Source organism: Arctopsyche grandis, chromosome 1, assembly GCF_051622035.1.
Source record: "Arctopsyche grandis isolate Sample6627 chromosome 1, ASM5162203v2, whole genome shotgun sequence".
NCBI lineage: Eukaryota > Metazoa > Arthropoda > Insecta > Trichoptera > Hydropsychidae > Arctopsyche > Arctopsyche grandis.
In genome coordinates this window covers 17,764,709-17,836,797 of record NC_135355.1, presented here as the reverse complement: position 1 = coordinate 17,836,797, position 72,089 = coordinate 17,764,709, and the positions used below count along the sequence as shown (strand labels likewise).

Genomic DNA, 72,089 nt, shown 5'->3' with positions numbered 1-72,089 from the left:
TGTTCAACAAGTACATCTCCCTAAATTATTAATGAGTTCGCCTCTGATGAAAGTATCACATAACAATTTATAACATTTTTAGACAAACGATTTACGGATGGTTCATCGAGGCATTAAATTTTCTTGCCGATTTACAGTCAATGAAATTCAATCTCGATGGTACACTTTATTATACAATGCAGAAATAAGTCGAATAGCTGTCACTGCTATGAAAAATCTTCACCCCGATCTTGTAACGGCAGTTCGAAGTAAAGCGCTATTTTCAAATGGTGAAGAAGAATTGCTTTCTACTATTTCTAGTGTAAGTTAAACCAACGCAATTTGCAATTTAATTCGGACCTTATTTTTTTTTTATTGAACAAATATTTAAATTGTAGACTTCTCACCCTAATCTCGAAAGCTTTCAAGAGCTATTGGAACAGAATCCTACCATATTTTATCCTACGCGAACTGCCAAGTCATTGATGGCACATTGGCAACTATTGAAACAATACAGTTTACTTCCTGATCAATCTGTGCAAGCTTTACCTATAGGTAGGTACTCAATTCAATATTAATTTAACTGATTTATGGTCTATTACAGCGGTTTCCAACCTTTTTTGACTTGCGTACCACTTGTAACGCTAAATTGTAGCACCATATAAAAATGATTGTATTTCGTGAAATTTGTTTTTGCAAGTGTAATTATATAGTATTTGCATGGTAAGGAATGTGAAGACGAGATAGACTCAATAGATCTGTTTTGTTAAGAAAATTTGTGGAAAAAAAGTTATTTGCGGAATCAAATTATAATATTCTCAAAGTTTATTATATTTATCTACTATTTTATCATACTTCTATTATTGATAAATGGTTTTAATAAAAAAACCAAATTACAAAGTACATATAATATATTTTCTTTTCATTAATTAAATCTCCTTACAAAATAAATTTAATGAGATCCTTGTGCTTATTTCGAGGAACATAGTTTTTTTTAAATTTCGTTCAAATGATGCGAGATGTACCCTTAAGTCTGGAGCTGCATTCAATCTATTTCTATATTTGTCTTTTATTAAAATATATGAAGAGAAAGCTCTCTCAACCAGTTCAGTGCTAGTAAACGGCGACAGAAATTTAAGCGCTATGTCAGAAAGCTGTTCATATTCTTCACTAATACCTAGCCAAAAATTAACAATCTTATTTATTTTGAATTCGGTTTTTAAATGCTATAATTTGAATCAAGTTCTCCTTTTCCTTAATTGATAATTACATAGCTGTCCAAAAATGTTCATTATCAAAGGGGTTTGAATTCCAATTGTTTGCTTCTTAAGGTTTGGGGTAGCACTGTGTAAAAGACGATTTCAGCCCTATTAAATGTTCAATTATTTTTTCACGTATATCCCGAGACATACTAATCTTGTTTTCAGATAATAAATTATGTACAGTATGAAATACTTCAGTTTGATCATTTTCGATACATAGATTCCAAAAATCTAATTTTGTAATCATACTTTCAATTTTATCTGCAACATTAAAGATCATTATCGAGCCTTTCTCAAGTGTCAAATTCAAGCTATTTATTTATTGGAGCGCTAACGCGGTAAAATTTAAAAATGCACTCCAAAATCCATGCCGGATCTGAGGAAAACGTATCAATTGCCAGATTTTCGATCATCGACTGTACATATTGACGTCGACTATGATTAATTAAGATTTATTAATTATTTTTAATTCTAAGGTATATTAATTATATAAAAAATATTTCTATTTTTATGATTGTAAATCATTCATTCCTGCATGTCCGGCATTACTGATTTTTTTCGTGTACCACCAACCATCAACCGGGTACCACAGGTTGGGAAATACTGGTCTATTACGAAGTTTGTTAATCAAAATAATTTCATAATATAGGAGATAATGTCCTCAATTTCTCTGATGCTGAGGATGCAGTGAATGATACAGAACTTCAAGAGCCTCGTGATGAGGCATTAGAAACCGAACTATGTATAGCTGATCGGTATACTTCATAGTTTTTCTTTATGAAAAATAAATCTAATTAAAGCGTATGTATGTAATAAAATTGTATTATCTTGCTTAGATGGGCTAAAAAAGAGATTCGACTTTTGGAAAATTCTCTCGGTCGCTGGCAAGTGTTGGTGGAATCTGTGGTGGGAGGAATTACACCTGATTTTGACAAGCAAACTCTAGCTGTTTTACGCGGTAGACTCGTGCGATATCTAATGAGATCTCGTGAGGTAAATGTTATATCACTTAATGTGACTTGTTTCGAAAAATTACATTTAATAACAAAAACAATTAACTTTACAGATAACGATAGGTCGTAATACAAACGATCATCATGTGGACGTAGATTTAAGTCTTGAAGGGCCAGCTGGGAAGATATCAAGGCGTCAAGGCACGATCCGATTGAGGAATAGTGGAGACTTTTTCCTGGCTTCTGAAGGGAAACGTCCATTTTATATTGATGGGCGCCCAATTTTACGTGGAAATAAAGTCAAATTGAATCACAATAGTGTAATAGAAGTAAGATTTCAAAATTAATTTTATTCACTCCAAAATCGAAAACAAGACTTCTAGGACATCAACGCTTGACTAACTGAGAAATTTTAATGCAAACTTACCATATTGGCCCAACTGTAGGGTGAACTCCATTTCTTATTACTTTATCTATGTACGTAGTAACAATAGATGAAATTTTGTGATCATGCGAAAATTCTAACTCGAGATTTTGACTGATTCGAACCCAGAATCGATCATTGATCGCGTTTTAATGATCTAGAAAAAATGTTTGTGTGTGTCTGTGTATATTTTGAACACCGTTAGTCCTATCGAACTGAAACTTAGTATCGGTTACTAAAATTGTTATCGACACAATGTAAATTTTTTTCAAATTTTTAAGTTGACCGGAAATGGTACCTCCCCTTATAGGTGTCTCCTTTTTTTAAGTTTTTGAATTCAATTATCTCCCAAACCGCTAACTAAATCGTACTGAATTTTTTTACATACAATAGAATTTATAAATTTTTAGCATAATATTTTTACCTGAACCGGAAGTACTTTTACTCTAGGGAATCAAGGTTTTTTTTATATTTTTCTCAGAAACCTTTTGGTTTATTGAACTGAAATTTCTTATCAATAAGTTTCAGCGTAATACCAAGCAATGTATAAAATTTGGTAAGTATCTGTAAACCGGAAGTGGCAGTTTACTCTTGTTACATTTTTCTTCCACTATTTTTTTCGACCCCTTAAACATGTGCTCTTCACAAAAAAATTCAAGTATAATTCTTGTATCAATGTGATGAAAATAGAAAGCTCAAAAATGTTGTGGCCACTATTCTGTCCACACCCTTGAACGTATCAAGCTGAAAAATTATATTTGTATTCTTTATGTACTAACTTGGAGCTGATAAGGTTTTGGTCAGAATTCGTAAACCTGAAGTAGTATTTTTTTTTTTAAAGCAATATTTCATTATTTTAATCTTCTTAATATTTATTGTGTATAATATTGATAGTGATTTTAAGTAATAAAAAAAAATTGAACACAATCCGACAGCCGGAAGTAGAACTTTTGTCTGGTGCAAGTTTCCATACATATGCGCTCAATTTGTATCGAAAATGCTGTTATAGCTATTAGTATTTCATAATGCTGCCGGTATGTGTGAATGTGTCTGTACGGTTCAATATCGAATTTTGTTTTGTGACCTTATATTCCTCAAATACCTAGATAAAGTCATGTGTTGGTCACATCCTAATTTTTTTATATATATATATATATATTTTTACCATGGTGCCATTAATGGTTGACTCAAAGCAACACGTACGGTTTTAAGCTTGTACATATATATAAATGAATGGATTGAAAAATTTGGAATCATGTTCAAATAGAGGCCAATTTGACGAGGAACCGTTTTAAAAATGAAATTGGATAAATAGGCGAACTCTAATAGGAAACGATCGAATTTGAGTCACAAATATTCAAGTCTGACCTGCAGCACTGTAAAAATACTTCCAAGTAAATTCTATTCAATCGAGGTCAAATCGGGGCTCAAAGCCGAGACCTCTCGATAGTTAGCATTAGCCCAACCATCGAGCTATACTATACTGACTATTTGAAAAACGCATTTACCTGAATACACCATTTTATTACATACCTCTTATACAGTTCATTGTATTACTCTTTGAATTTTTCGAGTTCCAAATATTTTTTAAAGCTTATTTTTATGTGGTTTTTGAGGGTGTAAAAAATATGTTAAATAAATGTACTGTTGAATTGAATTTTATACGTTTTTCCATTTGTTAGAAATTAGATAATAAAGCTAATCACATATTTTCTTGTCACTTTTCCAAATAAAAATATCGCCATGATCCAATTTTTAACATGCTTGCGAGCGTATGGGTTTTAATTTTTGTAGTGTTCTTCAACTTGAAATTTCTGAATCCGTCAAGCTTAGTATTTAATGATTATAATAAATTAATCACTGGCTTTATAGTGGAATCAATATGTAATAGTAAAGTATCTCTTAACAAAAGTCGATAAACCCAATAAAGTACAACGAACGATGACCATTCAATTTATTACATGTACATTTTATTTATATTTTTAATAATGCTATTATATGATTTTCAGATATCTGGATTACGCTTCGTTTTTTTGATAAATCAAGATCTTGTCAATGCAATCAGACAGGAGTCGGTGAAAGTAAATGTAGTAATGCCATAGGAAAGGATTGTAGACTGATAAATCTAAATATCAAACAGAACACTTTATTTGGTCTTTTTATACACCATGATTTATTATACTATAAAAACAATGAATTTTGCACAATAAAACTTTTAAATATTGTAAATTATATATGTAGTTGAAAAAGTATGTAACTATAAATCTATAAATCATTCAATCGAAAACTAAAAAAAAACCCAATAATCCTTAATGTGGTACCTGTATCTTTTTTTTTGTATGCGGTGTAATATAAGGATGTGATGCATTTCACATAGTAAAAATATAAAAAAAAAAACAATATTTTAGATATGCTTATACAAAACAAATACCATAAAGCTGTATTTAACTCTTTTTCAATAAACTATAATTATAATAACAAAACAATAAAACAAACTCCATCTTAAAAATGACTATTTAAAAAACCCAATTATGTTCCTAATTAAATATAATACACGCACACACAACAATTTTCACGTCAATTATTTGCATATGATTCTTTAGTCCAGGAATGTTAATCAATATTAAAAGAAATTTCAACAATGAAAAATTGTCATGCATATATGTATTTGCACATGAATTACTTGTGATTGGTAACTAAAATCTTAAAATAAATGATTCCAAATTGTATGTATACATTTAATATCATTTTAGCAATATTGTGGTCCCATTTTTGAGAGCCTTCAAAACCCAACTATTTTTAAATTTACACATTAAATTGCACACATAAAACGTACCTATTTGTACCTATACACATGTTAAATATAACACATTTTAACTTTTATGTCTTTCTAAGGGGTGTCCTGGGCACTGAATAAAGGCAACATTTTTTAAAACATGTATTATATATATATACATATATATTTTAAATAAAATAACACCCTGAATATGTGACAAGTGGTTAAAACATTTTTATGCAATATTGATATCACAAATACACAAAAAGTGTTTTCTTAAATTATTTTAAAACTACACATTTAAAAATTACATACAAACACACACACACACAGACGGTGTAGCATCAAATAAGGCACTGATGAAGATCCGTGCGTAGCAACCAAACTATATTGAAAAACACTACACAAAAACGCTTAAATGATTCACAGTGCAAGAGCCACGACAAAATAGTAGTTATATTATGATAAACGTAAAAAAAGAAACAGATGTAAATATTTGAATTTTATACATAACATCAATATTGTATTATAAGTGTGTATGAAGCACCTAATAGATTTACATTTGATTTATAAAATATTTCAAAAAACTATAGTCAGAGATCATGCAGAAAATGCAATAACTTTGTATATTTAATTTACATACATATATGTATATAGATATATATTTAACTCTTGCAAAAATTTATTATTATCCTTATGTGTATTTAAAATATATTAAGCAATGACAAATTCAAACTTAATAACCAAAAAAATTAAGTTAAGAAAACTATGCAGTTTAAATATAAATATTTTTACAAATGAATAGTTAATATTAAGTTTGAAATGTTTACCTTTGCTTCTCGTTAACATTTGAATGTATAATTTATAATAGTATGTATTTTTCAATTATTTAAAATATATGAGATTTCAGAAATCACTAACAAAATAATTAATTTCAATCATAACAGTCATCTAAAAATCAATTTATATGTTTTATTTATTTATAAATATACATAGATGTATATTGTTTTTAAAAATATTTGACTTCATTTATTTGGCATAAACATTGCTATAAATATATGTATGTGTATATATGTATTTTTTTTTGGTGCCAAAAATGACATATACTCTCAAAACAAACAACAATTTTCATTGTTAATCTAGTATACATTATATGTATGCATAAATAATAGATCTATAAATACATATACAATATATGCATATACATATACGTTGATTTGTATAAATTGTAAATAACATTCATTCGTTTAATAACAAAACTTAACAATATTTAGGGAAGTAAACTAAAGGAATGTTTCTCTTGGAATTTCTTGGTGGGATAAGCTGACTAATTAATTTACAACTAAGACTATTTTCATTTGTACCCTTAGAGTGAAAAATAAACTATTTTACTTTGAGTAGAATGTAATAATGCCTTAAATATAAATAGCGTTTTCTTTATTATTGAATTATTGTAATTGTTTTGTTACTGGCAAAGCTCAGCCTTATTACACTTCAGTTCTGATATGCATTAAATAAATTTAGAATAGTAACATCTGACTAGTTATTGGTACACAAGTAAAGAATATTTAAAATAACAAAAAAAAAACGTATGGGAAATCATCCCCTTTCTACCCCCAGTTTTCGCTATAATTAGGGAACAACCTCTTTCGACAGAAAGCATTGGAATGTGACTCCACCTCCACGCAAATATCAAATGTTCCTTGAGCAACACAATGTGATACATTAAAATATTTACATATATCATTTCACATTTAAATTTAGTGTCTTTTCAGTTTTTCAATACGAGTTACAATTTATTTATGTTTCACCATCTTTTCTATAGAATTATTTCGCCGGAGACAAACTTGAGGTTGCCATTTATTTTTTACAACAGATTTATCGTTAGTTTTTTTTGATGAACTTGTATAATGTGAGCCTTGCTCATTTCTTTTAATAATCACCTTTGGTATTTCTTTTTCTCCACTTTTGATTTTTTTAAATTTCATTTTCATCTGAGACATGCTAACTTTATCTATATTTCTTAAAACATCCTCAAATTTTGGTTTACAAGGTTTCTTTGGTATTACCATTCTGTTTTTTATACGATTGTTTTTAGTCGCATCGCTTTCTTTCTTTGGAATAAGCTTCCCGAGAGTTAGTAGTTTATTTTCAGGTAAAGGTAATTGGCATTTCAAATCAGTATCACTAGAATTCGTAGATGGAATGCCTTTGGTTTTGATTTCATTGTTAATGAATTCATCTAGTTCATTATTGGTTGGTGAACACTTTTTGCGGATATATGTTGAATTACTATCACTACTGCTTCGCTTCCTAGAATAATCTTTTTTAACATATTCTTTTCTATCCGACGAATAAGATTTATATCTGTTTAATTTATAGTGATTTTTATAAATCTGTTCTGTTGATTCTTCTGATGTCCGTGTGCTCGATGAATCGCGTGAACTTAATTTTGTTTGTACTTTATATGAAGAATCCGTGCTACATTTTGTACTATCATTTGAATTAACAATTATCTGCTCTTTGTAATTCGTTATAACATTACTATTCGAGTCTTTTAAAACGTCACTGTCACTATCTTGCTCATAACTGATAGGAGAATTGGTAGTTTCATCGTTAGGATGAACATTCCAAAATTCTTCTGGTGATTTGTAGCAATCTGTAGAATCTTGAATGGTTTCTTCAGCTACCACAGTTTCAACACAAGCAATATCGTCTATCCAGCATCCACCAATTTCCAAGCCATTTCCATCTTCACTATTTAACTTTTCTCTTATTTCACCTGGCGACAAATGCGATTCTTCCAATGTCATATCTGATGCATGTTCATCACAAGTAAAATCGTTTTCTGAACTATCGGCTGCGGCGTATGAGAGGTGCTCATCAGTTCTTATAATGACATAACGACTATCATAATCAAAATCAGCAGAAAAATAATTAACTTTGTCGCCCTCGAAACTTATATAGGTCTCCTGTTCATCCATAGATGCAGATTTTAATATGTTGCAGTTATCACTTTTAAAGGCCATTTCATCACAATCATCACCTTCACCCAAGTCGTCGTCTTTTATCACATCTTGATTTTCACTAACTGATAAGTCATCGACAGATTTAGACTCGTTTTCAAAGTCAACTTTGTTACTTTGCGCTAGATTTACTTTAGTTTCAAATTTATCAAAAACTATGCTTTCGTCCAAACATTCCTCAATTTCAATAGTAACTACGTCTTCATTGATATTCTCTGCATTTACCCCATTAATATTTTCTGTCGATACATTTACTTCAGATGCGCCCGTAGTGATACATTGTTCTGGCGATGCATTCACAGATTCAACTTGAGGTACTGCGGCATTCATATCTTCATTTAAGCCACAATCATCTGTTGATAAGCTATCTGGAGTTTCAGTCGACATTAAACTATGAGGCAGTTCAGTTTTATCTAAATGAACTATTTCACTGTCCTTGTTGTTTGTTTGGTTTTCACATTCGTTATGTATGATTTTATCACCATCGTTAGTATTTTTTGTAACAACTTCATTTACATCTTTTTTAGAATCATTTGAAATATCAGGAGTTGCAGATGTCGTATTATTTTCATCCAAAATAGAATCAATTGACATATTTGATTCACTTGTGCTTGGGTTATCAGTTGAAGAATGATTAAATTGAATATCTGAATTGGAAATTGGTTTCGCAAAATCATCTTTAGCTTCTATCAATCGTTCTGTTGAATTTGAATAGAGTTTCAAATCAACAGCATGTATTAAGTCATCATCATTTTCGACTAAATTTGGAAGTTCAGTCGATACTTCTTCCAAATAATTCTCGACAAATTCATTTAAATTATTTGGTTTGATTGCATCATTGATTTTGGTATCGTCACTGTGGGTGTTCTCACACGACTTAACGATTACAGAATTGTTTTTACTATGAGCAACATCTATTATCGAAAGTTCACAACTTTTTTCTGCTTTTGGTTCAATTTCAGGAAAATTAGATTCCGTTTCATTTTGTTCACAAGACACAGAAGAATTGATATCGCTATTATCATTTGTTTTAGATTCTTCATTACATACTAATGCATTTAAACTTTTTGGATAGGGTATAGTGTTTTCTTTTAACTTTTTGTCTTCGATATTTGGAGAAACAGGATTGACAATTATTGAAGATTTTGATTCATTATTCAAAATTTCAGTTGTAATATTAGATATCATTTCTGTCGGACGATTCAAATTCAACACAGAAATTGATGACACCGTACTATCGTTCAATATTGAAGGTGTAACTTCGTGGGTATTATTATGATGGATACTGTCAAAATGCATATGTCTTCCAGTGGTGTTCATTAAATGAACATCATTTGTAAATGTTTCAACAGATCTTTTTAAATTTTCTGTTTCAGGTTTATAATTGTTGAAAACTTTATGGGAATGTTCTTCATTTAGTCGTTGCGAAGTATTATTGAAATTTGAAGGAAGATGTTGCAAATCCAGTTCACTGTGGTTGTTATCTCTATTATTAATATTTGATTTATTTCTACATATAACTGTTCTGCAGTTTGTAGTATTCACATCTATTTTCTTGATATCACCTGGATTAATCATAGGTATTGTAACATCGTTTAGAGACGGAAGTTTTTCTGTCAAATCAGACCTAACGGATCCATAATGTAAATTGCTCGTTTTTTCATTAGATTTTGGCATCCAATGATCACCATTTCTCAATAATGGATTTTCGTTCACAGCATAGAATGATTCATTAGATTTTTCAACACTCAAGGAACATTTTGGAAAATTGGCATTATTGACTTTTGATATTTTACTATAGTATTCATAATTTTCATGTTTTTGATGAGTGAAACTATTATCTACATTTTTATTTTTATATTCATTCATATATGAATTATCATAGAACACTTGAGCATAATTTGTTGTATGAGATGTACTCTGTTGAGGATCATTTTTTTCTTTCTGAGAATTTTTGTGTGGTACATACGATGGATTCATAATAACATTAACCTTTCCGTGAGTGCTTGCAGAACTATAATTGAAGTTTGGTTCTCTGTAAGCCATGGTCACCGTACTCGGCGCTGAATAGTGAATAGTCTGATTTCTATAACTTAGAGGTGCGCCAATTAGAACTTCATCCGAGTGAATCACAGGTAAAGAGGTGTTCGAAACTTCTGGAGGAACGTTCTTGTTTCTTTCAATTTTATTTGGTACATTGTAAGCTTCTCTAGTGGCGTTATTCTCATAATTAATCGTCTGAGCAGGATATTGTTTATGATCGTTTTTATAATTAGAATTACCATGAGGGACATTCTTATTATTTACGCAATTTTGTTGGTTTTCCTCTGGTGGAATTGCACGACTAACCAGTTTGGAAGGACTGCACGGTTTGATTTCGAAGTTACATCTAACTTCTTTGTGTATGACAGATTGACTGATCTTCGATTCGACATCTATCAATTCATTATTGAACAGTTCAGGTTCGGGAGCTCTCATTATCGGTTTGTTTTGATTCATCGATAGATTTTGACTTTTAGTTTTGTCATATTTTATTGGTGTTTTAATTGGATGTTGATGTTTTACATCTTTTTGAACAGTTCCATTGCTGAAGTTTGTTTCTACGTCTTTAATGAAATCGGGTAGCTTTGTAACTTTTTGTAAATGTTCATATTTCTTCAATTCGTCTTCGGAGATTATTGTCTTGTCCAAAACATATAGTTGCTCAGGAACGTATTTGGTAGCGTTGACAGGTTGTTGTACAAACGGATTGCCCTGTTCCACATTGGTAACGTCGGTATTTGGCAATTTCGGATCCTCGTACTCTTCGTCCCACATTTCTAAAAATTGTCTCAGATCCAAAGCCGGTTTATCAGCGGGCTGTTGTTGTTTAACAATAATTTTGGGTGACAATGTTTCGAAGCTGTTAGCACGTTGACACGGTCGACTGCAACTTTGGTTGTAATATTCATTTTGGGCACTGGGTTGATATTCTGCACTCTGTCTGCTCAACGTCGAACACTGACTTACATATCCACCGTCCTCTTGAAGCAACTGATACGAGCCAGGACGCACACTTTCAAAACTAGCAGTCGACTCGGCCGGAGATATAACGTTCGGCGAGAATTCAGTAGGGATCCTCGCCAACGGATTATTCGTTACATATTTAGGATTGTAGTACTTCTGACTGGCCATTTCCGACTCGTAGCTTTTATCCATTGGGCGGTATTCAACCGGTTTGTGATAGTATACATTCGGATAGTGGACGTTCGGCGAACGGATGCCATAGTTAAAATTAGGCACACCGTAATTGGCAATGTGGTAATTTTCGTTCGGATAGTGAATATTGGGATACGGGGCGGGAGCTCGGTATCGATTGTAATAATCCAATTTGATTTTGTTTTGATCTTGGACGACTTTGGGGTTGGTATCGTAGGACGGTGCCGTCTGAATGTACTGCTTCTGACGAGCGTGATACGCGTGATACTTTTGATTGGAAATATCTACTATGTTACAAGGCACGTTCGTTTGAACCTTAGTGGTCGGATAGAATGTCTGCGGGTGAGGCACTTGGTAGAATTGCGGGTCGTTGCTCTGGGTCTTGACCCTCTTCCTCAAATCGGCGTACGTCTGCGGCGGATACTGATTGTACGGGTACTGGTACTCGTAGCGGGAATGTATGTATTTGTCTTTGATTTGAGGGTACGGTTCGTAGCGGGCGGTAGGGATTCGGGGATAAGCCACAGTGGGGTACTCGTAAGGCACTCTTTCAGCGGGGTTGTGGATCGCCGGAGCGGCGGCCGCTTGGAATCTTTGGTAGTCGGGATATTCGACGTTGTACGCGACCTCTCTGTGGCTCAGTTGGTAAGCGGGGTCGGGGGGTTCGAAGTGACTTTTGTGAGGTTCGTGGGGCTCCGAGTACGGGGAGGGGGAGGGGTAGTGGGGCGGGGGTGGGGCGAGCGGTGGCGGCCGGGGATTCATCTCTGCGTGGGAGTGGGGGTGGGAGTGGGAGTGGGGGTGGGGGTGCCTGTCGGGTCCGATGACGGCGCACGGCCTGTGTTGTTGAGCGCGTCTCTGGTCAGAGTCCATGGCCGAAGGAGACGCGGCGTAGCGCTCGTCCTCGTACTCGCGGTTGCAGTGGCGGTTGCAGTGGCGGTGGCAGTGGCGGTGGCAGTGGCAGTGGCAGACGCAGCTGTAGCTGTAGTCATGCCTGATGGTGATTTGGCGCCCCGGAGACGCGCTTCGACCCCCGCACCCGCACCCGCAATCCGCCCGCGAACAAATGTGACTGCGACTGCGACTGCCGCCACGGCCGCCAACCTCACCGTACGTCACCGCTGACAATTCACCTGCGCATTTAGAAAACATATATGACAACACGGTCGACACTGCTGGACAACACTTATGATGCGTACGCACCAAGCCAACGAACGGCCCACAGGCCAACTTTAAAAACCAGTAGCGTACAAAATATCGAAATAAAAATTAAATTTAAAAATTGAAATTAAAACTATTATTATTATATTAAAATTAAATTCAAGTATCAAAATAAAATTATAATCATTATATTAAAATTAAAATTAAATATTGAAAGATAAAACAGAACATGCACAATTTAAATAAATTTTCGAGATTGACCTAAAATTAGATCATCAACAATCACATACAGGTAATCCTCGACTTTTGTTTGTCGAAGATGTTTTGACTTACGAAGATACGCACTAAGATCGAAAAAAAATCAAAGAATTATTATTTTTACTTCCCCGTAATGCGCAGTTACTGAGAATATATCATAACATATCATTAGTATGGGTGATCCAAAGATTTTTGCTAACCCGGGGTGTTGTCGGTCACATCAAACGGATTTTTTTATTCTTCAATTGTTTCTCTCGTCGAAATAAATCAAGTAATTAAATCATTTCAGAGGTAAAATTTATCGGATAATGTGTGATTATTAATTTTATTTCGACGAAAGAAAAAAAACCCTTTGACAAATCACCGATATCCGACACCGCGTTTTTTTATGAATTGTTTTTTTTTATCGATCATCCAAGTGGAAATACAGTAATATCTCGTGACGACTTTAACAATATTTTTTTTCGCTCGTACGCAGAGAAATTATAATATTTCTCTGGTTTTAAATGCGTATCGTCGTAATTCAAAATATTGTTGTAATTCAAAACATCAACGATGATCTAATTTTAGCTCAATCTCGCTCTTTAGCTTGATTTTGATATTTAATTTCAATTTTAAAATTTAATTTTTATTTCGATATTTTGTACGCTACTGCTGGTTAAAAAGTTGGCCCAAAATCGTCGTTGGTTTAGTCCGTAAGCACCATAACACACCACACGTTCTTACAAACTAAGAACTACCCAATATCATTTTACATAAAAATCATTCTTTCCCCTCTGCCCTCATATTATTATGCCTCGAAATTAATACACTACCACCAGTGTGGTGAACGCAGACAAATGGCTTTAGGCGTCATATTGTTGTCAGGTTGGAGTGTCTAATGTGACCATTTATTTTTGTCCTCGAAACGGGACATCTACCAATTTTTACGTAATAGTATGTGTATTCAAGAAAACGCGTATTTTTTCATAGTTTTTATTTATTAATAAAAAGAACAGGAATGAACAATATAAATAGAAAAAAATTATGTTGTTTTATATTTTTCTGATGAACAAATTTTAAAAAGTATTAGGCCTGTCGCACACACGACCACTTTTGTTCGCCACTGGAGGCCGCCACCGGTGGTTGTTTGCGGGCATCCCATACAAACTTCATGAGAAATGCATTCCGCAGCGTGAAGCGAGTGGCGAGTGGCGCGTGGTTGTATTTGCGCGCGTCCCATATAAACTCAATGAGAAATGCATTCCGCAGCTTGTGGGCTGCCACCGGTAGCGGTGGCGAGTGGCCGTGTGGCCGGAATGCATTTCTCATATAGTTTGTATGGGAGGCGCGCAAACACAACCACTCGCCACACGCTAGGGCGGTGGCCGGCTCTCGCAGCGAGTGGTCGCCACTCGCCACTCGCCACTCGCCACTCGCCACTCGCCACTTTTGTTCCCGCGTAAACACGGCGACGCGCCACTCGTCCCTCAACGGTCTTCGACTGTTGTTCGACGGTTCGCGCTGTTGACAATGCGACGTCTTCGTATTGTCAACAGCGCAAAGAGTGCTTCCGAGTCGGAGTCCATATTTCAACTACACAAAAACACTACACTCTGAAGCGAAAAGTGGCTGCCACCGGTGGCTGCGTTCGGCCACCAGTGGCGAACAAAAGTGGCTGTGTTTGCGACAGGCCTTAAGGTCTGTTCATACCTATCCAGCACGACCCGTATCCTGCAGGTGTCATGCAAGTGCGGATAGTATTCTTTGGTACATTATATGGACGTATTCATACTCCATCCGTGTATGCGCATTTACGCATTCATGCGCGTCCATATAGAATGTACTAAAGAATACTGTCCGTACTTGCAGGATACTTGCAGAATTCGGGTCGTGCTTGATAGGTATGAACAGACCTTTACTGGGTTTGCTTTTAAATAAAAATGAAATTCTTGGCAGGATTTCTTAAAATTGATTTTAATTATCAACATCGCTTTAAGAATTGTGACTTGCAATTGCTTTTTTTCGGTCGTCCACAACTTGTTCATATGTGAAAAGACTCTTTCTACGGGTGCATTAGTTCCGGGCAGGCATAAAATGTTTTCAATTATTATACGATATACATATGTATGTATATATATATATATATATATATATATATATATATATATATATATATATATATATATATATATATCACACTCAAACTATAATTCGGGGAAATAACGGGATAGCGGGTATAGTTTTGGTCCGCATAGAGATAGGTCTTCTATGCTCTATTGTCTTTGCGATTGCCAGATTTATTTCTTCAAAGATGTTGAATATTGGTTGGTCATTGAAAGAACAATGTCATAGATGTGGGATTGGACATAAAAACACTATATTTTCATGGATGACCTTAAAAGCGTTCAATCTTTCTTGTCGTATGGTGCTGTTCAGAACTAAACGTTTTGGTTTCCTGTCTGTTTTTCTGGTTAATTTTTACTATCATTAAAATTTTCAACACTATATTTCTCACACAATATTTATCACTAGGTAAGATTTTTGCGCTACTCCCATGCACTTAATTTTTACTTAATTTATGTACGTACGTAGTAACAATAGATGAAGTTTTGTGATCATGCGAAATTCGAACTCGAGATTTTGACTGATTCGAACTCAGAATCGATCACTGATCACGTTTTCATGATCTAGAAAAAATGTGTGTCTGTGTATTTTGGGGATTTTTTGAGCACCGCTAGTCCTATCGAACTGAAACTTAATATCGGTAACTGAAATTTTTATCGACACGACGTAAATTTTTTTCAAATTTTTAAGTTGACCGGAAATGGTACCTCCCCTTAAAGGTGTCCTCTTTTTTTTAAGTTTTTGAATTCAATTATCTCCCAAACCACTAACTAAATCGGACTGAATTTTTTTAAAATATGATAGAAATATTAATCTTTATAACCTTAAATTTTTTAAATATTTTTATCTGAACCGGAAGTAGTACTTTTACTCTAGTTTTTATTAATTTGATTTATACAAATGCTGATAAAATTAAAAAGCGGCCGACAGTGGCGGACTAGCCATACAAGCGACATTGCCTAATGGCAAGTGGGCCCCACGATCTGTTAGAAAATATGGCCCTTTAGTAAAATCAAATACCTTTTTAACTATTCCATTTTACGCGTGTAAAAATTTACAGGATATTGCATTTTGGGTATTTCAACAAAGCAAATTTCTTACGATATACACAAATAACTAATACCTGCTTTTACAGCCCAAGGATTAAACCAGCGATTTAACTTTACTTCATACTTCCAAAATAGCATTTGATCATAATTGGACTTTTAATTTTTGATTCGTGCATTTTTGAAAATTTTATTTATTTTTTACCCTTGATTTTAATGTGATAGAAAGAAGAAAATTTTGTTATATGGGGGGGAAGACAATTTTTTTTAACCCTGGGTGGGACCCCTTTGACTCCTGGCAAGCCCTGATTTCAGTCCCAGTCCGCCACTGGCGGCCGATTTAAATTTGCACACAGGTGGCCAATCTCCTAGGCGCGGCCCTGATGTCCACCGACGTACATAAATACTTAATTAATTTCCGCCACAGTCATGTTTGGTGTTTGGTGTTCGATGTATGTCTGATAAACGGTAAACGGGTTACGTCACAAAAGTTAATCGCTACCAGGATAACCGCTGCTACGTAAATCGCGTGCGTGGATCTCCTGGCGCACGAAAATTCGGCGTTAAGAAAACTGCGCAAATGATATTGCGCGAATTTTTTTTTACGAGATTTTTATTATTATTATGTTTTCACAGATTTCTATACGCCGATTTTTCTGTTTCCTGGTAGCGATTCACTTTTGCAATGTAATCACCAAACCCTGCAGGCGCGTAACTACTATGTCGCACGGGAATGCAGTGCGCGCGGGCCTTTAAGATTTAGGGGCCCAAAAGGTATTCAAATAAAAAATAAAATCTTGAAAGTCATTTTAAAATGATTCAAATGACTACTAAGAAAAAATATTAAAAAATTATACTCCAAATTTAGTACGCGATGTATTGCGTGTCGAATTTTCACCCATCTGTACTACTTCTCACGACATTCAATAGTTTTCCGTTTTGGTACAGTAATAATAATTGTCTGCAAGTAAAAACGATGTTAACATAAAATGTCTTTGAAATATATAATTGCATAATTTGCCACTTTGAAGGCGGGGAAAAAGAACATTTAAATTATGTGAGTTAATTACCAATTTAATTTTAATAACAAAAATACTAAAGGGGGCTTTTTCTAACATGTAGGCCCAATTTTTCTAGTTACGCCACTGGAACCCTGCTAAACATTTCTCTGTTTGTTCATATTACTCGCAAGATGGGGAAGTGCATCGTTAAAAATTGTATAATGCATTCAAAAACACACAATAAAAAACATGGAATACATTTTCATATGTAAGTCAACCCTTTGAGTGCTGAAGTCTTTTCTGTTGAAAGCCCGCCACGATGAAATTTTCGCCTACATTTCCAACTAGAATTATTTAGGAATCCAATAGAAAGCAGGTATAAAAATTGTAGCTAATCTAAACAAACCCTAGATCATTTCCATGGATAACTACCGCTGAGGATTTCGAGTTATGTAAAGGTGTGTTTAGACGCTCCAATATATGTATCTTGCAACAATATAAAATAAACAAAATAAGTCTATTAATAAATGTATTTTTCCAAAACTACGTAGTTTCATCTTCTTCATTGTTGTTAAAATGTAATGCTCACAATCTAAATGCCAAGCCACAATTTAAAATACTCAGCAGTTTGAGATTTCCATCGGGATTCAGGAGCCTCCAAACTTAATATAAAGTGAATAAATATTCAAAGAAAAATAAATTTTGATCACCAGAAGTATAAACATAATCGCAATTACTTCAATTATCGATGGGTAAAAAGCAATTTTTTTTTTTAATTTAATCAACCTTCTAAGTAACTTTAATTTTAAAATATTATAAATATTGAAAAAAAACACAAATACCTTCACCGTCGCGAGTTGACTCATTAAACATGATAAGAATTTTTGTGGAAAATGTTTAAAAATATGTATATTTTCATTAAAAATAATAATTTGGACATAAGTATTGTAATATTGTACCACTCCAAATTCAACATTTTACAAATCTAAATCAACATTTTACAAATCAAATTCGGCACTTTACAATTCAAATTCGGCACTTAACAATTCAAATTCAACCATGGGAAATGCATTCTTTAAAAATTTATTATGATTGCAACTCATTGAAGTTTTAAGGTCTGACCGCACTATACGACAACCGAACGATCCTTCACTTCACAACAGTACGCGACCAAATATTGTTTGTATGAAATTGTATGAGACATATCGCACTGCGCGACAGTCGCATGACGTAGAACGACACCTTGCGTCAAAGTTGACTTTTCGACCAACTTTTACGCAAGGTGTCGTTGAGTGGAGGGTTGCCTTGCGACAATTGTTCTCATTCTTCATAACGTGACTTTGAAATAGCATGTATCCATAATCTTTTGGGTTTTCTCGATTGTTCTTCGTTTCGTCCATTTTGCTCCGAGGTATCGAACGAATGATTGACATAATCTGTCGTTCAAGTGCGGCTTACCTAATATTGTCGCACACTGTTGTGAAGTGTCGGATCGCTCGGTTGTCGTATAGTGCGGTCAGACCTTTATGATGATTCCGAATATTACATGTGACCTTTAATATCAAAATCCATTTTCATAATTTTGATCTAATCACGAAAAACGTTTTATCATTTAGTTTAAGAGTACTATAAAAACAAAAAATGCAGCCATACCAAAATTTATCCATTTGTACGTTTTCCTTATAAAAAAAGAGTATGTGTGAACCGATTTTTCATTTTTATTTTAGATATGTATGTATCGTTTTGAGTTTAGGGGACCTCACATGTAAAATAGCTTAGGGCCTCACAACAACTAAATCCATCCCTGACAGTAGGATATATGTACGTTTGCATTTATTACAACATTTAAAGAACGTCTTAATTCCCGGGATTCGAGATACACATTCCCGGGACACGATACATAAAAAAAATCTCGTGAATTCCCGGGAATCTCTGTTCCAGGTCGACCCGGGTCAGAAACCCCAGTTATATGTTCGGATCATTTTTCGAATTTAATCTGTACACGGAAATGTGACGCAGATGTATCGACAACGACAAATATTAACTTTTAATATTCTCCGTTTAGGGTTTCAATTTTAGGCCCTTTAATTTTTTACCGCTTTAAATAATCTGTCATTTGGATAAAAGTCTAAAAATAAATTCTTTTCAATCTCGTAACATTACAAAAAATAGAATGCGTCCAAACCATGACTATATTCATGTATATATTTGAGGAATATAAGTATTATTAAGAACGAAATTTGTTTAGTGATATACACACAGTAGTTGTGAGAAAGTACTCGAAACACGTTTCAACGCTAACGCAAGGAAACCCATACATTTCGGATTTTCCGTAACACAAAAGTTTTACTTCCGGTTGGCTGATCACTTAATATCGCTTTAAAAAAACGTCCGAATATTTTAAATAAAAGTGTTTGTGTGTGTTTTTTTTAAATAAATATTAAACCATTCTCCACATCTTCCCTTTTCATTTTATTCTGAATTGTCATTTATACACATCAATTAAAATTGTTTTGACATGTTACATATAAGACGATAATACTGCATCATAATATCTCGACATGTATGTATGTATGTACTTTTTTTCTCAACGAACAATATGTGCAGAAAATATTAAACAAACCACAGTAGGAATGGCAAAATGTGTCATTTACAGATATGTAAATAACCAACAGGCATCAAAATACCCTGAATAAAAAAAATGCCAACTTTACTAAATATTTTCAGTGTTTTTCTATTTCTTCTTTAATTTTGAGAGGCCCTAGCCTCACTCATACATATTATGTACATATATTTTGCCTTGGTGTATTATATACCTACATGTATGCTAGTACATCTTGTAATAACTTTTATTATACGTTATGGAATTTGTTCTAAAACGTTTTTTTTTTATCTACTTCCGTATTACCCGATTAATTGACTGATCTATTATCATTACGAAATTATTGATAAATTTCGATTACAGCAATTAGTTATAAAAATAATCGGAAAAGTACATATATGTATACATACATATATTTATGTATGTATACATAAATAGTCTATAGGTACTTAGAATTATAAAACGCGACATTGCACATTTAGCCATATTATATGCTGTGCCCTATTTTGCATTCATGTCAATCGATCAATAATGCATTTCGTACATTGTACATATGTATATATATGTACATATGTACATACATACATATATGTATAGCCACGCTTAGCGAAAATTTGTAATTGTTAATTTTCTTTAGTCTAAAATGATAAATTAAAAAAATGGTAAATAATACATAATTGCATGTCGTGGTCCATGTGTAATTTTATCGGTTTCATAATTCACGGCATTTTAAATAGTTATTTATTAAATTTAAGGTATAAGTGATAAACTATAATCTTATCTTTGTTTTGGCGTTGTAATCGGGTCGCGTAATTGAACGTCGATAGATGGCGAGCGTCTCAGCAGTTCAATGTTTTAGACAAAAGACACCGAATGATACGTTAAAAAAGTTGTATCATATTCAATCGATTTTTCATTTTAGTAGTGTAATTTCATTGGTGTATTTTTAGGAATTCACCAATTTTAAAACATTGGATTATACAATGCCATGGAGTTTCGCAATTGGATTGGGTACAACTGATTGCATTTCATGAATAAGTCTGTCGCGGCATCGAGATTTATGTACCATTTTCTAACGGGACGCCATAATTTCCTCGTTGTATAACTTTGGTTACGATATCTGCTCTCCGTGTTACGCAACAATTCCGATTTGGACCACATTTTGCTTCCCGTCCATCTACTAATGCTAGAAACGAGTAAAACCAATGCTTAAGGTATGTGAGCTAGGTGAAATGAAACTTTTACACTTATAAATAATGTATAATATAATCAATTTCAGATATTCATAGTAAGAATATAAAATACTAATAGTTAAAATGGGTGAGTTAACTTTTATACAAATATTTATTAGAACGTTCGACAACACCCACTCGTGAAAATTTTAATATTGGATGTATTCAATTGGAAAACATTCGCCCAACTATCGTTGACGTTGTTATCGTTATGTATCGTAATAGATTAAATGAGAATAGCCGACGTTTCTTGTTATTGAATAGGAAAACGTAAATTTTTATACATATTTCAAAATGCACACAAAAACAACAATGACCCAAAAAATAATTTCTGCTGTTCATTTAATTTGTTTAGTTGAAGTTCTTTGTCGTATTTTTATTCAAATTTGTTCTTGTGTACGATATTATCAAAAATTGCCAGTTCAAATATTGTGATTAAATTAAAAGTACTAAAAGTCTCTAATAAACTATATATGTAAATAAATCGTAATAATAATATAATATCTATGTCCAATAATAATATATAAAAAATGTAATAATATAAATATAAATATCATATATATAATTTCACTATTCCGTCTGTATGTCTGTGTGTCTGAGATAACGCTCGCCGTACTATAATAGTCGTTTCGATTCGACATACATACGTACATGTGTACATAAGCTAGACCGCTTCGAATAAAACGACGTACGAATGTAAAACAAATAATAGCAAAAGAAAAAAAGTTCTATATGTAATGTTCGATGCGAATGTTTCCACTGGGAAAATAGACCGAAATAATTTAAAAATAATATACCGCCATCTAATATAGTAACAATTTATTTAATTAATTAATTTTTCTATCGGTGTTTTATATTGTTTATATGTAGATAGGTAGGTATTTTTACCATTTTTTTTCATATTAAATAATTACATATAAATATTAAATTAAATGTATTTAAAAGGTATTCGAAAAAAATTGGACACGTGGGGGATCGAACTCATGCGATGATATGTCATTGGGTACAACACTAGTAATATAATAATATAAATATCTATATCTCAGAATACAGATTAAAAGATTTTATTTTCATTTTTTTCATGCCACAGTCCAAGTGTTCACTCCTGTAGGTTCATGAAGATACTACTAGTTTGTTAATACACGAATTATTGATTTTAGTTTACATATGTAGTAAGTGCTAAAAGCACGCGCAACATAAAACGTTTAGCTGTCAAAACATTTAAGTAGTCAAAATCTTTAAGATGTCAAGTATTTAAAAGGGAAATCCTATGGAACCACATTACAACGTTGCAAATTTTTCAGAATTTCCGCTATTTTCAAAATATTGTTACCCAGGGTTAGCATAAATACATATGTATGCACATAGAGGATGGGACAAACGATTGAAGACACTTAAATTTATGCCTTATAGCTTAAGAATGAACATACTATGTAGTTCGTTTGTCAATTTGTTCTTTTGTGTCTTTTGTAACTGGTCAGATTGGTTCGTGTATGTACTAACTATAGGTAGTATAGGTATGTATTCGGCTGTAACAGATATACTACATGTAATAGAACAATTCCAAAAATATTTTAAAATATCAATTTTAATTGAGGTCAGTTTTTTTTTTTCTGATAAGATTTAATAAATCAAATAATAGTTAATATTTTGATTACTAGTAGCTATATATATTTTTACAAGCTTTTTATTATTTATTTACATTACAACTCAAAAAGAAAAAATAAAACATTATCCCTTCCGAGATAAAATTATTAGCAATACCACCGCGTATGTGCATGTATTTAGCAATTCGTATAGTGCGAATTAAATTGAAATTTCTTTAATGTGAATTAAATTTAAATGCCTATTATTCACTACACCTAATATAGTAACAATTTTTGAAATTATTTGCTCAGTAGCACATATATGTATGTATATGTATAAATATGTATAAAATAATGCTATAAATATGTGGTTTGGTTTGGAAATGAAAATATGTAAATGTAATATGTACATAATTTGTATTATTTCAAATATTTTCTTTTTCTGAGACGCTGTATTATGTACAGATGTACATATGTTAAAGTTAACATTTTAATTACCAAGCAAACGTGTAAATACCAAAAATGTAGATATATGTACTTTAAATCTAAGCATGTATGAATTTATATTGCATCTAAAAATCGTTATAATGCAAGAGGAATTGGTCATCTTGATCTCAGATAAGATAGTTGAAGTCGTGCATTTCAGTTTTGTAACAAGAACTCCAGTTGCACTATTCTGCATTAAAGTGCATTAAAGTGCTTTAGAGCGTGAGAACAGTCGACTCGGTTACCATAAATTGTTCGATCATTAATACAATAAATTCAGTTACGCACTATATACCTATACATAGTGTTTATTCATCGCTTTGATAGTTTTGCACGATTTCGATTTAACTGTGTACATACATATGTTCAAATATGTGTAGGTATGTACCATAGTGTATTTTCCAACTGTTCTTGGATGCTGTTTTAAAAATTGAAATACTCTTAATTTGAAGTGTATGATGCTATTCGAAAACTATGAATAACTGCTTTAAAATGTAGTCGAAAGTTCACTTTTTATTAAACAAAGAATGCAAGATTGTGCAGTATATAAATATATATGTATATATATATATATTAATTTTTTTTCAAATATAAAAGTTCATAAATATTATATAAAAGCGTTTGGAATATCATATCATATATATAAAGACGGTAATCTGTGTGTGTGTGTGTGTGTGTGTGTGTGTGTGTGTGTGTGCGTGTGTGCGCGTGTGTGTGTGTGCGTGCGTGTGTGTGCGTGTGTGTGTGTGTGCGTGTGTGCGTGCGTGCGTGTGTGTGTGTGTGTGTGTGTGTGTGTGTGTGGGCGCGTGTGTGTGTGTGTGTGTGTGTGTGTGTGTGTGTGTCCTAACTCTCGCCGAACATAATGAACGAATCGATAAAAATCGATTAATTCATTTTTCGACGAGACGACTTTGTCGCGACTCGAACCGATCACCCCAAATAGCCTGAATATGGGTCTAATTGAGCTAATGGTCTCGGACATCACGCCAAATCCAATTTTTCATTTCGCCTTTTTTTTTTAAACATTAATTGAAATATTCCTTCTCGCCATATAAAAATACGTAATTTTAATAATTTCATTTAGCGAGGTTTTGAACCATTTTTTTTTCTTTTCATATAAAACAATTAAATATATATTTTTAATTGAAATTATTGAAATTAATTTATATTTTAGCGATATTTGAAAAATAAAATTAATTCCAAATCACGGAATCGAACTAAGGCCCCCTCGCCCAGAACAGGTCGCTAGCCATTAGACTACAGCCTCGACAGAAAAAACGCTCTAAAATTACTTAATATTCGATTATCCTGTAGAAGTATGGGGAACCAATCATTCGCGTATCTTCGGCTTTCATCGACAATCGACTTTCGTTTGAATCGATTTCCGATTTCTTATGATGGGATGGGGAACAAATATGGGAACAAAAACAACCAGTATGGGGAACAATTTTTTTTTTCATTTTTTTCATATTTTTAATTTTTTTCATATTTTTCATTATTTTCAGTTTTTTCAGCTTTTTTCAGTTTTTTTTCATTTTTTTCATATTTTTCATTATTTTCATATTTTTAATTTTTTTTCATAATTTTCATTTTTTTGTGCCTTTGTCTTTCCGAAACCAGTCGATTCCATATCTTTAACTTTATTTTTATTCGAGTTTCAATTTCTTTTCGAAACCACCCGTTGAAATCAACGGGCCCTACACTAGTATGTATATAAATGTGAGGCATATGAAAACTCCATGGATTAGCTCTATAGGAAATATTGTATAATATTAATATTATTAGCACATGTAAAATAAAATGTACAAACAATATTTTAATTCACTCAAAATTATCAATTTGTATTGTGCAATTCGAAAATTGAATTTGCACTAATGAGACGAGAAGCACACGCTGCTGGATACATGAATCTATTAATGTACATGTGTACCTAGCTGTCAATAGACTAAATGTATGTCTTTTACTCGTAAATTACTAATTTATCACAAAAAAATCATAAAAAAGTGAATTTTTTTGAGAATTGTTTCTATTATTTTAGTACTAAAAATTAGTAATTAACAAACATTCATTGCAATTTAAGTATGTATGTAGGTATATAAATAAGCCTGTTGAATTTCAAAATTGTTTCAATAATCTAAATATAATAAAGGGCTTGGTCTGAGGGCCAACGCTGTGTTACATACATACATACATATATCCAGAGATCCGCGGCCAAGTTGCGTTTACCCACAAAAAAGGTTCCTATTGTCAATTACTACGACAAGAGAGCAATAATCAACTTTTTTTCTCTCTTGTTTTGTAGGACAATAGTCATTGACAATAGTGAAACATTTTTTGTGGGCAAAAGCAACTTGTCCGCCGATCTCTGGTTATATATACTACTACTATAGTGCTCCGTCACATTTCGTTGTGGGATTTGTGGAAGACATTGAAATCATGAAGTCATCAAATAAAATTGAGTGGTAAGAATTTCTCATAAACGAAGGACCGTTTAACATTAGTTTAGCAGTAGGCGATACAGAAGACTTTTGTGTTCTTATTTTGAATTTAGACGGTCAGATAGGATAAATAGATAAATGGCACGGTAGAATTGAAACTTTAATAAGAACGTAGAGGTGTGAAACTCATGAAACTTTGACAATGTTGTGTTTTTCTCACGCTGGCGCTTTTTATAGCGCTTGAATCTGACAGTTACAGTAACGCTTTCACAATGAATCGCGTTCATAGAAGTTTGTTTCACTTCGAAAATTGGGAAATCAAAATCAAAAAATAAAAATTTGAAACCAAACGGTTTTTGTTATTTTATGTATAGCTCTAGGGGGTCCTTTTGGGAGGAGAAAACTTTTTTTTGGATTGGTATGTGGTAAAAAAAAAAAAAAACCAATGTTAGCCTTTCCAACGCGCTTCCATTCGTCTCTGTTTTGAGTCATTTTATTTGATAATAATACAGTAACTCTAATTCATCTAATCCCACACATTTTTCTGATTTCGTCCACCCAAATCCCCCATGCCCTTCCTTGCACCCTTTTACATTCTCTTGGGTACCGATCGAGCACTTATTTTGTCCATCTATCGTTCGTTCTTATATGGTAAATGATTCGTCCATTGCGAATTTAATTTATTTCCTCTCACCATTACATCAATCACCTTTGTCATTCTTCTAACCCACGTATTCCATTTTTTTATCTCTCCTCGTTATGCTAAGCATACAGCGTTCCAAACTTATTTTTAGTGCACTGCAGTTATACAGCATTCTGGCATTCAATGAATAAGTTTATGTATAATTGAGTAGACGTGTTATTTTTATTTTATTTTATTTAAAAAGGCTCACCAACAATGGATCCTTGCGGTACACCAGAGGTAGCATAATAAGTGTGTGATTTATAGCCGTTGGTCATTACTATTTACGACCTATTACCAATGTAGGATTTAAGCCAATTTAGAAGATATCCTTTTATACCAACCAAATCTAATTAGTTAATAAGTATATTGTGATCGATTTTTATCAAAAGCACCTTTAAAATCCGTATAAATGGCGTGCATTTCTAGACCTTTATCTATTTCACTACTGATAGTAGATACATAAGAAACTAAGTTAGTTTGAACAGATCTTTTGGACAGAAATGCATGTTGATTTTTACAAATGCTTTTGCGGATGTGTTATCTCTACCTCTTCTCTGAATATTATATTGATCTCAAATTTCGCACGAATTTAGCTCTAAAAATTAACCCAGTCACTCATATATTTTATTATTGTGTAATTTAAGTGTATAAATAAACAACAGATCGGTCGTTAAAAGCATTTTTATGTTAGTGAATTTGTAAAAGTTTTATAATCATCTCTGTGTTGTGTCGTGTCGAGTGTTACATACATATCTGACCTGAGTACTCCAACCCCAAAATAAAAAAAAATAAACTAAAAAGGTCTGGGTGAAGGCAAAAATTGAATTTTACATTCGTAAACATAGAAGTAGAATGCATAGTCATTGCTAACAAAAGTATCGTCTAAAAGCGAGCCATCGAAGAGAGAGACGGCTGAGAGAAACGGCGAAACAACTGAGAGAGACGGAAAGATAGAAACAACTGAGCAAACAGCTGACAAACTTTTTTGTCAACATTTTTGGAGGCTGAGAGCGATTCTATGCATTCTACTTCTATGTTTGTAAACAGTCCAGAAGCAAAAAAGAGCCATAAATCTAGTACTTTATTGTCCCTAAACCATTTTTAACGAACTTCGTGTAATAGTACACATGATCCCTGTTTCCCAACTATTTTATAGTCTTTCATATTTAATTTAAATTAAATTAACTCTTGAAATTTTATACTCTTTATTATATTTTATTATTAAAAATATTGAATTGAAAATCACATTCACATATATAAATCCGCTGTCTTAAAGAGGCTTTTCACGTTAAAGATCTGAAAAAGTAGTAGAACAATTGTTAATCTATTTATATCATAACTAACAACTATCACTTACAAAGTAACCCTATTAAATGGCATGTCATAATTCATAAGTGATCCAAGCGATACCTAGGATGAACAACCGACCTATCTGAATCCAGAGAAAGGCCTATGGACGGTATGGCCCATCTCCTGCCAGGACCCAAATCCCCAAAAGCACCGTCCTAAAACTACTCTGAACATGGAATGGGTTATTACTGGAGTAGTATCATTATCCAAGCCTCCAACAAGTTAAGAATGAAGATGGATGATAGCTTAGCTAATTGAAACCTGTATTTAGCTACGTACAATGTAAGAACGTTATCGAGTGAAGGAAGTATGCTTGCATTAGAGAATGATTTAGAAAATATCAAATGGGATGTAGTAGGATTTAGTAAAGTTAGACGGAAACAGCAAAACCAAATAATCTTAAAAAGTGGTAACTGTCTCTACTGGAGAGGGCTACCAAATGGTAGAATAGGAGGAGTAGGGTGTCTGATCAATAAGAAAATAGAAAGAAATATTATAGAAATGAGCGACATATCGGAACGTATGTATATGCTATGTAGTATTAAAAATTTCGAATAGGTACACCTGTCAAATTTTCTAAGTTTACGACCCCACATCTAGCCACTCAGACGAGAAAATAGAAGGCTTCTCCGAAAAACTGTAGGGTGCATACGATAGAAGCCGTTATCACTTTGAAATAATTATGGGCGACTTTAACGCAAAAATAGGACAAAAGACAAATTCAGGGAGCAGTAGGCAATTTTGGTACCGACCAAAGAAACGAAAGAGGCGATCGCCTCATAGAATTCGCAGAACTCAACAGGATCTTTATCACTAATTCATTTTTCAGGAAAAATAAACAATAAGTGGACTTGAGAGAGTCCCAAAGGAGACAGAAACGAAATCGATTTCATCCTAACAAATACCCTGCACTCAGTTAAGACGTTAGTGTTTTGAACAAAATAGATATAGGCAGTGACCATAGATTAGTCAGGGCCAGGATGGCCATTAATATAAATGGCGAACGTAGAAAATTAATAAAAGGATGCCGTAACACTCTAGATTTCGCTCAACCAAGGTCTAGGAAAAAGGAATTTGAACTTGAACTTGGAAATAGATACGAGAAACTAAATCTAGAAGCAGACATCGAGGAAGTGAACACTATCATTAGCTCGGCTCTAACCTCAATAGGTAAGATATTAGGTGGATTCAGGAAATAGATCAAGCTAAGCAAAATTTCAGCGGAAACAAAACATAGTTAAGCATAAAAGGAATTTAGAAAGAGACATTAATAAGCAAGACTATGATCTGGTAAATAAAGAAATTAAAAAAAGAATAGCGAGGGATGTCAGGGATTTTGACAGTAAGCTAATCGAAAATACTATTAAGAACAACCGTAGCCTGAAAAAGTGCAAACAGTATATTTTATTAGGCAAACACCAGATGATCGCAATCAGATCAGAGAGAGGAGAAATAATTATAAATAGAGAAGAGATTATAGACAGTTTAAACGTTCTATTCAAAGTTATACACGAACAACGACAGAAAATTTTCCGCTGTGAAAACGACATACGGCCAAAAGGTTCCTGCAGTATTGCCCAGCGAAGTAGAGGCTGCGCTTAAAACTGCAAAGAACGGTAAAACCCCACGAGAAGATAATATTCTCATTGACTTACTTAAATGTGGCGGCTCCCCCTTAAATAATATATTAACTAGGCTTTTCAGCAAATGCATTCAGAAACAAAACATATCAGAAGAATGGAACAACGCAACGATAATTTTAATCCACAAAAAAGGAGATAATAATGACATCAAGAACTATCAACCTATCAGTCTACTGTCAGCGGTTTATAAAGATTATCACAGAAAGGTTGAAGAATATCCTCGATGGAAACCAACCTATAGAGCAGGCAGGGCTTAGTGCAAATTTCAGCACAATGGACCATCTCCAAGTAGTCAGCGAACTAATCGAATATCAACGACCATTGTGCCTAGGTTTCGTCGACTACGAGATAAATGAGATGAAGAGATAAAGAGACGTATGAAATTAGGATGGAGTGCATTTGGACGAATGAATGTTGTTTTTAAATCAAAAATGCACTCTGCCCGAAGAAAAAGATCTTGGATCAATGAGTTTTGCCAGTGATGACGTATGGATGTGAAACTTGGACACTGAACACCAAGCTGCTACACGAAGTCCAATGCACTCAAATAAGTATGGAGCGCTGTATCCTTGGTATAATGAGGAAAGACAGGATGCGGAACACGTAGGTGAGAAGTATGACAAGAGTAGTGGACATAGTGGATAGAGTAAAGAGATTGAAATGGCAATGGGCGGGCCATGTGGCTAGAAGAATGGATGAAAGATGGACAAAAGAAGTGCTTGAATGATACCCGAGAGAATGCAAAAGGGTAAAATGAAGACCGAAGGGAAGATGGGTGGACGAAATTAGGAAAATGTGTGGGGTGAGGTGGATGAAAGTTGCGCAAAACAGAGACGAGTGGAAGCGTGTTGGAGAGGCCTTAATCCAGCAGTGGATGATTAATGGCTGTAGGTGATGATGATGATACATACATATGTATGTACATATTGTACATATGTTTATTGTCATAATTACCGGAGTACACATACCTAGGCAATACATTTGCTAAATTTCCAAGATATGTATAAAATTTAAATTTATACAGATGTCACAATTGCTTTAAAATAATGAGAATATTTAGCACTTAGCAATACAGATTAAGTTAATTATTTGACATATTATATAAATAATGATTGTTGCGAATGTTTAAAAATACAACCGTATCACTTGTCAGTGTTTACCCATGGATGAATACATTAGCAATAAGAAAAATAATATAATTTTATATGCTATTTCACCTTTTTTTATAAGTTTCAACATCGTGCTTCGTGACACTTGTAAAAAAACGACAGATGTACAAACATTTTTGCCGTGTTTGAAGCGAGAAAACAGCAACGACACTACATACACAGTAGAAATGGGTAGAATCGCTTAAATACAATATTATCATTGTTTCTTATCTTGCGAAGAATATATTTTGAAAAATAATCATCACAGGTCACAGAATTCGTTCCACGCATAAACAAACGATTGTATGTTCATATGTGTGTGAGATGATAGTCGCTGAAGATGTTAAAAGGCAAGTAAAAAATAATAAATGGGAGTTAAATTTTTAATATTGATGTCATCGTATAAAATTTATTCGTATATTTTGTATAAGATTGTTTCGATGTTGCTAAGATTAAGAATTTAGACTTTGACTTTTTCATACATTTTATTTTTATTAAGTTGATAGTGAATTAAATTTTCAAAATTTTCATATTCTTCATATTCTTCACATCGCACTAAAAAATCTTTTACATTAAATCAATTGTCTTTTCTTGTGTTTTTCTTCTTGTTTTTTTTTACCTAATATTTTTTTCATTTTTACGAATTTGGATTACCAAATGCAAAATCACTCAATGAGCAATTTCATGGATTACACTGAGCAACAAAAAAAGTGAACGGAGCGGAGACTATGCAATCTTTACTAAATTTGACTGCTTGAATTCGAATATGACAATGTTTTTTGGTGGTTTCTTCTCGTTTATGAGATATGAGAAAAAATTTGCAATTTTTACAGATTTTTGGCTTGTACATCTATAACTCAAAATCTAGTATTGCTGTGTCAAAAAAAAAATACAATTTATTATCTAGCGAATTTTAAAAGTAAAATTTATTTAAAATAAAAGCAGGATTTAATTCAAAATTTAGTATTTCTGTGCTAAAAGTGAGTATAACAATCAAAATTCAGATGCTTTTTTTATTAACCGTGATTTTTCAATGCTTTAAAATCCTTATAATACTAGATTTTGGGTTAAAGACTGTAATACAAAAAATTGTGCATTTTTTAAACGCTCATATATCATAAATGAGAAGAAACCAACAAATATCATTGTCAGATTCAAATTCAGTGGGTCAAACTTAATAAAGGTTAATAATTGATTAATTTCTGCTCCGGTAAGTAAAACACGTGATTTTTTTGTTGATCAGTCTCATCTTTCAGAAATCTATGTGAATATCACTTCATCTTTCAAAAATTCACTTAGAAGATGTGGAGGCGGAAAATAAATACAGCGGAGATGAAGTTGTGATTTGAAAAGAATATCATAGCTGAAGTGTAAGATCAAAGGCCTCTATAAAATTATTGATTGTTGATAAAAAATATTTATATTTAATGCCGAATTATGTATAAATTATTAATTTGCTGGTATAAATGCATAGAAATAAGCATTCTCCTAAACGCGCATTATCTAGTGATTCGAATATTATTTATTTTATTATTTTAGTTACACTGACAAAAGTTTATCGACTATGTTTCTGCTTCTTTTGTGGTATTTATCGCGCAGTGATTATTCTATTTTTAATTTAAGTGTGCTGAACCGAAAAAGGAATAATAAGTATTGGTTTAAATTTAAATAACGCAATATGTGTACAAGTCAATTTTTTGAACTTCTAGACCAGTATTTTAAAACGGGATAATATTTTTGGCACGGCTGTAAAATAAATTACACGACAAATGTCAAATTACATAACATCTTTAAATAGCTCGCACGACAGAATTGGCGTTCGTCCGGCAAATCAAACGTCAAACGGGTTGCCAGTAACAAAAATAAAATTTGATGTTTCAGTGAAATCATAACCAGTTACATTTTCACTGGTTATAGTTCAGTTAAATCATATCCAATTATATTTTCACTGGCCCCTATCGTGAAACTATAATTTTTGATAGTTGGATGATAGCGCGTCGCCCCGCTTCATATTAATTCCCAATCTTCTCATGGTCCACACATCGTAATATCCATCCTAACACATCGTAATATCTTAGCAGCCAACACATATTTATTTAAGGGTTAGGTTAGGTTAGGTTAAGTTAGACTTGGCCCTATTCATTTAATATTAGGTTGCTAGGTCGTTATTTAATTTTGTCAAATTTTATTTTTGTTACTGGTAACCAATTTGACGCTTAATTTGCCGGGCAAACACCGAATATGTCGTGCGAGCTAATTTAAAGAGGGGGAATTCGTTTTATTTGCAGGGCGAAATGTTTTAGAGATGAGCATTCGTATATAATATCGTGATAAATACCTAATTTGTCTGGAAATAGGGCTATTTTGCCGGGCCGATAAATGGTACCCTTTTAAAACTAATCAGATAGTTTATAAGATTTATTTTACTTATTCTCGTGGTTACAGAGAACATCTAAGAATGTGTGGGATAACTTTGTGATATTAAAATACACCTATGTACATATATGTATAGGTATATACGGAAAGTAAATTTCGATCAAATGAACCGATTTGAAATGAAATGCATCGATTCTATGTACAAGTAAAACTCCATATTTGCTATTGCATCATTACAAAGTATCGAGATAGCGACGACATGGTACGATGAATCTGGAGCTGAAGACCAGACGTGTGTACATATACCAAAAGCCCACATTCACTCTCTCTAGTCTCTAGTGGTGGTAATTAACATTTTTCTGCAAGTACCCTAACCCGTATAAGAGGGGACACTATATATGTACGTGGATCGCGTAATAGGTAGCTTCAGTTTCACCAATCCAAACACGGACTTCGTACACCGATCCTGAGAAAAATGAAGGTCCGCTCAGCCGTATTGCAGGAAAAATTTAATTTAATTTCCGATACAATGCTTAATACTGAATTTTTAAATTAAAGGTCGCTTCGGCCTTATTGATCCTGTGCGTGACCATCGTTACTAGTTCACCCATCGATTATGGCTTGGAATATGGTGGACACGCTCCCGTACATCATGAACCCGTGGTGAGTATATTGACATGATTGCAATGACCTAAAAATCCTATTTGAACCGTGCTAAATCGATTTTTTATAGGCTTACCCCAAATATCAATTCAACTATGGGGTGAAAGATCCGCATACTGGTGATATAAAGACACAACAAGAGGAAAGAGATGGCGATGTTGTCAAAGGCTAGCTCATTTACTATCTACATATTGAGTGGGTCTATTAGATATTAACGAATCGCTTTATTTCCATAGGCAGCTATTCATTAGTAGAGCCTGATGGGTCTACGAGGACCGTTAGCTATTCCGCTGATGATCATAATGGATTTAATGCGGTTGTGCATAAAAGTGGGCATGCAGTTCATCCCCAACTTAACAAGGTAATTATTTTTTATTGTATTTTGTTTGATTAATGATACTGCTTTGTTATATGTATACATATGTACATTCGTCGTTGTTTTTCGACGTTGATTAATACATATGTATGTTTTCAGTCAATCTATTAATCGATAGTTTGCATGTTGTATCCGTATATGTTCAAAATTAAAATGTGTGTACTGTATATTGTACATATATACTCGCATTTTAATTATTTTTTAAACTAGCTTTATACTTGATTATAAGCTAGGCAAGAAATGAAAATATGTATGTAGTGACCGATAGGCTAAATCAAATCAGTTTATTTTCCAGATTGAATTCTATTGAAACATAAATTATGTAATTACTCATTGAATTATTATCAACCTCTAATTTGTGGACACAAAAGTATATTCACAGTTATAATGAATCATTTATTTATTGCAGATCGCTGCAGTTGAACCTGTCCATTATGCGGTACCAGCCTATGAGAACGATGATCATTATGATATTCACTAAAATGCCAAAAGCATGATTATTTTGTATTATTTTTAAAATCTCATATGTCCTTTTTTTAATAAATGAAATTTTATTTAAATTAAATATTTTTTTTAAATCACCGTTATTTATTCGATAGTCGTATAATATGTAAGTCGCATAATAATACTCTAATAAATATTGGAAAAAATATTCGTTCATGAACATACTAGTTTGTTCATACACGAACTATTGGTTTTAGTTGAAGTGCTAATAGCTTCAAATCGAGTCACCAGGTGTCGCATGAAACTGTTGACTGTCAAAACGTTTGAAGTGTAAAAACCTTTGAGATGTCAAAACGTCAAGTATTGAAGGGGAAATTCTATGGAAACCACATTATGTACAACTTTGCTATAATTTCCGCTAATTTTTAAAATATCTCAACCCAGCGTAACCATATATGTAAATACACAATTAAAGGATGGGACAAACTATTGAGAATACTTAAACTTATGCCTAATACTGTAAGCATAAATAAACTAGTTCATTTGTTAATTTGTTCTTTTGTGTACACTAAAACTGGCCAGATTGGTTCGTATGCATATTGCATACATATTTTCATGAACAATCGAAATATACACTTGGACTGTAACATCTACAAGGCTCAGAGATTTATCATTAATAACACAGCACGTACATAATAGTGAAAAATACTTTGCACATTAAATCTGAATTAATTAATAATCTAGTTATTGACTTGCGAAACTGAAGATATAGTTTTAGATAAGCTTCCAAAATATGTTTATACGATACATAAATTAGATTCTAAATTATGTAGCTACTTTTGATTATGCGTATTTATCAATTTGCTAATTTTGATCGAGTATAAATTTTCAAGTAACGTCATACAATATAATTTCTTACAAAGCTTCTAGATACGTGATTACCTAATATGGCCCTCGCACGTCTTTTCTCTATTGTAATTATAAACGATTAATAAAATTTTAGTTAGTAGGCGTACCACAGAGCGAGAAAAAAATTAAATGAAAATAAAAATAAAAACTTGATATTTGTTTCCACCTCAGAACAAAATGGCAACCTCCACTGTTGTAGACTTCCGGCAATTAATGTGCAATTAATTTGCATGCGCCGTTGGTAATTGGACTATTGGACGAGTTACATGTGGGTGTATTTTTGGCTGGGTTCGTTTTATATATTTTTTTAATATTACGCATTGGTTTTGGAGCTTGGCGTGGGCCACTTCATCTATAGCCTTATTTCCGCGAGGTTTTATGGTTTGAGAGCGCAATGAACCCATGAGAAAACCATGAACTTGGGCGGGCTTTGTCGATCGGCCTTAAGATTTGCATATCAAGTCCAAAACTAGATCTAAACAGCCTCATTGCATTTGTTATGCAGCTGCATAATGAGAGAAATATAGAATAAGGTCAAATATGCATGTAAAGTTGAAACAGTAGTAAAAATATAACACGGTGTCTACTATTATTTTTTAAACAAAATTAAACAAAAAAAAAGATCAATTTTAAAACAAAGCAAGATATATATTAAACAATAAAATAAATTTTGAAGAAAAATGTATTCTTGTGATATTTAAAAAAATGACATCTTTTGATCGATCTTAAATTTAAATTATATTTAGATAATCTAAGAGTATGTACACAAACTGTTGGGCGTCGTTTATTTTCCGAGTATTATATCGGTGTATAATAATATATTGTATTTAATACACGTTTAGTATATACAATTTCATTAAATGAAAGAAAATGAGTCGTAAATTTTTAGTTAAAAAATAAATGAATAAATAGCTTGATGATGTGTTACGTGTTCGACGAGTGTCAAATTAAGTCATATAACATAATCTTCATCTTAGCAAATTTTATGGTCGGAACAAGTTTGCAATATATTAATAAAACGATTTTATCGAATCATTTATAAAAGTTCACACGTATATAAAACTACATACATATGTATATATGTATGTATGTATGTACAGATGAATTATTCAGTTTGACCCGCAACCTACACTTTCCGACCTTCGTTGACTTAACAGTCTTTTTCGACACATTAAATTATCGAATTCGATACGATAAAAGTGGAATCGTACGATTTCCGTCGCGAAAAGCTCGTAAAACCATAAACTGATTCACTCTACAAGTGATTTCTTTACATGCAATATATAATATTTTATGTATTATTCTAAAGATACAATATATTGCATATAACGGTACTTTTATTGAATTACCTACATATTATATGTATATAAAACGTATTAATTTTATCATATTTTTAAAGGTATAATTTGAAAGGAACATTGTTTTTCAGCGTCAACGATTGAACTGATTTGTGAATATAAAATGTAACATACATACCTAACAATTTTGTAAGCATTAAAGTAATGTCTTCAATCTGCATATTACATTCAAATTTGATATTTGGTAATCAAAATATGACACCAGTTACACTGAGCAACAAAAAATTTTTTACTTATCAGAGCAGAAATTTATCAATATTTACTAAGTTCAACCCACTAAATTCGAATATGACATTGATTTATGTTGGTTTCTTCTCGTTTACGAGAAAAGAGCGTATAATAAAGTCGCAATTTTTACAGATTTTTGGTTTGTGCAAGCTTTAATTCAAAATTTAGTATTTCTGTATCAAAAGTGAGTATTGAAATCAATAGTCAGATGTTTTTTCTATTGCTTGTGATTTTTTAATGCTTTAAAATATTTATAATACTAGATGATTGCAAAAGTCAAAAATCTGTTAAAATTGCGCATTTTAAAACGCTCATATCTCATAAACGAAAAGATAGCAATTAAATTCATTGTCATAATAAAATTCAGTGGGTCAAATTTAGTAAGGATTGAATAACTTCCGGTCCGTTATGCTGCGTACGGACCAAACCAACGACGATTTTGGTCCAACGTTTTAACCAGCAGGATAAAACCAGTAGCGTACAAAATATCGAAATAAAAATTAAATTTAAAAATTGAAATTAAATATCAAAATTAAAAATATTATTATTATATTAAAATTAAATTCAAATATCAAAATAAAATTATAATCAATATATTAAAATTATTATCAATATATTAAATAAAATATTGAAAGTTAAAACAGAACATGCCCGATTTAAATAAATTTTCGAGATTGACCTAAAATTAGATCATCAACAATCACATACAGGTAATCCTCGACTTTTGTTTGTCGAAGATGTTTTGACTTACGAAGATACGCACTAAGATCGAAAAAAAATCAAAGAATTATTATTTTTACTTCCCCGTAATGCGCAGTTACTGAGAATATATCATGTGTTAGTATGGGTGACTGAGCGATGGTCCCAACCCGGAACGTTGTCGGTTTATCAAACGAAATTTTTTTAGTCTTCAATTGTTTCTCTCGTCGAAATAAATCAATTAATTAAATCATTTCAGAGGTAAATTTTATTGGATAATGTCTTCAATTGTTTCTCTCGTAGAAATAAACCAAATAATTAAATCCATCTCAGAGGTAAAATTTATCGGATAATGTGTGATTATTAATTTTATTTCGATGAAAGAAAAAAAACCCTTTGACAAATCAGCGACATTTTTTTTGTTAAATATTTCATCGACGGCGAATCACAGTAGTATATCGTGACGACTTATAAGAAACAATAACAAGGTTTTTTTCGCTCGTAATTATAATATTTCTCTGGTTGTAATGCGTATCGTCGTAATTCAAAACATTGTTGTAATTCAAAACATCAACGATGATCTAATTTTAGCTCAATCTCGGTCGTTATCTTAATTTTGATATTTAATTTCAATTTTTTTATTTAATTTTTATTTCAATATTTTGTACGCTACTGGTTTTAAAAGTTGGCCCAAAATCGTCGTTGGTTTGGTGCGTACGGACCATTAAGCTCAGTGTTATCTAGCCCAGTATATTCGAAACCTATTCACTCTGTGGCCATATTTATTATTCACTTACATTTATTTAAAAAAATCTCAGTAGTTGAAAATTACCATATAGATATTTTATTTAGTTTAATATATCTATATTTTATGTATTATATGTATATGTATGTTATTGTCAAAGTGTATTACTGATTGTAATATATTTTATCTGGCGTTTTAGATACTTTATATGATCGAATATAAGTTCTCTAGTAGTTACATATATGTATAATATGTTTCTTCAGACGTATGTATTCAAAACAGAAATGTGATTTTCATGAAAAACAGTATTTACTGTGAATAAAATACATAAGAATCAGGTCGCATTGAAAGCTTACACAGATGTGTGAATCATATTTGAATAGTGGATGAAAGAAACCGAGTATATATCGACTGATTATGATCAGTCAGGTTGTACATAAATCCATTTTGTCATAAGAATAACTACATGGGATAGATGAAACTTATTTTAACTAGTCAAAATATATTAAAACTGGTAATACAACTCGACTATAACATTTTTATATACATATGTACATACATAAATATGTATGTATATACATATTGTATTGAATTGACTTTTATCTCTACTTTTTGATTAATTCTCGTACAATTGTCAAATAAAATATTACTCATCAAAGGGATCTCATTACTTTTTGAAAACTTTTTTAAAGATTTTTTATATGTTTAATATAAATACTTATGTATGTATGTATAATACTTCGAATCTTGTAATATTTTAAGTTTCGAACGATGTATTTATGAAAATATCATACACGTGTGTATCATCAAATCGATACATTCATATTCATTATTCATTAATAAAACAAACGGAATTCTTTCCAGTATCGAATAATTTCTATTTACAATTCACTTTCCAAATTAATATACATATTACATTCGTTTCAAGCAATACTTTCAATTTATCAAACTATATTGATGTTATTGACACATTCTCAAGGCATATATTGAATTTTAATTTAATGGCATTAATATGATACGAAGCCCATACATATGTATGTATATAAAATATTTAAAAACAATGATGACAGCTTTAGTAAGATTTATAATTAGATAAACATGAGTAATATTAAGATTGACAAAATTTTAATGACCAATAAAATACAAACAGTTATAGTTATATGTAACACTTGTTTTGTGGGCAGAAATGGCAGAACTTAGGAGGATGATTATGTCCTATAAAAGTTTTACACATTTCAGTGGATCGTAAAATTTTATGATTTCATTTCTGACGTCTTTTTGGGATCCCTGAAGATGCTACAACAATGGCTTTTGAGAATTGTAAATAATTCAAAATCGACATCGACACGGGGCTTTTTAGACTTTTTGCGTAGGCTTACTTCGATTATAAAAAACAGTGTGTCGATCGAGATAAATTCAAATACATTATATACATATATACATACATATGTGTAAATATTCTCTGCTCCCAAAATTATCGACAGGGGCAATAATTTAAAACGGCACACCTTTATCGGATTTACCACCCACTGGTAAATATGACCAATTAATGTCCGTTTACGGTAAACGATGACGCGTCAATTAGGTGATGGTAACTTAATCTCAATATTAGTCCATTTTCTTTTTCACAAAAATATTTGATCATGTGAATAAACGAAAGCGCATACTAGTAACAAAATATCAATACTTAAAGATTGATGTTTGATTGTTTAAATTGGTTTGGTACTATATTCCATTTAAAGTATAACAATTTGATTTTTTATTATTTTTTTAACACGCGTACATTCTATATTTTCCATAAAAATATTTCAGACTACGATCTTGGTAATAAATCAAGCTATAATTTATGACCGTGACATAAATGGAAAACCTAAAATAAATTTAATTATGAGAGCTTAGAACCATTTAGATTTTTGACTTTATTTTTTATAAATATATAAAATCAATATAATAAAATTGAGTGTAAACGATCTGAATAAACGGAATGGACGAAAACTGTGCAATAAATGTCTTATATTATTTACGACATTACTATAATTGTGTAACTATTAAAAATCAATAAAAACTACACATTTCTATTTTTAAATATATAAAAAAGTCAATACGTACATTAAACATGGTAAAAAAATTCGGGTGTGACCAACCATGACTTTATCGATGTATATATGTATTTGAGGAATATAAGAAGGTTACAAGACAAAATTCGATATTGCACCGTACAGACAGATTATAAAATACTAATAACTATAACAGCGATACAAATTGAGCGCAAATGTATGGAAACTTGCACAAGACAAAAGTTCTACTTCCGGTTGTTGGATATTTTTCAATTTTTTTTTATTACTTAATCACTATCAGTATTATACACATTAAATATCAAGAAAATAAAAATAATTTAAAAGGTCAAAATAAAATAATGAAATATTGTTTAAAAAAAAAATACTACTTCCGGTTTACAAATTCTGACCAAAACATTATCAGCTCTAAGTTAGTACATAAATAATACAAATATAAATTTTGAGCTTGATACGTTCAAGGGGGTGGACAGAGTATAGGGCACAACATTTTTGACCTTTCTAAGAGGAAAAATCCCATTTCCGGTTCATTGAATTTAGTGATTTTTTTTTATTTTTACTTAAAATCACTATCTTTATTATACACAATAAATATCAAGAAGATTAAAATAATTTAAAAGGTCAAAATAAAGTAATGAAAAAATAATGAAATATTGTATTTTAAAAAATACTACTTCCGGTTTATGAATTCTGACCAAAACCTTAGCAGCTCTAGGTTGAGTACATAAAGAATACAAACATAAATTTTCAGCTTAAAACAGAATCGAGGAGACAACATTTTTGAACTTTCTAAAAGGAAAAAATCCCACTTTCGGCTTATTAAATTTAGTGATTTTTTTTTATATTCATCACATTGATACAAGAATTATACTTGAATTTTTTTCGTGAAGAACACAGATGTTTAAGGGCTCGAAAAAAATAGTGGAAGAAAAATCGAACAAGAGTAAACTGCCACTTCTGGTTGAAGGATGCTAACCAAATTTTATACATAACTTGTTATTACTAAAGCCCGGACCCTGAGGGGGCTGTATATTGTTCAAATGTTGTAAATGCATTGTTAAAGGTTTGCCGAACCTTTTTTACAAAGGATTTACAACAATTGAACAATAAACGGCACGCTTCCGGTCCTACCTCTAGTTATTACGTTAAAACTTCTAGATATTAAATTTTAGTACAATAAACAAAAATTTTCTAAGAAAAACATAAAAAACCTCGATTCTCAAGAGTACTACTTCCGGTTCTGATAAAAATATTAAAAAAAAATAAGGCTACTAGCTGTATTACCCGGCTTCGTTCGGTATTTAGAATATAAACTGCTTAAACATGACTAATCTAATTTTTTTTTAATAAAATGTTTGCTATTAGTTTAAGATACAGTCATGGGTTGGTCACATCCGAATTTTTTTTATAGAAACCATCGTGGACATGCACATAATAACACATGCTTTGCAATGCCACTCATTCATGTTTTACCGTTTCCATTTTTGAGCGATTTTTTTACAGAAACCTTCGTGGGCATGCACACAATAACTCATGTAAGTTTCATCGCAATCTATGGAATGGTATAGGAACGCATACCACACAAACAAACAAGCATTGATTTTTATCTACGTATCATATATATAAAGACGGTAATCTGTGTATGTGTGTGTGTGTGTGTGTGTGTGTGTGTGTGTGTGTGTGTGTGTGTGTGTGTGTGTGTCCTAACTCTCGCCGAACATAATGAACGAATCGATAAAAATCGATAAATTCATTTTTCGATGAGACGACTTTGTCGCGACTCGAACCGATCACCCCAAATAGCCGGAATATAGGTCTAACTTGAGCTTATAGTCACGTGCATCACGCCAAATCCAATTCTTCATTTCGCCTTTTTTTTTAAACATTAATTGAAATATTCCTTCTCGCCATATAAAAATACGTAATTTTAATAATTTCATTTAGCGAGGTTTTGAACCATTTTTTTTATAGATTTATTTTTAATTAAATTTAAATTTAAATTTAAATTATTTATATTTTGACGATATTCGAGAAAAAAAATTGATTTCATTCACCGCGGGCGCCGGGAATCGAACTTCGGACCCTCCAATCCAAAGCGATGTGCTTCACGAGCCCGCGCCGCACGCCATATTCTCGCCCAGAATACGTGTTGTAAATACACATCATAAGTATATGCACGTAATTTGTTATGTGTAATAATAATATTCAACGTTACGAGGTCAATGACCATTTGTGTATAATCGGAAAATATTACATTTTGTTAACATTAATTAACATTTTGTTAACGTTAACTTTAAGAATTGAAAATTATTACAAATAAAGAATTGAAAACTATCTATGAGAGTGTACGAAAATAACGGTTCCGGTTCCGGATTTTTTTTTTAGTTTTATACGGGTATATAATAATTTTATACCCATGCGATGATATTTCATCGAGCTATTTACTAGTTTAGATATAACAGGCAATAAAATTATTTTACAACAACCCCTGAAATTGCCCGTGTATTAAAAAAAAATTGTATGTCTTCAATTCGGTGTAAATAATATTTAATTGTCGAAAAAGTCATCTTCTCATACGGTATATGCTGTAAGGCGGTGTAAATTGAATGATATTTTTCATATGAAAGGATTGCACGAAGTAAACGTCGCTGTTGACTGAGAGCTCCCACGACTTTGAAAAACAATCCGTTGATAAGTATGGTTGGTGTGCGTGTGTGAATGTTGCGCAATATTTTTGCAAAGTGATTGCATTTTCTTACGGAACAACAACCTCCGTGCGTTGTCGTTGAGTCAACAACACTCAACTGTCAAAACGTCAAACAAGTGAGGGCGTATGCGCCAGTACCACCCAAATTACAACAGAACAACCATAGTATAGCATACAGTCTACTAAACCATAAAAATGACTAATAAATACCTATATTACTATTATTTGATACTACGTCGATGAAGAACTGACAATATCGGTGAACTGACAGGCTCGACCTACGTGTCTATAATGAAAATAATGCAAACATTTTATTATTTTTAGGTACTTGTGTCTGTAGTATTTTACGAGTATGTATGATGTTTTTTTGTTCATCGAATATTTGTGTTCTAATTATTATATTTGAAGGTTTTCCGGATGTAATAGATTGATATAGTATACATACATACACATGTTTGCTAACCAACCCGTCTGAATAAGACATATCTGTACTTTCTGGAAGCACTACATACATACATATATCGTAAAATATTGTTTAGAAAATAAAATATGTTTAGAACTTTATAAGCTAATGATCCAGTTATCATCATCTATTTCAAACATTTTATTTATAATTATTTATCATATTATATTGTTTAAATATTAGTGTATAAGGCATAGTAGGAAAAAGCTCAAAAGCTTATCAATTTTCTTAAATCAGTTAACTATGTTATTGAATTTCAAAAATTGATTTACACTTATGATTCTACATATATGTACATACACATGTATGTATATATTCTTCATATGAAAGATGTTTGTTTGGAAAATTAGTTAAGTAATTAAAAATATGTTTTTACTACACTTTTTTTTGAAATTCTAATCTAGGGTTTCCTAATGTAATATTTTAGGTTTCGACAGGTGTGAGAAAATCATAACAGATTTATGTATGTATGTAAGTCCAATGTTTTTAAAATTTATTTATTATTATTATTTTATTTATTATTTATTATTTATTATTTATTATTATTTATTATTTATTATTATTATATAGCAAATTGCTAATGAATTATTTCTCAATTTTACAATTAACAATTGTAAACTTAAACTAACAATTATACTCTAATATAAAATTAACAAAACTATAATTAGTAAATTTTAAATAATATAATGCAATTCAACATAGCATTTTATCAAACTTACATATATAATTATGTCATCTTCCACAGAGGTATGCATTAACACCCTTCAAGATAGCACCAATGTTACAAGCACCTCTAATGCTCTCAGGAAGGGCATTGTATATTTGAACACTTCCTGCAGTTCTTGCTTTCTTAACTTTTCCTATAATAAATTTATTCCTATTTCTAGTTTTATGATTATGCAAATCTCTATTCCTGACTATGTAATTATTAAAATACTTGGGTAACCATTTCAATTCATCTAACATACTTCTAACATTCTTACGTTTCCTCACATTCAAAATTGCACGCATTGCTCTATTCTGCACGTTCTGCAGTTTGTCAATATATGTACAATCCGCTAAATAAATTGAGCACTCTAGCGCAATATATGATATGAGGCCTTACAATACAATTGTATATTAATATTTTACTTTTTATACTTATATATATTTCTTAACCTACAGAGTACACCAACTTTTTTGTCATTTTTTTAATAATATATTCTGCGTGCACCTTAAAACTTAAATCTTAAGTAAATGCCTAAGTATTTAATATTATCTACTACTTCTACCACCCTCCCATGCATAATCACATCACTCATAACGCTTTTATTATTCATCCACATCATCTTAGTCTTACTTAAGTTCACTTTCAGTTTATTCTCACATAACCAATCACTTACATACTGTAATTCCCTGCATAAAATATCACTCATAACTTGCAAATCATCACCTACAATATAAACTAACGTATCATCCGCAAACATATGAACTTTACATACATACATTTTTGAACTTTATATACATAAATATGGATTATTTTTCAATGTACATATTATAGTACGTATGTATACGTCTATAAAGTCATTAGTATCGTTATAAAATATTATCATGCAATTAATTTTAATTGAAAGCTACTATTTTTATTTTTATATAAAATTGGTGTTCAGTCATTGAAAATTTAATTATGCCAAACAATTATTTTTGTACTTATGTACATATGGATAAATATAACATATGGTTAGTTTAGAATTAATATTCTGTTAAAGCTTTAAATGAAATGTTTTGAATTGATTGACAAATTTAATTTCATGTATTATTTTTGTTATATATGTGTGTACTACATATACATAAATACGTATATGTAATATATTGTGATATTAGTATATAACATATAATACATAAATAATATACCTACATATGTAGAAAGAGGAACAATGAAGAATTAATAGAAAAAAATATGAAACACAAGCGCTTATTAAAAATACAAAATGCGTAGGAGTGAACGATATATGTATATGTAGATTTATCAATAAATGCAAAAAATAAATATTTTTCTCAACAGGAAAAAAATTGAAGTTTGATATACGTCTTTTGTATTTTGATGGTTTTGGGCGTTTCACAATTTTTTGTCGAATCCATTGAATGCGTTACCCCCGGGGTAAAATATCATATTTTATTTTCTTGATACAGGATACACGTTTGATGATTTAACACAATATTGTGGCAGCCTTATGGTTAGGAATAAAAACCAATATTCTAAATCTTGCGCAATCGACACAATGGTAATTAATCGTCTGGTAACCTCCGCATCTCATTTGTTTACGAAACCTCCCACAACCTCTCATCGTCATCTGGATATCATCGATGATATGGGTCATGGTTACTCTTACAAATGGCAATCTTCTATTTTCGACTGAAGATTTGGAAACGACAAAAACGCTGACGCCCTTTGCAATACGGAGATAATTACAGAACAAATGTATAATTTTCTTTTCTTTCTTTTTACAGCCAATCAATGATGAATGATTATTCGATAGTGAAACTATCATCAGAAATTGAAACAACATCATCAGAATTTAGTTCTATATGTGCATACAAACATATGTATATAAATGACATTAAACGTAATCGATGTCAATTTCCTGTGATATATATTTTAATAACGACAATTTCGTAATCATAATGTCTTTTAAATTACATGTTTTCAATTTTTTTTAAATTTTCGTGGATCATTAAATATGATTGGTGTATCTAATCTAAATCTTTGTAATGCGTATTTAAAAAAAATCCATGGAAAGTTATGGTATATGCAAGTGAAAAGTTGAATCAAGTGTACTTTAATTGCTTTTATTATATTAAATTAAAATTAAATTTTAAATTAACTGAAGTTCAACAAGTATTATAGAAAACATTCGTAATTTTTACGTCGATATTTAATGTTAGTGTCTTTGTGATTATAAACCAATTAATTTCACATTATTACGGGTTTATGCTATATGTATTATAAATGTAGTGTATTCATTAGATCAATTCGAAAAAAACACCATTATGTATAATATTCACCATTCTTTTATATAAAAGTTGAACACTGACTAAATTTACTTTAGTTTTATCCAAGTGCATACATATGTATGTATGTACATACTTGTAACGATATCTTCAAATTGTTGGCGCATTTTTTTTTCGTCCATATTAACTATCTGAATTCTTTTCAAGCATTTGCAGTTTTTAACATTATCATCACGTTTTTGCAAATGTCCATCATATCATTTTTTGGAAACGTTTAATGCTGATTTTATTCTGGGAAAAGCCAGAAGTGGACGACGTTGATTGATATGACAATCTTAGCAGAATTTCGGAATTCAACTTTAAATATTTTAGTAACTATAAAATAAAGTCACATTATACTTTGTAAAACTCGTGACAACTAGCTTAAAATATAATTGGTGAGCAAGAAATCAATATGCAAGTCGATTACGAGTTTATTGATGATGATTACACACTTCAAATGGATCAGTTATTTTATTAATTTTCTTATTAATTGGAATAAATATTAAAAAATCGAATTTTCGCATGATCACAAAACTTCATCTATTGTTACTACGTATGTACATAGATAAAGTAAAAAAAAACAATGATTTATACTTCTCATGTACCATAAAATAAATAGGAAATAAGTTCAGAGCTCGGACCATGCCACATAAATATTTAATATTTATCTTAATCGCATTCAACACACTTTTATTACAATCATAATATTTATAGTAAATAAATAACCGTTCAATTTTTGCATACATAACAGTAAATCGTATCGTAAAAATTTTGTTCAACACTCAATTAGCGATATGCTACCGAAAGTACATATGTACGTTACGTTCGTACGTACGTAGGTACATATGTATGTACTGACGATGTACATGAGAAACATTTTGTACCTACAATAAATAAAATTTCAATATGCACGGTAAACAAGCATTGTTGATGTGATGTTTTCATTTGTGGGTGTTATTACAATACGGCTACAACCATATATAGATCAATTTTATAACCACTTCCTTATTACTTCATTTTAAAATTAAGATCGAGCATTTGTGGGGTGGGTAACATAAATACAATGAACTCTAAAATGTCTAACCATTTTTATGGATAAAGTTAATTAGGAATGATAGATGATCTTATCTCATACATTCATCATCATCATCATTACACTTTATGGTTAGAATCCGGATACCGAATTTTTTGCTACAATAGTTTGAGATTGATTGACATGACGAATTCCATTTATCTGATCGATTTATCAGTTATTTCATATGTTTATATTATATCTATATGCATGTTTTTTTCATTGTTTCATGTCATTTGTATGTCCGAAACCATGAAAATATTGTACAATATGATGTCAGATTATTTAAATAGTTGTGGTGGGGCACAAAACAATTGTCGTTACTACTGTGTAAGTAAAAAAATACACTTTTCGACATTTTTACCTTGAAATGTCGTCGAGATAACAATTCAGATATAATTTACCTAAATGTAGACAAGGAGATGTCTCATTCCAACAAAAAATGGTATAGTGTTGCTTGAGGTCTGGACATACATACATATGTATGTACATAATACGATGAATTGTATGTTCCATTTTTTTTTAACTAAGAACAGACTTGAAACGTGTCTGAATGTAGACCGGACAATGGTTTTAGTGTGCTTTTCGGTTTTTTTTTATTTAGTCTAACGACTTCCAAAACAATTCTGCGGATAATTCAAAGACAATATAAAGCAGTTTAAGAAAATCTTTAAAGTAAAACAGTAACCATTACAATCCAAACAAAAAATATTTCGAGGATAATTTGTTTTGGGTTTCAATAAACCTTTCGTTGATGTCGCCAATATACATCATTACATATGTATACATTTCATAAATCGGAAAAATGATTTTAATATTGTCTCTTTTGAATAAACATATACATTTTGGATATGTGTAGCGATTCGATTTTGTTAGGCATAACAGTTAAGCGGAGCGAAAACGCGTGTCAATAATTGAAAATTTTATCGGTTAAAACGTGGGACGTTGAATGTTTTGCGAAGTGGTGTACTTTGTGTCCGTTTAAATTTAATTATTTATATTAAATATTCTTGTTAATAATTGATTGTTTTTTATTTTAATAAAAAAAATGTAAGTGAAATATATGAACATAAACATACACAATTGCAAATAATAATGTATACCATGTTCATATGTGAATTTAATTTATAGATATTTTTCAAACTTAAAATCATCGTGTTTATACATAACCCAAAAATATATTTATTGGATTAAATTTATTAACATAAATGTAGGACGACTGAGCGTACGTACGTACATTATGACTAGAGCCCGTATTTTGGGCATCTATTTTTGTCAATTTTAGCATTTTCATTTTGCATTTTAGCGTTTTAGGGAATTAAAAATATTCAATTTAGCATCTATTTTTTTGAAGAGTTTAATTTTAAATAATAAAAAATTTCGATGAATTTTACTAAAATTTATATACATACATATATACAATTTAAAGGCAACACAACCATTAAAAAATAATAGAAAAATTCAAAAATATTTTGAAATTAAAATTACAATAAAAAAACATGAATATAAAAATACAAAGACAAAAAAAATGAATATAAAAATATAATACCAATTAAAATTGATTAAAACTTAACATGGAGCACATTTCTACAGATTATTTTTTGAGATTCGTGCGAGGATCGGTAACAATTATATTGTATTTACTAAAATACCTTTCAACATCCACACTATTAACGGGACACCAAATAGATTTTAGAGCGGCACAACCAAACTCTTCATATTTAATTTTTATTGCCATCAATAATAGCAATATATCCGGCGTGGATTGACTTTTTATATTCTCTATTAATTGTCTAAAAAGTGCTGATATCCTTCCAAACATTGAACCTCTGTTAATAAATTAAACAATGGCAGGTTTCTAAAAAACCAAACTGTTTCTTTAATATTAATATTAGATTTTGTACCTGCCACAGATGGATTGAATAGTTTACTCAATGTTTGGATGAATAGATTTGTCTCATTTAGTTTTGAGTTCGAGTCGAGTATTTTTACGCTTTTTTGAGTAGCCTTTTGGATACACAGCTCCGACTGTCTTCTTTTGTTTACAGCAGTAGACAAAAGCAGTTGCATGGTTTCGACAGGAAAAACACCGTCAAAAAGTTCTAAAATACACTTTTTCTGTCGACTTAATTTACAAATTGTTATCACTTATTTTATTTCGTTTATTTCGGAAAAACAGAATAAACGTATTACAAGCCACCAGTGTTTTTAGATGATGTAAATCTAAATATTTTCATATTATATTTAACCTATATTTTATATATTAAATATTGTTTTCAAATATAACGGCTCATCTATGTATGTATACAATATAACTTATATGTATTAATCATAGGATATGTATATGTTCTATCATAAAAGTATTTATTGAGAAGATAAAATTTATTAAATTGTAATATATTTTTTTTATAAATAAAAATACGAATGAAGAAATGTTGTCATGTCCCGTTCACTAAAAAATGCATTTTTTTACAACTTTAATTGTTGGTTCAACATTTATCACAATGTCAAAGTTGATGACTACACTACTGTTATCATCATTTTCCGTAGTATATCCTCCCTAGGACATGAAGCCGTCATTTTCATTCTACATCTGTTGCTCGTCAAGTTTAGATTGGTATCATCAGCGGCGTCTCAGCACCGCTCCGCTTCCTTTCCGAATTAAATTTAAATACATTAATCGTCAGAGAACTGGACCAATATTACAAGACAAATAATTTTAATTTATTCAACTGTAGAACTGTGTCGGGTGAATTTTGATTTTAATTTCTTTTGGCAAATCTTACTTCAAATATGACGACCCAGTTCGGATTCACACGGAAACAGTACTATATTTTTGTAAGTATACAATTAATTAAATTTTGTTTTAATATCATTTCAAACATCAGAATTAAAACTTGATATTCATATTGCTATGGAAAAACTGAAAATCATCTGCATTAGCATATCCAGTATCGAGTCGTTGAAATTATACAATCATGTCAGGGCTTTCATAATTTGTACGTATAACAATCTACCTGAGATGAAAATTCACTACGACAATTTAAATGAGGTTCAACACACTGTTCTTATTGGAGGCGATGATTTATTTATTCGGCATTGTGTATTTATTATTATATATGAATCACATTAGGAGTGACATGTTCGTGAAATGTGTTTGTAATCGCTCGCTCAATTATAGTCGGTCGCCATACAAAGTGTATCATTTTGACGTGAGATAATTGAATTGAACTTTACGTACCAAATTACATAAAATAGTGAACTTAATGATGACGTGTTCGATTTATGGATGTATTTTATTTTTGTCTATTAAAAAAATTACCGAAGATTTAATATTATAAATAAATTTCAATGAAAAGATATGTGTATCGTAATAATATAAAATTCTGTTCATACATATTTCAAAAATTTATATTCATTATTGTCATGCAATTTTGCTGCAATTATAAATTATGAAAAATACCAGTTGTTGCCCGCATTTTAAAATAATTTATGTATGCATTTTGTTTGTCAGTATTAACGAAAATAGTAACAGCACGCTTAAAATGTACGTTTCACTTAAAAAAAAAATAAAGTAATAAAAATTAAAACACTTTTAACACTTTCAAACAGTTTTAATTTTATTGCAATATTCTGTTATTGTTTTACAAAAGACACTCACTGAAAAATATATATGTAATCAATTGATTTTTCCAATTCGATTCAGTTATTTCTTGTTAAATTGATATTTACATACACACGTTTTCTATTCCATTTATGTATTAATTCAATTAAGTCATAGGACAATATTGAAATTGTGTCATAAATACGATGCTTTTTTATTATTTATGATAAAATCGATGAGCTTTCAAGTGTGAAAGTATGACATTTGTAGAGGAAAAGAGTTGAAAATTAACGCTTTAGCGTAATTTTTTTAAATGAATAAATTATGGATTTAATTCCTGAACGAAAAAGGATTGTGACGATTGACTATTTATGTGATAATAAATAGTCAATCCATACAACGAAATTCATATTCAATTTGAATGTTTTCGAACATTATAAATTCAAAATTTATGATACCATCAAAACATTCGTTATAAAAAAATTACATTAAAAATATATTCAGTTTTTAATCATAAAAAGATATGATGACAAGAATTATTACTGTTTTCTATATATGCGTTTATATGTACATTTGTAAACACGTACGAGTATGTATGTACCTATATACATACATACATAAAATGGTGAATATTAGAAAAAGCTTGTTATGCCTACATACATATATATGTACATACATAAATATATACATATGAACAATATGACTTTTTTATTATAATATTTCGGTATCCTGAAAGAACTGTTTTCACCTATTGAATATTAATAATATTAAATAATATATGTATACATTTACTTCAACATATCATATCGTGCATATGCATGTACACTTACATACATATAATTACATAATTTTGCAAATTTATTTTTTGAAAATTATTTAAATATCTAGGCATTGCAGGGGTTGAAAAAATCTGAAGACGGACCGTAACTTTTATATATCGATTTTATGAAATAAAAATGTCTCGACAAGTTTTAATTTTTTTGCTCCTAATTTTTGTGAATTATCAAATTTTCCTATTGAATTTGGATGTGGATATTTGCACACTGTAGGTAGGAATTATTGGCCATTTTTGTATCTAATGCGGGTGCAAAGTTGTAATTGTAAAAATTTAGTGCAGTTTTTGTTTTTGGTATTGCAATTTTGTGCAGAAATGCAATCTTCCTGGAAATATTAAATATATTATTGGTTGATATGACAATAAAACTGTTTTTTTTTTATATTGTACATTTTAAAAGACATTATGAAAATAGTGTATTTTTTAAAGAAGAGTTCTTTATAGGTCTAAAAAGTTAGTCAATATTTTTGATATCTTAAAATTGGTATTAAAGTATGTATGTACATAAATATGTACATAGCTCGTTCAGTCCGTTATACCGGCCAACAACATAAAGTCCACCCAAGAATACGATTCTCTGTAAATGGTAGGCTTTGCTCGACGCATCTTATCTCGTCGTTACATCTCTTCAGAATCCCCCGCATCGCGACGTGCTAATTACGTCTAAAATGACGTGCAAGCAGTCGAAAAGCGATGGAAGAATTTACGACGTGATAATTTTCACTTTGTACCGTATTTTTTCCACTTATTTACTATTAATTTTAAATGCATAATTTGTACTGTTATAGCTGCTTCTGGTTTTTGGATTCTATCTGCCCGGATCGCAGCTTTATATAATTCCTCATCAACAAAATCAAATAGTGAGAACTCAAACTTTACCGCAAGCGAGACTTTCGGAAGCTGCATGGAATTCCTATAATTATAGAGAGCCTGATGGTAGGATATATTTCAAAAGATAATGGAAATACTAGAAGTTTAGCTAATACTCTTTTTCTAAATAGGTCCTGGAACATATGCTTTTGGATACGATATCGATGATGCTCAGACTGGTAACACACAATTCAGAGAAGAGGAGAAGCTACCGAACGGAACTGTAATCGGTAAATACGGTTATGTTGAACCCGATGGAAATGTTCACGTTGTAAATTATATTGCAGATGAGCGAGGATATCGGTAAGTTGCTTAACGGTGTATGTTATTGATTTTTTTCCCTGAAAAATTTTAACTCATTTTCTAATAATGCAGAGTACAAATTGAGAACAGCAGAGACAACACAAACCCGCCAAAGGCAATGCCAAGAGTACCAGTTATATCACATCCAGCTGTAGTCAATTTACCAGAACAGAGACCTTTTGACAGGAGACCTGTTGCAATTGTCCCTAGTAATAATCTTTTAACTCAAGCCATAATAACACCTTTAAGTCTACCTCCTTCTTTAAATTTAGAAGTACCGAATAAAAATTTTAATCAACATTTTGCAACTCAGTCGCCTTACATACAAGCCAACTATCAAAATGATTTCAATGATGTAAATCCGCAATTCAAATATCAACAATTCCCTTCAAATCAATTCGCCACCGTTAGAAACGCGGAATTCCCAAATGTATACTTTGTTCAACGCCCTTAACTCAAAAAAATATATATAAGCCGAGTTATTTTAAATTTTTATGCATATATTTTCTTATGTATGTACATGTGTGTGATTTTCAAATCATTGTTAATTTATAAGAATTTGTGATTTTAATGTTATATATTTAAAGCCATGACTTAATTTATTTTATTTTATATTGCAAATCGACCCATATAGACGATGGCTACATGGGTTTTCCCATTTTCATATATATATATATATATATATATATATATATATATATATATATATATATATATATATATATATATATATATATATATATATATTTTTTTTTTTATATTTATAAAAGCCATATTGTTGAAGACATAATTTTCTTCAAAATAAGTCTCAAATTTAATTTTAAACATGTCAACGAAGATATTAGATTTTATTTATTATTAAAAAAATTGAACTTATTATTTGATGCATTCAATGCACTGCCATCTATTTAAAGTCACTTATACTTTTAAGTAAATTACAATAATGATGACTTATATTTTTTTTTATAATTAATTTTCAATAAAAGTTTGAATTTGATTATGTGATTTGTATTGCGTTTACAAATTGATATAAGATATAATATAGATATGTATATTAAAAATGTATTTCAATAAATATGCATTTTAATCATAATTCAATTATTAAACATCATTTTCATTTCAATTCATAAATATCTCTAATGAAGATCAACATCACCATTACCTTGATAATGGATATTGATTAGCTTTATTTTACATTTTCATATCTAATAGCATTTTGTTTTAAAACCAAAATTTACTTTTTTGGTATTATATATTATGCTTTTGTGTTATATTTGTACAGTAAAATTGAATATCAACATTAAAATAAATGAATGGAAGTAATTAATAAGAATATTATAAAACTTTAACAAATAAACATACATAAATACATTAAGTTATATGTATATATGTATATATAATCTTAAAATCATAGATGTGAGTTTTGAAATGGAGCTGTGTGATATAATATGAAAGTGTTACTTGTAACCGAACCTCGGTTAACTGATTGTGAGCCAAAATAGCTACATATCACGAGCTGAATCAAGTGAAACGCTCTTATTCAAGTCGATTGTTTTGCATAGTAAAACAATCCAATGAGGAAGAAAAGTTTATTAGAACGGATCTAGAATAGCAAATTAGCACATACAATTTTAAATTTTGAATTAATAACCCGAATAGATGGAGCCGATTTTCAGAATAGGACGATTGATCGTTCGATTTGCACAACTCGATTACGCAACCGATCGAATTGGAACAATCGTGTTATGAATCATTTAATGGCAGTGTAAAATTTTCTTTGCCATATTTTTACATCGCATCTTTAATGAGTTGGAATATGTACATTTTTAAAAACAATGCAGATATATGAATTTACGTAATCTGACAATCGGCTTCACCTGAAACTTTCGTAATAACAGATGAAAATCATCATGCAAGTGCTGTTATGATTTATCGTGATCAGGAACGAATTATACAATATATATCGGTTTCGAAATATAAATTTACAAACCGTAATCTCCACATTCCTATCGGAAATTATTGCCATAGAAGGTAAAAGTTCGCATAATTTCACACGTGAAATTACACCTTCCAATTCATTCAATACGAATATTTCATTTGATGTAATAATTCAACACACAGCAAACAATATGGTGATACGTTTATGATAATTAATTTAAAAATTTCTAATTGAATTTTAAATTTAAACTTTCGATGATTTAGCAATTTCTTTTGATGATTGGATCTGATACAATTCTAATTTATTATAATAATCTATACAACATTAATTTGGCAATTTCACTACTAAAAAAATACAAATTAAGGCATAATTTTAAAGATAAAATATTAAAATTTGCTATTTTAATTTTAAGCAAAGCTCAAAAGGGAATGAACCTGACCACTTCGCTATAGAAGTAAATATACAATAGTTTTTAGGTTAAAGGAAATAAGTTACAGTTCAAGTACATTTCATTTTAAGTTACAGTACATTTCATTTGTTCATGAACATACCAGTTTGTTCATACACCAACCAATCTGGCCAGTTATAGTATACACAATAGTGTGTTCACAACTTTTTTCCACTTTTCTCGGAGGAAAATATCTCACTTCCGCTTTATCAAATTTGTATTTTTTTTATTTGAACGACATTGATACAAGTATTTGACTAGAATTTTATCGAGAAGAGCACGCTTATTTAAAGGATTGAAAAGAATAGTGGAAGAAAAATCAAACAAAAGTAAACTGCCACTTCCGGTTGATGGATCTTCACAAAATTGTATATATTTCTCGGTATTAAACTTTAACTTGTAAATGAAATTTGATTTCAATGCACTGAAAAGTTTCTGAGAAAAACACAAAAAGCCTCAATTCTATTAAAAGTACTACTTCCGGTTGAGGTAAGAATATTTAATATTTTTATCATTTCTATTACATGTGAAAAAGTTTGAGTCTGATTCATTGAACGACTTGAACGAACAGAGATAATTGAATCCAAAAATTCAAAAAAGAGGACACAAGGGAATGTACCACTTCCGGTCAATATAAAAATTTGAAAAAAATACGTCGTAGCATTTCAGTGACCGGTACTATGTTTCATTTCAATAGAACTAACGGTATTCAAAGTATCTCCAAAATATACACACACACACACACACAAATCTTTTCTTAACCATTAAAACATGATCAGTGATCGATTCTGAGTTCGAATCAGTCAAAATTTTCGCATGATCACAAAACTTCTTATCTTGTTAATACGAACAATGTACATATTGTATTTGTATGTATGGACATAGATAAAGTAATAAACAACGAGCTCAATTTTCTATATCTTTTGGGACATCGCATATACTATTAATGGTTCGTTGGATGTGTTCTAGTTTTGAGCAGCTTAGCTTGGAGATAATTTCAAATTAGGCAATAGGAAGTTGATTGTCGTTGACACAGATTAGCTACCGTGACACACGAAGAATACATTTTTAAAACACTAGCAAACAATGGCAATCTGCAAAATTCATCAAATAACTTATGCTTCACTTTGTACAGTAACATTATACATACATACACATGTAATAATATCATTTAATTAATTTAAAAACAGACAAAATATGTATGTACATAGATACACTTGTCTATATACATATGTGATATACAAAAACATTAAAACTTATTTAGGTGAGATACTTTTTATTATTTAAAATTTTCCTAAGTTTGCTCCATTTGTATTTTATTTATAGTCTTGAACTGGCATTTTCGTACAGTAGAAGATATTATGGGAAAAATAATCTTAAGAAGAAAAATTGCACGACGTGCTTATTTTATTTCAACGTAAATTTAACTTTATAGATTGAAATAATCGTAAAAAAAATGTATAGAAAAAATGATGATCATCAGTGATGTAACGAAAAGAAAAACAATGCTTGTCATAAAAAATTACGAAATTAATTTACTTCAGTTCACTTTTTATCAATTCAATTGTTTCAACTACAAACAAGACATTGCAAGTAAAATTTAATAAAGTATATTTTCAATATGATTGTCCATGAAATGTGTCAGTAGAAAGTACTTTCTTTCATTTCCAACTGTAAAACAAACACATTTGGGTACGTGTAAACCGATCGATTGGCAGTTTTATAAAATAATTAAAATATATTTTTCCTCCAATATCGTGCTAATGTTCACTATTTTATGACAGAAAGCCGTAAGCGGATAATGTATTCCGATAGGCGATTTCACGCATTTGAGTATCACGCTCAACGAACCAAAAATTAATTATGTTCGTAAATAAACGAAAATATTTCGTACAAAAAAGAACACTTTTATTTGGTTGTATAGAGTTTCATCGTCATCGATAATATACAATTTAATTTTCTTCAATTGAACAGCAAACATTATGCAATTCGTTATGAATACTATTTTAACTACATATTTACTATTTTCATAAAATTAAACATATGGCAGAAAAAACTTTCGAACACTAATGAACAATGGCGTAATTAGGGGGGCGACAGGATATCGATATCCAGGGCGCACCAGTTTTGGGGGCGCCGCGAAGGCAAAATATTTGTCACACAATATCAAATCGTCATATTTTTTTTACAATGTTTTCGAAAAGTGCAATGTGAGCAGTTGACAAAGTAGTCGACAAACATTATAGTTTATGACAGCTCTTAGTAATTCGTCTTTCAAACATGCATTATTTCTAGGCTTTTGTATTGAAAGAAAGCAATAATGTGGCGCTAGATTTGAGCCTGACTAAAGCTAGATTTAAGCTGTACGTCACTGCCAATGAATGTCAAAAACTTAATAATACGGTGATTAATAGTACGTGTACATACATATATGTATGTTTCGAATGAAACCAGTCGATAGCCATCTATGATATTGAACTTTATATTGTGTTGGTGGATGTACGGAAGGTGATGGTGATTGTCGAATGCTAATCAGTGGCGTGCATAAGTCGATGCATTATTAATTAGAGCGGACATACGATGCATTTACACCACGTAAACGTGAGCGTAACCATTTTCCGCATTTACGTAAAAATTTTGTAGGAAAAAAGTGCGTACGTATGTACATATATGTATACATATTTACATAGTGTGGCCAAAGAAATACTCACTTTCGTTCTTTGGGTAGTTGAAATTCATAAAAATAATTTTGATACGTTGAAAATGTGTTTCCGAAATATGAATGATTGAGAACATGCTTCAATAATATTAATGAAAAATAAATTATGTTATTAAGTTATATATCCATCCATACATTTTTATTTATTTTATTTATTTTTTACATATATACCAGGAAGGCCTTACAATTAAACCCCAATGCGCCCTCCTGGCCAATTACAAACAATGCAACATTTTTATTATAAGTCATTGAATTACGAGACACTGAAAAACTCGCAAATTAACGAGACATCTATGAATTGTACATAAATTTTATTGTAAATTAATCATACTCAAATAGTGGTGACATAGTAGGTAGGAAGGATTTTTAGCCAATTATAAACGGGAACTGTTTCAACAACGAAATCAAAGAAAATTGGCAAATTCTGATAGGAAACGATCGACCTGGAGTCACAAATATCCAAGTTGGACCAGCAGCACTACACATTCTTTTCAATCGAGGTCAGCTCATGGGATCGAACCCGGCGCCTCTCGTTGTTAAGCAGAAGCGTAACGACCGAGCTATGCCGCTGGCTTAAATACCATACATACCGGTCTCCGTGACGAGCCCGAATGAGAAACGCCAGAAAACGCAAATTTCGGAAGGCAAAGATTGAAAATCGAAAGATCTTAACTCGAAAGATCAAAAAAAAAAAGGACAAGAGGAACAGGCTTTTCCTCCCGTATTAATGTGCGCGCGCAGAATACGGGAAGAAAAGCCCGTTCCTCATGTTCCTGTTGTATCCTGCTCGCGCAAATTAAGTGAGTATGTACCTTTTACCATGCACTCTTTTTTTTTTTGATCTTTCGACTTAAGATCTTTCGATTTTCGATCTTTGCCTTCCGATATTTGCGTTTCACGGCTTTTCACATTCGGGCCCGTGAGGTAGACCCACATACATACATATGAAGTCTTATTACAAATATTTTAATGAGCCACTGACAATAACCCATCTGCGACTTGAATCGATCTGAATTTAAAATTAATTTCAAAATGTCAAAATATGCCAACTCAAAGAAGGAATAGATGTGTTGTTATACATGCATAAGTCTTACGATTGTTGAATGTTCATAGAAATTTAACCGTTGAAAATATATTCATAGTAAGTAGAATTTGTATATATAAACATTTGAAAAAAATATTTGAATACAAAAAAAAGCATTTGGGAAACAAATTAATATATTTATTAATACATTAATTATTTTATTAGTTATAATTCTTACTTTAATAAACGTTTTATAAAAGTTTGCTTATTCTTATCAATTTTAAAAAGGTTGTAATCTTACTAACTGTGAAATTTAATACTCACATTTAATTATTTAATTTCTCTGTTTTTTCTTATGTTAATTTCCAAATGTTATGTATGACTACGTGTATGTTTACCCTTTAGTTTATTACTACTAGCGGAAACCTATAATTGGTCTTTTGTAATGTATTTTATTATTTGTTCTGTTTTGATTTAAGACTGTTGGTTTTCCTTTTAAAATAAAATAAATAAAGCATTTTTTATTTAAATTGGTTCATATATGATACTAGTGAATAGCCCGATGAAATATCATCGTACGGGTATAAAATTATTATATACTCGTATAAAACTAAAAAAAAAATACGGAACCGGAACCGTTATTTTCGTAGACTCTCATAGATAGTTTTTAATTCTTTATTTGTAATAATTTTCAATTCTTAAAGTTATCGTTAACAAAAAGTAATATTTTCCGATTATACACAAACGGTCATTGACCTCGTAACGTTGAATATTATTATTACACATAACAAAAAAATAATTATTACACAAACGTGCATATACATATGATGTGTATTTACAACACGTATTCTGGGCGAGGATATGGCGTGCGGCGCGGGCTCGTGAGAACATTGCGTTTGGATCGGAGGGTCCGAGGCTCGATACCCGCGGTAAATGAAATCAATTTTTTTCCTCGAATATCGTCAAAATATAAATAATTTAAATTTAACTAAAAATAAATATATAAAAAATGGTTCAAAACCTCGCTAAATGAAATAATTAAAATTACGTATTTTTATATGGCGAGAAGGAGTATTTCAATTAATGTTTAAAAAAAAAAGGCGAAATGAAGAATTGGATTTGGCATGATGTTCGTGACCATTAGCTCAATTTAGACCTATATTTAGGCTATTTGGGGTGATCGGTTCGAGTCGCGACAAAGTCGTCTCGTCGAAAAATGAATTTATCGATTTTTATCGATTCATTCATTATGTTCGGCGAGAGTTAGGACACACACACACTGATTACCGTCTTTATACATATATATGATTGTAAAATATCCCAAATTAAATATCTTAAATATGTAGAATACGTGCATGCATATGTACATACATACATGTATGATATATTATTCTTTTATATAAAATCAAAACTGCGTCTGTAATTCGTTTTTGATTGGCTGGATTGGTCAAAGACGTTTGTGATTGGTCGGCCGTTAAATCATTATTTTTTTTCGATTCAAATAAACTTAATAAAAAAACGAATGAAGATTTTGTTTCATGGTTTACATTTCATTTCCGTTTACCGAGCTGAGCCGGGTAGCACCACCAGTAGAATATAATAACGCTTATTGAACAAGAAAATGCATTTGATTTATGATCAATGCAAGTCGGTGTCGATTTTCATCTAAAAGTTTTACATGTTGCTAGGTAATATTGAAAATAATACTCCATGTGTTAGGGACTCCAAAAAGTTGAAGAATACTAGAATAAAAATTTATAGAAACCACACGATAATATTTATATGAACTTCCGGTATCCATACATATACCATTTATATCAATAAATCGTGGGCAATCGAAATACTACCATGATGTAATTCATTTATATGTCATTGCAAATTATGGCATACTTAAACTTTATTGGATTATATTATATCATACAAACTTGAAACATAACGAAACTTTTTTCTTTCATTACGGTATAACAACTAATTTAGTTTAATTTAAAATACTTTCGTACGTATGCGATGCACGATAGATTATTTTTACTATCATACTAAATAAATAATTTTGAATACGTGATAATACAATGAATAATCTATTCAACAATCGTAATGTTTAAGCTTTTAATTAGCAATGGCGTTATTAAAATTAGTTCAAATTCATTAAATCCACTGTCTAATTGCGTAAGAATTAGATTTTTCTCTACAATCGTACTTTCGTCTAATATCGATGAACTTAACAACGGTCATTACAGTTATATGTATGCTTACCTCCAGTAAACCAGATAGACTTACAATAATTTTATTACCTTAAGCGCAGCATTGTGAACGATGTGCGTTCATTTCCTGTGTTATTTTACGCGACAGAACGAAACTAAATCAATAATCGGCATCGACGGATTAAATTTGATTTATCGAAATCTTTCACTTAAATATGAAAGTGAATTTAATACATAAAATATCTGTGAAATCAAATTAGAATTTTTATATTGTAATTCCATATTAATTAATGAAAGTTTAGTATGTACATACTAGGACTGTAGAGTATTTTGATGTGTTACGCCTAAGCCGATTGTTTCTTCCGTCTTATACTTTTTTATTCTCATTCTTACTCCAATTTTATTAAATCGTATGAAATTCATACACTTACACTATGAATGTACATATATACTTTTTATTCATACCTATGTCATTACCAATAACTCAATAAATTAGGTTGGGTGTCAATTTTTAGTAATTTTTTCTTTTAATTTTTATATTTTGAAAATCGCTATTTTTTTTATTACTAACAATTTTATGTTGGCAAGTTGGCAAGAAAAGGTGATCTTACTAGAATCGTACAGTTGGAGTCAAAATTTGGAGTCGGGGTCAGAGTTGAAGTAGGAGTCGGAGTTGGAGTCGAATCATAAGATAAAGTTAGAGTCGTAGTCGGTAAATTTTGAAGTGACTCTATTTCTTTTATTTTGTTAAATTTAAGTAAATTCCTCCGTTTGGCTTAAGATTCCATTTGGTAAATTTTGAAGCGACTCCACTTTGAAGGACTCAAAGCGAGCACCTGGTATGTACATATGTACATATGTATGTACATATATATATTTTACGAAAATACATACATATGTACATTTTATATCTAAAACTAGAACTCAACTTGAATTTCTACAAAAAGAACCATAATATAGATATAGAACCTATGTAAATACATATAAATTTAGTAAGAGTGTTTAGGTTTGTGTCTTATTCGTTCGATTGAATCACTAACAGAAAAATAAAAGAAAATCAGATATTTAAATTTTTTTAATTATGCATCATTTATCGATATGTATATAGCTATGTATGTACGTACGTGTGTACGTGTGTGATTTAAGAGACAATTATATTTCGATTTTTTTGCGAATTTTCTTGTTCATTATCATCGAGTTTCTTTATGATTGGCCGTAGAATCGATCGAAAGCATTCCACCTAATGATATTATTGTTCGAGTTGCACTTTTTCGTAGAGCGCCTCCCACCGACGCCACCCTCTCACCAATATATATGGCGACCGATTGCTCACAAATGCATCATTCGGTTTTCAGTCGTCAGTTACAGTGCGAGCTTTTAGTTGTGGTCCTTGTGTACTTTCATATAAACTAGAAGAAATGGCGTTCAAGGTAACTTTTTTAAACAATTTTTCGTTAGAAAATTTTCGTCTGCTAGTCTGAAAGCTCATAATTAAAATGAATATTTTTACACAAATTTATTTATTTCAATTATAATTATTGTTATAATATTTTAGTATACAGTTTCGTTTTAGGTTAAGGTTGGACATATAATTAATAAATATCATAATCCAGACTGATATTACGAGCTTTTTAGTCTTTGGTTATTTCTCATTTATGATTATCGTTTCTTTACTTATATTGCATATATATTTTAAACCTAAGAATAAATTCAAATAAAATATGATGTTGAACCCAAATATCTATGTACATATGTAGGTATGTTTTCCAAATTGTCAATTTCTTTATATAAAAATCAATGATAAGTTTTAAAAGTAGCTCAAATTTACTTGTTAAATTTTATTTTTGAAGAAATTATCCACCTTATAGAAGATATTCATAATTGAAATTCTTGAAATTCCTTGAAATTCATATTGAAATTTTTTGATTGATCTGATTTAATCAGCCATTTTTTTTCAACTTAATAAAGATGTACAATAACGAATTAAATTTTTATTGCCTTTATGTCATTCAAACGGTTTAAAGAAATTTATTAAAACTTTCTTAGCACGTGTGAAATATATTAATTATATCAACAATACAATCGATAGTTGACTAAAATGCACGTTTAAGATTTTCCCACGATAAAGAAGAACATTTTTTAAATTGATACGATCACGCATTTCACAGAACGAGATCATCCTATTGTTTCCAATGATCTTACATAAAAAGTAAATCATACTATGAATTGCAAATCTAGATTATCATAATGTTACATATTTCACTTTCGAATTCTAAAGAACACAAGTTTTAATTTATTTCAAAACATTGAATAAATCGAAGAATGTAGAAAAATGAAAGGACAGGAAATTTTGATTCAAATTAAGCAAAATGAACTCGAATTTTCGCATGATCCCCAAACTTCAATTATTATTACTACGCACATATGCACATAGATTTACGTTTCAATTAACGAGTCGTTGATTGAAACGCCCGCATATAATCCGGCATGCGACGAAAAAATTAACATTATTAAGCGTGATTATTAAAAATGTTTTTTTATTGATAATTATTACAACAAAGCACTTATCATTGTGTTCATTTGATTAAATTGATGCTTTTTAAATATATGTATTACAAAGACTTTTAATATTATGAAGTATTATAAATAAACCATCAGAGGTCAAATCATACCTCAAAATATATTTGTTATTAAAAATACATGCATATGTATGTACATGTACATGTACATATAATGATTTTTTTTCCTTAAATTTATAACTTCTGCAAAACTCAAATAGAATTTTAATTCAAAATATTTAATTGAATCTATGTACATGGTAGCCACAAATATGATAATTATATATGTATTATATACTATATATTTTTTATCGTTTATAATACATGTTGTTTATGTTTGTTAACTTCATTATTCACTAAGATTTTCATTTTTACCTATTTGGGGGTAAATCGCATAAGTGCCGATACAACTGTATATGTAGTATTAAATAATAAAATCTTAAAAGTTCCATAAGAGCTTCATTACATATTGAATTTATTTCTATAATATGATTATATTATAGAAATAAATTCAATATGCTAATATTGTCTAAAATAAAAATTTGTAATATTATCAATGCAATTGCGTACCGTCTCACTTGCCAATTACGAACGTCGCGCGCAGTAAATGGATTGGATGCACTCGTCATTGCACATATCGAGCGAATACGCGAAATGGTCACTAAATCATCCAGTTCAGAAAGTGATGGTCAATGACAGTTGAACAGTGAAAAAAAAGTATGATTTCACTTGATTTTCTAACGGGTTCGGTTCGACCAAGTCGTTCAATTAACTCATTTATTGAATATAACTATTTTAAGCAAGTAACTCATTTATTGAATATAACTATTTTACGTCATTTCAGGTTGCAGTTGTATCACTTGCTCTCGTGGCATGCACTCTAGCTTATCCCAGGTACATAGAGCCACAATACCAGGCTTCGGAGCACGTGCCTCAACATTATGAGGGCTACCAGAGTCAGGCTGAGGAAAGGCTATCGTTCGCAGGTCATCATAATCAACATCATCAATTGGAGGAACATCACGACGATGAGCACGTCGATTACTTTGTGAGTTGAGGGTCTTTGCACTATAGGTTTGACCGTGAAAGCGGTCGTTGGAATTATGGTTATATGTTGAACTGGACAGGTTAGTTGTGAAAAGCGAAAGAGAGTTAGTTTATTTACATCGTATGTGGGTCAGGTGGGAAAAAGCAAAAGTGGTCGTAAACTTGAATCATCCACAATAATATGATTGCAATTAATCTAGTTCGATGTTTTCTACTGTTTTTTTTTTAATTTTAATTTTTCTATACGTATGTACATATATATACATAGGTAGATGAAGTAGAAAATAATCAGGATATTTTGTGATTAAAAAAAACTGCGATAAAGTTTTTAACAAGTGTCTATTTTTATATTTTTCTTCCACTATTTTTTTCGACCCCTTAAAGATGCGTGCTCTTCACGAAAAAATTCAAGCATTATTCTTGTATCAATGTGATGAAAATACAAAAAAATCACTAAATTTTATAAGCCGGAAGTGGGAGTTTTTTCTCAAAAATGTTGTGACCACGATTCTGTCCTCACCCCTGAACGTATCAAGCTGAAAATTTGTATTTTTTTGTGTACTAACTTAGAGCTGATAAGGTTTTGGTCAGAATTCGTAAGCCGAAAGTAGTATTTTTTTTTAAAAAAATATTTGATTATTTTATTTTGACCATTGAAATTATTTTTATTTTCTTGATATTTAATGTGTATAATTCTGATAGTGATTTTAAGTAATAAAAAAATTTGAACAAAATCCGGCAACTGGAAGTAGAACTTTTGTCTGGTGCAAGTTTCCATACATTTGCGCTCAATTTGGTTCAATATCGATTTTTTTTTAATGTTGTAAAGTTTGATACATGTATTATATGTATGTATGCATAAGGGTTAGTTAAAATATATACGATTAAATACGATTGGTAGCTGTTAAAAATTATTTTTTTTAATAGATAATATAACATCTGGCGTAAAGTTATTCAAATGTTATTAAGAATGTACATATGGTTTTAATTGAAGTTTTAATATCAAAGTCATTTCATATGAAAATTTTGGTATTTATTTAAAAAACCACTTTATTCGTTTGTATGAAATATAAATAATATATGTATATACGTACATATGTATGTATGTAGAAACATCGCTTCGACTTGACATCTCACATTCAAAAGTTCTTCGGAACACTTCTCTTACAGAAAAATCTAAACTCTCCACTATACATATGTACTATGAACTGAAAGTTATATTATAATATTACACAAGAAACGATATTAGATGTTTAATGGAATATTCTAATATTCCAAGTGAAATTTAAATGCAGTCCCAAACTACTCAAGTGATCTTAAAATCTTAAAATATACATATATATTTATATTTAAGTGGTGAGTGGCTTTAATACGCTCGGTTTATTTAAAAGAAATCGTTTAGTTAGACCGATTAGATTACACGACAATCAGTTTATTATTATCCGATTGACAAACAAGATGAAATTATTACATGTACGATTTCCCCGGTTCGTCGTACACATTATTATATCTCGATCGTTGTATGCAAATGGCGAGATAGAATCGCGCATCCGCAAACCGGAACGTAAACGATCTTGAACCAAGTGGGCGCTTCACTTCCGGTGCGAGTTTTCACTTTCGTCTCGAGCGAATTTCCCGTTTTTCTCGGCGCATCGACGATAATAATCACCAACGCATTATTACGGTGCAATCTCTCGTGTGTAGAATTACACCACTTGCATGTCAATTAGCGCGATACCGACACCTTGCATCGAGTCAAACTGAACTTGTCACTTTCTCATCAGTTGTTTTTATTTTTACTTTATCTATGTATTTACGTAGTAACAATAGATGAAGTTTTGTGATCATGCGAAAATTCGAACTCGAGATTTTGACTGATTCGAACTCGGAATCGATTACTGATCACGTTTTTATGATCTATGTAGTTTTATTTGATATACATGTGTGTCTCAAATATATTATTTTGTTTAAGGCTTATCCGAAATACTCATTCAAATATGGAGTGAATGATTTCCACTCAGGAGACATCAAATCTCACCACGAGACCAGAGATGGTGACACTGTCAAGGGTAATCTGGAGTTTAAATTTTTTACTTTAATACATGTTTAAATAATTTTTTTGTGTATTAAATTTGAAAATGTGACTTTTCAGGACAATATTCCGTTGTAGAACCTGATGGTTCCATTCGTACTGTAGACTACACAGCCGACAAACATAATGGTTTCAATGCAGTTGTACACAAAACTGCACCCATTAATCCCCACGAAGGGAGTCATTATTAAATAAAATTATTAATTTTTATGTGATCGATAAATGAGTATTAAATTTGAGTTATGAGAAAAAGTGAGAAAGTTCAGTGAATGTGTGGAATACATTTAAAATTATAAATAAAAATGCAAAGGCTGTTGTTTTGAATTCAAATATGAAAAAATGGTTCGCATACATGATAATGTTTTAGTTTAATACATTTTCTATAGATTTCACTTTTTTATATTTGATTTCTATGATTTTTATATTTCATATTTGAAAACCATGTGGACAATTTATCTAAATTGTATTCGTCTAAATTTTACTCTGGAAACCTTGGTTGAATGTAATTTAATACTTGTTGATTGTTTTTACAAATTTGTTATAGTGTGTATGTTTTTTTTTTATTTTGTTGATGTATTTTTAATAATTCTACTAAAACAATATTCAAAAGTTCCTCTACAATTTAATGATACATTATACATTGATTGGATTTTTAAAACCACGAAATCATTTGTCGTTCTAGTCTTATCAAAGTGAACAGCATCACTGATATTTTCAAAGAACGAATGAAAATGAAAATATCACCAAATACTAACATGAAAATTTTCGTAACTATTGTGCTTGATAATAAACGTATGAATACAATTTGTGATTTTAATTTTCCCTATAATTACTTTCCCCAATTACCATATAAATTGTTAAGTATTTACAAAATATGGAAAACCAAGATTAGATTTAATCTCTGATTACATTTGATATAAATTAATGCCATAATAATATATTTAAAAACTCATAAAATGCATTTTTCTTCAATTCAGTGAAAATATACAAAATTTTAATCTTTAATCTTTGTTTTCCTTATTTTATATTGATGTGTTTAATATTATAATTCGTAGATAATACGAATATAATGTTGAATTTTATAATAGGAAAATGTATCATCATAACGTATTTGTTAAAGCATAATTACTACAGACACGTATTTTTAGCATCTATTTTTATAAGACTTTCATTTCAAATAATAAAGAATTTCGACGAATTTCAATAAAATTTATTAAATTGGGACATACAATTTAAAGATAGCGTTAAATTCAAATTATAAACAATTTCAATGAATTTAAACAAGTTTTATAAACACATATGTATGTACATACATATTTACGTATAATTTAAAGATCATACAAAAATTAAAAACTAATAGAAAATTACAAAAATGTTTTGTAATTAAAATATAAATAAGATGAAAAATACGAAGACAAAAAAACATGAATATAAAAATACAATATCAAATTAAAATTTATTAAAACTAAGCATGAGCATGTTACCACAGATGCTTCTTTAAGATTTGTGTGACGATCAGTTGCAATTAAATTATGTTTACTGAAATATCTTTCAGCATCCACAATATTAATTGGACACTAAATTGATCTTGGAGCAGCACAACCAAACTATCGTGACTATCTATAATATGAAAAAGCTATCGTTTCATATGTACATATATTATGGTCACTTTTATCTTAAAAATAACCTTAAAAAATAAATTTTACATTTATTTGTGATTTAAGCATCTATTCGCATATTTTACAATTTCAGAATTTTAGTATCTATGCCAAAATGCTAAAAATACGTGTCTCTAATAATTACTATGCATAAAAATGTCGCGAAATAGCCTTGAACTGAAGAAATTTTTATATACGGTGGACTAAAAAATTATTTTTTTATTATTTAATATTTAATACAAGGAAGTCATACCTGTGTATGATTCAAATATATTATAGTTGAGGTAATCAGAGCGTGAAATTATAGTAAATATAATTAATATGAACATCCAAGTCCAACAACAACGGTAGAAGGTGAGCCATTGTCCTAAAATATGATTAGCATGAGTCATAATTATTTCCACGCGAGCCCTGAGAGATCTTATCTGCAACGATTGCGTGAAGGTGAGAGTGTTGTAAGAAAACGAAGTGGTAACAATATCATACATGTGGTGTTGTTATGAGATTTAAGTATGAAATTGAATGAGAAAATTAAACTCAAATGTATGACCAACATTTACAAAAATATAGGAATTATTTAGTTAAACCAGTAGATTTTTATATATATATATATATATATATATATATATATATATATATATATATATATATATATATATATATATATATATATATATATATATATAATATAATAGTAACTTAAAAGAAAAAATATATATATATTAAATTTTGAATAATCCTCAGTTATTTTTAAAGAACTCCACTCATTTAAGATTCCTCGATGAGTACAGAAAATGGTATAAAAGTTTCAAAATTGCGTTGACAGTTCACAACAGTTCACAGTACACAACAGTTTAAGTAAACATTAACTTTCTTTAAGTAAAGAGCTGTTAGATTGATGTATTTCCTTTACAATTCTAGCTATTAGCATCGTCTTCTCATATTTTACGAAATAGTGTAATTTTATTAAACTTATTTAGTGACACCTGCTTCACTGTAGACTCATAGTCCATGAAAAATGTGCGAATTTTCTCGAAATCAAGAAAAAGAAAAGTTCCCATTGGTCGACCTGTATTGTGCAGCGTTAACTTTCTCTGTATGGCGAGTAGATGCGAATCGAAAGTGGAATATGTTAACATAATTTTATTTTGCTAAATATCATTGATGCGCAACGTTTAATATCTATGATTCATTGCCATGCATTGTTATTAAAATTAATAACAAATTCATTATCTGTATTTAAATTCGAATTAGATAAATTTGAGAAAACGCCTGTTTATACATATCTGTTATATCGGTCTCCGTGATGAGACAGAATGTTTATTGACAGAAAACGCAAATATCGGAAGGCAAAGATCGAAAATCGAAAGATCTTAAATCGAAAGATTGTGCATGGTAAACGGTGTTGGTGGGTGATCGTTTACGAGATATGAGCGTTTAAAAAAATCCGCGATTTTTACAGTTTTTTGGCTTTTGCGGTCTTTAACTCAAAATTTAGGATTGTTACGCTCAAAGTGAGTATTGAAATCAATAGTCAGATATTATTTCTATTAATTGTTATATTTTATTGCTTTAAAATACTTCTAATTAATTGTCTAGCGAATTTTAAAAGTCAAAAATATATTTTTTTTTACGGATTTTTTTTCCGTGCTATTTTTCATTTATTTGGCAATTTTTTTATTTCACCACGTTTATAAGGATTGGTTTTCTATCTCAATATTTTTTTTTTATCTAAACGCACTAACTCAAGCAGTAATTGCAATTTAAATGCTTTCGTTGTGTATATGGTTGTAGCGCGTAATATTTTGGGTGCAAGCGAGATGGCAATCCACCTCACAGAGTACAGCGGTCTTGTTATACTTTAGAACAGTATTTATTTATTTATTTATTTGGAAAATTTACAGTTTATTAAGTTACATAGATTGATAGTAAAAAAAATATAATTATGTTAAGTAAACCATTAATAATTTTCACATATAGGTAAAAAAAAGAAAAGCTCAAACATTTAAAATAAGAAAAGAGTAGGAAAATAAAGCACATGGAAATAAGGAACATGGAAAGTACACAGAATAAAATATAGCAATGTAATAAAAATAAGATAAATTGTAAAACGTAAATAGAATTGGCAATTGATGAGTACGTAGTGATAGACGTGTAGATATCCAGAAGCATAAATATCAGCAGTTATGTGTATATGAATATAAATATACACATACATACTTGCATCCATAGAAGCGATACGGAATTATCGAGCAAACCATCACTCGTGATACCAATTGAGTTAAAATAAAATTAATAAAGCGAATTATATAGTTTTTTGGCAAGTATTTGTTCATAATATAATAATAAACAATGATTTAGATGACAATTGACAATAGAATTGAAAATAAAGTGCGTTTAGAAATATAAGAAAGAACCAATAATTAATAATGAAAACAAAAACCATAATATATGGGCAGAATTGATAGAGTGCGTAAAGATAGACGTATAAGCCTACATGCGTAGGTAAGCATACACATATGTATACAAATGAACATGCATCAATAATTATAAACAAAGATATAGAACTATTGTTCAAATAATAATCATTGATGGTAGTAAATGAATCTGAACATATATTAACAAAGTGAAATATGGAATTAACCAGTTTATATTCTTTAACAATAATATTAATATTAAGACAATAATCAATAATAGAAGTGAAACTATAGTTATAAATAGAGCAAAAAGTATGGAAGAAATTACAGTAAAAAATTTAATTGCATGTACAAGTATATGTAATTATAAATGAAGATATAGAATCAATTATCAAACAACAATTATTGATGATAGCAATTGAATTGAAATAAGTATTAGTAAAATAAAATATGGAATTAGTTAGTGTATATTCTTTGATAATAATATTTATATTCAAATAATTATTATTAATAAAAGTGAAAATATAGTAAAAAATATGGTGGAAAATACAGTAAAAAATAAAGTAAGAAATGTAGATATAAAATATAGAGAAGAGAATAACAGGATCGGTAAATATAATTATCACATAAAAGAGAAGGTAAGAAAAATATAAATAAAAAATTAGAATTGATTGCTTATTCATTGAAAAAATATTTATATAATCTTTTTTAGGTCGTCCAAAGTCTTTATGTGTAGAATCTTTGAAGTGGAGTTTTTTCTTAAAAGTATGTTTGAATTTCTTACCCAGACGTATTGAAACCCCTTATCTTTAGCATAGTATTTTGTTTTGGTCAAAAGTTGTTTATTGGCAATGGTTAATTGATCATTT

The 72,089-nt window shown here is 30.6% G+C and overlaps 5 protein-coding genes across 9 annotated transcripts in view; 4 read left to right on the top strand and 1 right to left on the bottom strand.

Annotated features, from left to right (window-relative positions):
- Rcd5 (microspherule protein Rcd5) overlaps nt 1-5,351 on the top strand; it is a 7,143-nt gene extending 1,792 nt beyond the window's left edge. For 3 of the 4 annotated variants that reach the window (XM_077431006.1, XM_077430991.1, XM_077430998.1), the window contains 7 exons: nt 1-10; nt 83-301; nt 378-534; nt 1,891-1,996; nt 2,078-2,234; nt 2,308-2,523; nt 4,628-5,350. The exon at nt 1-10 is cut by the window's left edge and continues 330 nt beyond it. In XM_077431006.1, coding sequence (XP_077287132.1) covers nt 1-10; nt 83-301; nt 378-534; nt 1,891-1,996; nt 2,078-2,234; nt 2,308-2,523; nt 4,628-4,720 — 958 coding nt within the window. In that variant the 3' untranslated portion in view covers nt 4,721-5,350. Of the gene's footprint in view, nt 11-82; nt 302-377; nt 535-1,890; nt 1,997-2,077; nt 2,235-2,307; nt 2,524-4,627 lie in introns of all 4 variants that reach the window. The other variant, XM_077430984.1, reaches the window with a different exon arrangement.
- On the bottom strand, nt 5,312-30,576 carry LOC143911881 (uncharacterized). Its single transcript, XM_077430972.1, has 2 exons — nt 30,427-30,576; nt 5,312-12,748 (listed from the first exon to the last, which is right to left on the bottom strand). Exons 1-2 carry the CDS (start codon nt 30,446-30,448, stop codon nt 7,191-7,193), a joined length of 5,580 nt encoding a protein of 1,859 aa, XP_077287098.1. The 5' UTR covers nt 30,449-30,576; the 3' UTR covers nt 5,312-7,190.
- Nucleotides 30,577-30,660: 84 nt separating this feature from the next.
- On the top strand, nt 30,661-34,334 carry LOC143911937 (cuticle protein 8-like). 2 transcript variants are annotated; one of them, XM_077431045.1, is made up of 6 exons: nt 30,661-30,707; nt 32,803-33,214; nt 33,292-33,396; nt 33,467-33,563; nt 33,633-33,757; nt 34,182-34,334. In XM_077431045.1, the coding sequence occupies exons 2-6, from the start codon at nt 33,209-33,211 to the stop codon at nt 34,251-34,253; spliced, it is 405 nt and encodes a 134-aa protein (XP_077287171.1). In that variant the 5' UTR covers nt 30,661-30,707; nt 32,803-33,208; the 3' UTR covers nt 34,254-34,334. The 2 variants fall into 2 exon arrangements, with proteins under 2 accessions (XP_077287171.1, XP_077287165.1); XM_077431039.1 differs by lacking the exon at nt 30,661-30,707 and adding an exon at nt 31,930-32,007.
- A 15,755-nt stretch (nt 34,335-50,089) lies between these two features.
- LOC143911917 (uncharacterized) lies at nt 50,090-53,706 on the top strand. The gene is made up of 4 exons (XM_077431019.1): nt 50,090-50,343; nt 52,733-52,880; nt 52,946-53,117; nt 53,190-53,706. The coding sequence occupies exons 1-4, from the start codon at nt 50,299-50,301 to the stop codon at nt 53,569-53,571; spliced, it is 747 nt and encodes a 248-aa protein (XP_077287145.1). The 5' UTR covers nt 50,090-50,298; the 3' UTR covers nt 53,572-53,706.
- A 9,160-nt stretch (nt 53,707-62,866) lies between these two features.
- On the top strand, nt 62,867-67,336 carry LOC143917031 (uncharacterized). The gene is made up of 4 exons (XM_077438404.1): nt 62,867-62,878; nt 64,851-65,054; nt 67,026-67,122; nt 67,206-67,336. Exons 1-4 carry the CDS (start codon nt 62,867-62,869, stop codon nt 67,334-67,336), a joined length of 444 nt encoding a protein of 147 aa, XP_077294530.1.
- Nucleotides 67,337-72,089: the final 4,753 nt, after the last annotated feature.

Coding starts and splice junctions, on each gene's coding strand:
- LOC143911917 (XM_077431019.1), top strand. CDS start 50,299: ATGACGACCCAGTTCGGATTCACACGGAAACAGTACTATATTTTT. Junction 50,344..52,732: donor GGAAACAGTACTATATTTTT/GTAAGTATACAA, acceptor GTACTGTTATAG/CTGCTTCTGGTTTTTGGATT. Junction 53,118..53,189: donor GCAGATGAGCGAGGATATCG/GTAAGTTGCTTA, acceptor CTAATAATGCAG/AGTACAAATTGAGAACAGCA.
- LOC143911881 (XM_077430972.1), bottom strand. CDS start 30,448: ATGTTGAAACTTATAAAAAAAG. Junction 12,749..30,426: donor GTTGAAACTTATAAAAAAAG/GTGAAATAGCAT, acceptor CTAAATGCGCAG/GTGAATTGTCAGCGGTGACG.
- LOC143917031 (XM_077438404.1), top strand. Junction 65,055..67,025: donor ATGAGCACGTCGATTACTTT/GTGAGTTGAGGG, acceptor ATTTTGTTTAAG/GCTTATCCGAAATACTCATT. Junction 67,123..67,205: donor AGATGGTGACACTGTCAAGG/GTAATCTGGAGT, acceptor GTGACTTTTCAG/GACAATATTCCGTTGTAGAA.
- LOC143911937 (XM_077431045.1), top strand. Junction 33,564..33,632: donor AGATGGCGATGTTGTCAAAG/GCTAGCTCATTT, acceptor TTATTTCCATAG/GCAGCTATTCATTAGTAGAG. Junction 33,758..34,181: donor TTCATCCCCAACTTAACAAG/GTAATTATTTTT, acceptor TATTTATTGCAG/ATCGCTGCAGTTGAACCTGT.